General features: G+C 46.8%; 2 protein-coding genes across 2 annotated transcripts; one reads left to right on the top strand and one right to left on the bottom strand.

Moving 5' to 3' along the window:
* Nucleotides 1-25,242: 25,242 nt before the first annotated feature.
* On the top strand, nt 25,243-37,374 carry LOC116942564 (beta-galactoside alpha-2,6-sialyltransferase 2-like). Its single transcript, XM_032954627.2, has 5 exons — nt 25,243-25,822; nt 26,149-26,246; nt 30,396-30,497; nt 30,894-31,089; nt 31,626-37,374. Exons 1-5 carry the CDS (start codon nt 25,333-25,335, stop codon nt 31,883-31,885), a joined length of 1,146 nt encoding a protein of 381 aa, XP_032810518.2. The 5' UTR covers nt 25,243-25,332; the 3' UTR covers nt 31,886-37,374.
* A 2,941-nt stretch (nt 37,375-40,315) lies between these two features.
* LOC116942508 (beta-galactoside alpha-2,6-sialyltransferase 2) lies at nt 40,316-52,988 on the bottom strand. Its single transcript, XM_032954505.2, has 4 exons — nt 52,436-52,988; nt 48,456-48,553; nt 44,354-44,455; nt 40,316-43,957 (listed from the first exon to the last, which is right to left on the bottom strand). Exons 1-4 carry the CDS (start codon nt 52,923-52,925, stop codon nt 43,730-43,732), a joined length of 918 nt encoding a protein of 305 aa, XP_032810396.2. The 5' UTR covers nt 52,926-52,988; the 3' UTR covers nt 40,316-43,729.
* Between the last annotated feature and the right edge of the window lie 19,101 nt (nt 52,989-72,089).

Raw genomic sequence — 72,089 nt, 5'->3', positions numbered from 1 at the left:
CGAGGGGAGGGCGTGAGTCGCAGCGCACAGACTAAGGTCAATCTTAAATTTTGATTTAAAGCTTTCGTGACTGCAGGGATTCATATTCTTGGTTCTTTCGGTAAAGTCACCACGTAGAAGGGAAACAATAGAATAATAGAAATATAAAACAATACAATTCTCACGACGTTTCGACTGCAACACAAGCAATCATCAGGTGTGTTTTGATGATGATTGCCTGTGTTGCAGTCGAAACGTCGTGAGAATTTTATTGTTTTATATTTTTATTATTCTATTGTTTCCCTTCTACGTGACTTTACCGAAAGAACCAAGAATACAAGGTCAATCTTGATTTGAAGCTTGCGTGACTGCAGGAATCCATACTCTTTGGTTCTTTCGGTAAAGTCACGTGGGTAGAAATAAAATGAAATGAAACAAATCATGACGTTTCGATCGCAACACAAGCGGTCGTCATCACTTCAGTTTCATTTATTTGGTATAGCCCTGTGAGCCATGCGGCTCTTGAATCGGGTGCAACCGCAACAAACAAAAACATGAACAAGAAACATCTTCAAGTGACTACGCTCAACACAAAAATCCAGGGGTGAGAGCACAAAGACAAAGATCCCCCGCATAGCCTGTAGCAGACTGTTGGGGGCAAGTGCTGCTAGCCAGTAGCACCTATGAAGGGCCGGAACGGCACGCGAGGGGGTGAGCGGCCAGCACCACGCCGGGCCGCCTTTTGTCTCCCGAAGTGGCGATGTTTACACACCGCACGCCAGGTACTCATTTGAGGCTGAGTCGACCTAGGGGAGGCCCAGGACCGGTTCAGACAACCGTCACCGGTGTGGGTGGGTCCGTGAGCGGGAATCGAACTCGGCTCACCCCACCCGCACGCGTTGCGCCCACCAAGGACACCGCGCGCAACGTTAAGCGACGCGATGTTTTGTTGCACCGGATCCACAAGGTACGAAGGAGACATCACGGGCGGTCGTTGTTATCTGCGCTTGACCGCCTGAATGTGAATGATGAGGCTTGGTGATGGTAATCAGTGGTAAGGCTTGTGCTTAGTTGTGAGGGTCATGAGGGGTGAGGCTGTAGTGGTCAGGGCCGGATAAAGGCATTTGGCATGGGGGGCTTTAGAGGCTGCAGCCTCGGGGCCTTGCCAGCTGGAGGGCCTCCAGAGATAAAGTAAAAAGTGATTTCATTTGTGAATGCTGAATTTTATTCGTTGTTAGCCTTGTAAAAATATTTTTTTACTTTGTTTTCCTTTTGAAAATATTACTGGGAGATTCACAGTACCTGTAGCCCAGGGGCCAAGAAAATCTTAATCCGGCCCTGGTTAGTGGTGAGGCTAGTGAGTGGTGAGGCTAGTGAGTGGTGAGGCTAGTGAGTGGTGAGGCTAGTGATTAGTGGTGAGGCTAGTGAGTGGTGAGGCTAGTGATTAGTGGTGAGGCTAGTGAGTTGTGGTGAGGCTAGTGAGTGGTGAGGCTAGTGAGTGGTGAGGCTAGTGAGTTGTGGTGAGGCTAGTGAGTGGTGAGGCTAGTGAGTGGTGAGGCTAGTGAGTGGTGAGGCTAGTGAGTTGTGGTGAGGCTGATGAGTAGTGAGGCTAGTGATTAGTGGTGAGGCTAGTGAGTGGTGAGGCTAGTGAGTTGTGGTGAGGCTAGTGAGTGGTGAGGCTAGTGAGTGGTGAGGCTAGTGAGTGGTGAGGCTAGTGAGTGGTGAGGCTAGTGAGTAGTGGTGAGGCTAGTGAGTGGTGAGGCTAGTGAGTGGTGAGGCTAGTGAGTTGTGGTGAGGCTAGTGAGTGGTGAGGCTAGTGAGTTGTGGTGAGGCTAGTGATTAGTGGTGAGGCTAGTGAGTTGTGGTGAGGCTGATGAGTTGTGTAGAAGTGAGGTGACAATGTTTCTTCTTGCAATATCCATGTTCATGTTCATGTTCTCCGGAATTATCGTTTTGAAAATCGTTCTTTTTGGATTTTTTACAATTAAAATCCTGTTCATTAAATGTCGTTAAAAAGTATAAAAACAGTTGAGTAAAGTATGTAGTTTGTGAGTGAATATATTGCAGTGATATATAATGCGCCATTTCTCTGCAATGGCACGTTATTCCTGTGTGTGTATTAATATCACTCCAGACTCCTGTTTATTACTTAAGCATGGAGGTTGCATATCATAAGTTTAATGTTGAGCACAAGAGGTAACGAATGTGCATTAGTTCACACTATATAACAAATGCGTGTGTTATTCTCATAAACCGACTATTGGGATTACTTTGTGCCACGTGCCCACAGCGTTCCGATTGGCTGGAGGCAAAGGCATGCTCCGCCCACCGCGCCTTTATAAACGGTGGTGGGGGGGGGTTGAGTGGGGGGCGCTCTGGGAGGGGGGGCGCTTGAGGGTTGGGACCAGGGGGGGGCACGGGGGGGGAGGCGCTCTAGAAGGGGGGGGGCGGTACGGGCGGGCGGCTGGATGGGGGGCCCCGCCCGAGGGTTGTCACGGACAAGGGGAGGGGAGGCGCGGACGTGTTGGTGGGAGCGTCTCTCAGTGACTGGCGCTTCCTCTACTTCTGGACGATGACAGTAATACATTCTATTGGTAATTGTTATTACATCATAGCAACAAAAAAAAACACTCCGTGGCCACGAGTGGGGAGGGCGCGCGCGGATCCATTAGGCGGGACATGAACGTGAAATTGCCTCCACTGGTTACGTCTCCGAGAGAATCCCTTGAGAGAGTTCCCCGCTGGATGCTGATGTTGAAGGCAGTGCATGCCCAGGATGGCATCGACTCTTCTCCACAGCCACGCCTCCACAGACATCTGCAGGCAATCCATGCACTCTCAAGTAAGAAACAAAGGCGCAGCCGCTGCAACTGCTTGTTCACGGCTCTGATGGGGAGCCGCGGTGGCTAGGAGATGTTAACTCCCTCGCCTGGTGTGCAGGAGGTCGCGGGTTCGATCCCGACCCTGGCGCCTGCTCTATATTTGGAGTCTGCGTGTCTCTCTCCCCCCGTGGTCGCGTGGATTTTTCTCCGGGTCCTCCGGTTTTTCCCTCCACATTGAGAATCAACGTGCGTTTAGAGTATTTGGTTGTTGAGCTATTATTTGTGAGAAAGTGTATGTATAGTATATATAGCTCAGTGGGCCGTACCTGGTCAAGTTAAAATAGAAAATTAGAATAGATGGCAACAGAGCCTCCACTAGTGGGAGCTCTTTAGAGCTCCTCCAGAGATAATGTTTTCCCCCACTTTACAACCACTAAAGGCGCAACCTGCCGATCGCCCATGGTGAATGAAAACCACTCTGCTTGAGCGGTGGACACGGGAGGTGGAGATTTAAGAAATTTGCCCCATTGTTTCAACAGCCTTGCTCAGAGATCGAACCGACGACCTGGATCGCAGGGCCAGTGTAGAAACTATTAACACCGTGGTTGTTAATGGTTTCTGAGTTAAATAAGTAAACGATTTACGTTCACTGCTCTAGATATTTACATGTGTGTGAAAAACTGGTGACCATTTTTACTGTTTTTGTTTTCTTTCCAAGTGGTTACCAGTACAATACGCCGATCACTTAGGGAGGGGAATAGAAACTCCGCAAACATCAACTCGAATTCAACGCGGCAGGATCTTACAAATGTAGGGCATTGGACTCTCTGCCCAATCCAAGTGGACACCACCCATAGGGGCATGAGGATTTACAGTGAGGCAAAAAAGTATTTGATTCCCTGCTGATTTTGTACGTTTGCCCACTGACAAAGAAATGATCAGTCTATAATTTTAATGGTATGTTTATTTGAACAGTGAGAGACAGAATAACAACAACAAAATCCAGAAAAACGCATGCCAAAAATGTTATAAATTGATTTGCATTTTAATGAGGGAAATAAGTATTTGACCCCCTCTTAATCAGAAAGATTTCTGGCTCCCAGGTGTCTTTTATACAGGTATCGAGCTGAGATTAGGAGCACACTCTTAAAGGGAGTGCTCCTAATCTCAGCTTGTTACCTGTATAAAAGACACTATCCACAGAAGCAATCAATCAATCAGATTCCAAACTCTCCACCATGGCCAAGACCAAAGAGCTCTCCAAGGTTGTTAGGGACAAGATTGTAAACCTACACAAGGCTGGAATGGACTACAAGACCATTGCCAAGCAGCTTGGTGAGAAGATGACAACAGTTGGTGCGATTATTCGCAAATGGAAGAAACACAAAAGAACTGTCAATCTCCCTCGGCCTTGGGCTCCATGCAAGATCTCACCTCGTGGAGTTGCAATGATCATGAAAACGGTGAGGAATCAGCCCAGAACTACACGGGAGGATCTTGTCAATGATCTCAAGGCAGCTTGGACCATAGTTACCAAGAAATAAATTGGTAACACACTACGTCGTGAAGGACTGAAATCTTGCAGCGCCCGCAAGGTCCCCCTGCTCAAGAAAGCACATATGCATGCCCGTCTGAAGTTTGCCAATGAACATCAACTCAACTCGCCGTGTTTGGAGGAGGAGGAATGCTGCCTATGACCCCAAGAACACCATCCCCACCGTCAAACATGGAGGTCGAAATATTATGCTTTGGGGGTGTTTTCTGCTAAGAGGACAGGACAACTTCACCGCATCAAAGAGACGATGGACGGGGCCATGTACCGTCAAATCTTGGGTGAGAACCTCCTTCCCTCAGCCAGGGCACTGAAAATGGGTCGTGGATGGGTATTCCAGCATGACAATGACCCAAACACACGGCCAAGGCAACAAAGGAGTGGCTCAAGAAGAAGCACATTAAGGTCCTGGAGTGGCCTAGCCAGTTTCCAGACCTTAATCCCATTGAAAATCTGTGGAGGGAGCTGAAGGTTCGAGTTGCAAAACGTCAGCCTCGAAACCTTAATGACTTGGAGAAGATCTGCAAAGAGGAGTGGGACAAAATCCCTCCTGAAATGTGTGCAAACCTGGTGGCCAACTACAAGAAACGTCTGACCTCTGTGATTGCCAACAAGGGTTTTGCCACCAAGTACTAAGTCATGTTTTGCAGAGGGGTCAAATACTTATTTCCCTCATTAAAATGCAAATCAATTTAGAAATTTTTTACATGCGTTTTTCTGGATTTTGTTGTTGTTATTCTGTCTCTCACTGTTCAAATACAGTAAACATACCATTCAATTTTAGACTGATCATTTCTTTGTCAGTGGGCAAACGTACAAAATCAGCAGGGGATCAAATACTTTTTTCCCTCACTGTATATGGGGCGGGAGTAGTAGGAAAGTATAAATATATTTTAACAACCTTCGTAAAAACTTCCAAAAGCTATGCAGACAATGCTGTGCATCGTTGTTTCAAGTTCATTTGTGTGAACAGGTGAAACTCAAGAGACCAGGATGAGACCTGGGTCAGCCAAATTACAAAAAACTAAACCATAAAAACAAGTACAACAACGAAGAAAATAGCAAACAGAGAAAAACGACGCAATCGTAATCAGAGCTAAAATAAATATTGATTAAATACTCTATAGAGACATTTATCAACTTATGAACACCCGCGATTACGACCCCAGCATTCATGAAATATATAATTTTTACATTCACTTAAAATGGGAACTCGCACTTGCAAACTGAACCACAGAGCAATCCTCCGCGAGATGTAATGAGTCAGCCTCACCCTAGGAGTGTGTGTGTGTGTGCACATGTGTGTCTGTGCGTACCCCCTACCTCCTCATGGCGTTTGTAACCACCACAGCGGCCAAATGGGGGCTCTGGACGGGTGCGAGGAGCTGGTAACCCCTCCACCTTCAATTAATTACCACTAAACCACGACGACAAAATTGAATAAATAAGCTTGTGCCAGAGGCCCCCGGAGGGACAGGCGTCTATGACGTCTCCTAGCCAAACCCCATTTGGCGGAGCCAGGAGACTGAATCCTTACCCTCGGGACTCCTCCAGAAACAACAAAAAACCACTACGTGTGGCCACGTGGAATGTTCGAACGCTCACTGCGGAGGAGAGGCTGCCACTCTGTCGGGAGCTGGACCAGTACCGCCTGGATCTCTCTGGTATTCAGGAGGTCTGGGGGACCGGCTCTGGTTCAAGCCACCATGAGGGGTGGACAGTCCTCTACTCGGGGCAGGAGACTACCGAACAATAGGGTGTGAAGGGGGCGTGGGAGCGTGGCGGTGAGGTGTGGGAAGCTGTAAGCCCCAGGCTACTTTGGGCTCGCCTTCCCATCAACCAGAGGCGAGGAGTGGTGGTCATGGTTACTTATGCCCCCACTGAAGACGAACATCCGTGGAGGGATGCAGGCAAAGCTGATGAATCAGATGCCTTCTATGACCTCCTGTCACAGGTGCTAACTAAAGTGGCCCCTCGGGATAGAGTCATCTAATTGGGTGACTTCAATGCTCGAGTTTGTCATGATGCTGGCACCTGGTCTGGAGTAATTGGAAGGCATGGGCCAGAACAGCTCAATAACAACTGCAGGAGGCTGCTAGATTTTTGTGCAGCCCATGGGCTTGAAATTACCAACACGCTGTTCCGGCATCGGCGCATCTACACCACATCATGGATGCATGCCGGGTCCAAGCAAGAACATCTGCTGGACTACATAGTGACGGAACAGCGGATGCGGGCCCATGTCCTTGACACCAGGACCTACCGTGGAGCTGATCTGCTCACTGACCATCGACTTGTCATCTGTAAGATGTGCCTGCCATTCTTCCACTCCGGTGGTGGGTGTACACCCAGGACCCCATTCAAACCCTTAGTGGCATGGTCTCAGCTAACTGATGAAAGTTTCAAACGAGAATTTCATCATCGCATGCGGCTGGGGTTGGCATCGTCCCCCACTCCTCCTGATGTCCTTGACACCAGGACCTACCGTGGAGCTGATCTGCTCACTGCCCATCGACTTGTCATCTGTAAGATGTGCCTGCCATTCTTCCACTCCGGTGGTGGGTGTACACCCAGGACCCCATTCAAACCCTTAGTGGCATGGTCTCAGCTAGCTGATGAAAGTTTCAAACGAGAATTTCATCATCGCATGCGGCTGGGGTTGGCATCGTCCCCCACTCCTGATGTCGAGGGGAAATGGGCGAGGTTTAGGACTATGGCTCATGCAGCTGCAATGGCTGCTTTGGGTACATGGTCCAGACCTCCCCAGGACCCTGGCTGACAGGGCAGGTGTTCAAGCTGGCTGAGAAAAAGCGACAGGCCTACTCTCATCAGCTACAGCATCCCACGTTGGAGAATGAGGAGGCTTACGGCAGCCTTCGCTCGGAGGTTCGGAGAGCCATGAGGCGCTGCAAGGATGGGTGGGGGTCGTGGAGATGGAGTCTGCCTCAATGGTCTGCGATCACAAATTGCTCTTTAATTCCATCAAAAAAGTAACCTGCAGCGCCGCACCTATTACCATGATTAGGAGAAAGGACCAGTGATCCAATCTCCGACCCCCAGGAACAGGTTTGCAGATTTGCTGAGTATTTCTGTGAGGTCCTGGGGGAGGAGAAATCCCTCAGCCAAGAAAACGTGGGACAAAGTGGGGATGACCCTGCCGAGGCTGCAAGTGCCTCAAATATTGGAAGAAGTCACCCCCTGTGAGTGGCTGGCTGAGTTGCCATCTGTTGAGGAAGTACTGAAGGCGATCCAGAGTCTCAGACCAGGAAAGGCTCCGGGCAGAGATGATCTCCCAAGTGAAATGCTGAGGGAGGGTGACGTTTGTGCACAGACTGCCCTACATGACATCATAACAACAGTCTGGACCACTGGACGGGTTCCGCAGGATTGGAAGGATGCCCTGGTGGTCCCCCTCTTTAAGAAGGGGGACTGCACAGACTGTAACAACCACAGGGGCATCTCACTCCTCAGTGTGCCGGGAAAGGTCCTGGCAAGGATTATTCAACATCGCCTTGCTAGGCACGCTAAGGAGAGGCTTGTGGAGCCCCAATGCGGTTTCAGGAAAGGGCGGTCCTGCGCAGATGGCATATTTTCTGTCCGTCTGCTACAGCAGAGGTGTAGGGAATTCCAACAAGACCTACATTTCTGCTTTATTGACCTGGTCAAGGCCTATGATACCATCAGTAGGCCTGGGCTCTGGATTGTTCTTCGTGCTTTCGGAGTCCCTGACCCTCTGCTCATGATCATTAAGGACATTCACGATGGTGAACGGGCCCGGGTAAAACTATGTGGCCGGGAGTCAGAGCCATTCCCTGTACACCTTGGGGTTCGACAGAGATGTCCTCTTGCTCCCACATTATTTAACATCTATTTTGACCACTTAGTTCGTTAAGCCTTCAATAGTTGTACCGCAGGAATTTCCATTTGGTACAGATATAATGGGAGGCTGCTCGATGCCCGGGTGCGGTCAAGGCATGGCTCCCTATTGCTCAACCATGTTATGTATGCCGATGATCTGGTTATTGCTGCTCACTCAGAGGAGTTGGAGGCGCTGCTGCTGAACCTGGAGCTTGCCACTAAGAGGTGGGGCCTTACCATCAGCCCCACCAAAACTAAGCACCTGCCTGGGTATTTTGTACCATCGGACACTCCACCCCCACAACTCCCAATTGGTGATAGGGCAGTTGTGGAGAGAGTGGAAAGTTTCCCATACCTGGTCAGTGTGCCCATGACCAGCTCCAGTTTAACAGCAGAGGTCTCACTCCGAATCAGTCGAGCGTCATTGTCATTTCATCAGTTGCGTAACGCTGTGTGGAAGCTGCCTGGTCGCTCGCTCCGCACGATGCTTCAGGTCTTCTCGGCCACGGTCATTGCGAAACGTGGACCCCCCTAATGGAACATCTTCGCCGGTTAGAAACATTAAGGCTGGCCTGCCTACGATCCATCCTGGGTTTAACCAGGCTGGATTGTGTGAGGAGCTCACAAATCCTTGAAAGGTCTGGACAAAGTCCCATCGGTGAGCTCCTACGGCAGACAACGCTGCGTTGGCTGGGCATGCGGGCAACATGGCCCAGCCACCGCATGCCTAAACAGCTTTTGTTCGGCCGGATCAAAGGAGCTAAACGGGCGCAGCACGGGCTAGAGAAGAGATGGAGTGATGTGGTACAGGAGGACGTGGAGCTGGGTGGACTTGCCGATGACTGGCACCAGCGGTGTCAAGATCGGCCTCTGTGGAGGAGGCTCGTGAAGGACGCTACTGGGCAGTTGGAGGCAGTCGCCCTCCAACAACAACGGAGGGCGGAGGAGCGACGCTCACAACGAGCGGAGCGCCGGGTGGCTAAAGCACAGCAGGTTGGCACAGTAAGGGGCAAAGGTGGTGCATCAGCCAGTCATCTCAGTCGATCTGTGGCATCTGGGTCTGCTCCGTGACCTCCTGCCAGCGGGCGTTCGACACTTCACGTGGCCTCAAGGTGCACATAGCCTGGCACAAGCGTCGTAGTGACTTCACCGCCACTTAGTGGCGAATGGCGGTTGTTGTTGTGTGTGCGTGAAATTGCGTGTGTAGGGACCGGGAGTGCTGCTCTACCAAAGCGGTGTCCCGATTCCCACTCACAGCCAACACCAGTGACGATTATCTGAACCGGTTCTGGGCCTCCCCTAGGTCCACTCAGCTTGAAATGAGTACCTGGTGCGGTGTGTAAACATCGCCACTCGGGAGACAAAGGCGGCCGGGCGTGGTGCTGGCCACCCACCCCCTCGTATGCCGTGCCGGCCTTCATAGGTGCTCGCTTACAGCACTTGCCCCAACAGTCTGTTAAGGCTATATGGGGGATCTTTGTGTGTCTGTGTGCGCGCGCAATTGTGGTGACTCATTGCCCCCTTCCGACAAGCAAGCCAGCATCGGGAATTGAAAATAAAACTGATTTCGTTTCTATTTCTGTTGCTTTATGGTATGTTTTATCTACCATACAGTATCTATTTACAGTGTTACATGCAAATGCAGAATGTTTATTTTTTATTTATGAGTTTAACAATGTCTTGATTTGAAGCTATCGTGACTGTAGGAATCCATACTCTCTGGTTGTTTCGGTGAAGTCACGTAGATCTACGTGACTTTTCCGAAAGAACCCGAGAGTATAGTTTAACAATGCTTTCCTTTTTGTTTAACCGTAACACATTTCATAACAATGACCTGTCGGCATTTAAATACGGGTCTCGTGAACACATTTTGTCCGTAAGTCGATGATTGTCCTAATTGATGGTGCCAATTAGAGTACGGTACTAAATAAGACATTAATAATATAGCACAAGAACTGGAGATGAATCAGATGTGACTGGATGGCAATATATCTCCGAGATTTAAAAAATATATTGTAATGTTTCATCTTGTAGTCTATCCACTGCTTGATGAAGGCCTCATGAGACATTTTCTGTCGCGAGGGTGATGTGGTCAAACCTCACCACGATGCTCAGTGTGCTGGAGGTCCCTCTCTCTGTCAAGCTTTCGGGGATGGTGCAAAAATGCAATGATGCGGTCGGCGTTAGCCGTGGGGTAGGGGGGATCGCAGTGTGTTTGATGTTCTCTGGGGGTAGCAGTGTGTTTGTCGTTCTCTGGGGGTAGCAGTGTGTTTGTCGTTCTCTGGGGGTAGCAGTGTGTTCACGTTCTCTGGGGGTAACAGTGTGTTTGTCGTTCTCTGGGGGTAGCAGTGTGTTTGTCGTTCTCTGGGGGTAGCAGTGTGTTTGTCGTTCTCTGGGGGTAGCAGTGTGTTTGTCGTTCTCTGGGGGTAGCAGTGTGTTTGATGTTCTCTGGGGGTAGCAGTGTGTTTGATGTTCTCTGGGGGTAGCAGTGTGTTTGTCGTTCTCTGGGGGTAGCAGTGTGTTTGTCGTTCTCTGGGGGTAGCAGTGTGTTTGATGGTCTCTGGGGGTAGCAGTGTGTTTCATGTTCTCTGGGGGTAGCAGTGTGTTTGATGTTCTCTGGGGGTAGCAGTGTGTTTCATGTTCTCTGGGGGTAGCAGTGTGTTTGTCGTTCTCTGGGGGTAGCAGTGTGTTTGTCGTTCTCTGGGGGTAGCAGTGTGTTTCATGTTCTCTGGGGGTAGCAGTGTGTTTGATGTTCTCTGGGGGTAGCAGTGTGTGTCACGTCCCCCCTAGGCGATCGGCGTTCGCCCGTGGAGGTGCAGACGATCGATGATGCTTCACCACGTCCAAGGGACTTCGCAGGACAGTACTGTATCAGCTTTTGATGCTGCTGCACGGCGGCGACCCCGGGGAGCAGTACAGCGGCTGCGTTGGCCGTGTCGAGCTCCCCAATGCGCTGTTGAAGACGTCAGCCAAGTCGCACAACTGCCGTTGTGTACCCTGGAATTCTGCTGCGTTGCTTCGTCACCCACGAGCGAATCGTGCGTAAGGGTTTGTACGAAGATCATGCGCAAGCCAACGTGTTCAACTTTGTACGAAGAGACGTCGCGTTTTTCTCTCTCTGTGTTTAAGTCCCCACGGTGTTCTGTGATTGTCAACACGTGGGGTCGCTGTGAATGTGTCTGCTGTTCGAGTTTCCATAATGTTTTGAGAGTTTATTGTATTTGATGTTCTATAATTGTTGACGAGAGGGGCCGCTGCTCTGATGTTGCGCCGTTAATGCTGCCGAAAGTTTCGAGGTTTCATAATCTCGTTTGTTTTTTTTAGGTTAGATCGCGTAAATATCTAAATGTGTCGTTAAACCCGCCACCACCCGACACAGCCAATTAGTAAGGGTTCTCACGTAAACAGAACATATATTTACGCGATGTAACCCAACAAAAAAAATCTGTATCGTGGATTATATTGGTCGTGAAAGTCTGCTAGGTGTTAAAGTGAGTTGTGAGGGTTGTTTGTGTTCGGTGTTGTGTCGTTGTCGAGACGCATCGGCGCTGTGTCGATGTTTAGAATTTTTTGAGGAGTTGTTTGTTGAAAAATGTATCTGCCACAGTTGGATGGTTCATGTCCTTGGACATAGTGCGTAGGCATTGTTAATACATTCCAAATCTTCTTAAGGGTACTCTGTATTCCGGATGGAGTTATTTGTCCATTTTTTTCTGTCGCTGCTGAAGCACATTTAAAAATGCCACATTTGGTGCCCTATAATTTCGAGGGAATTGCATGGGGAGAGAAAATGGAGCCGGATTCCTCTCTCTCTCTCTTATTGGGAAAAAAGCAACCCTCACAAATTCCCACTCCAAGCCAGACAACCAAAAAAACAGCGTTCTGTGTAAATATGGAGTGAAAATTGAAGCGCTTTTGCTGATAACATATCGCATAAATCACACCCAGCTGCAGTTGCATAATCACTAACAATGAAGGAAAACAACGGGCATGAGCAGCAGCAACTGTACAACACGAATCCGCATCAACGGAGCCGATTGGGACGAACGCAGCTGCCAGGGACCCGCAGTCCTTCCACCCTTGCCATTTACAATGGCAAACGCCTCTCAATCACTTTCTTATACGAACAAAAAAGGCTGTAAGTTACAATTGTTTTGCAATTCTAAACTTACTCTTTGGTTTCATCATTAGACCTCCTTTGCCAGTACCAAGATGTAATAATAGGGCTTTTCCCCTTTTTTCTGGCAACAAAACCGAAACCTTTTTTTTACGAGGATTCATGTCTGCATTAACCACAATACCTGCAGTCAAAATGCAAAAAAAAACATACTATGATAATATATGCATTTTCTTTGGTTCTTTCGGTAAAGTCACGTAGAATGAGAATAAAATAATAAATTGATAAAATAAAATAACACAATAATATTCTCACGACGTTTCGGCCACAACACAAGCGGCCGAAACGTCGTGAGAATATTATTGTGTTATTTTATTTTATCAATTTATTATTTTATTCTCATTCTACGTGACTTTACCGAAATAACCAAAGACGATGAATCCTTGCTGTCACGAAAGCTTTAAATCGAAATATATGCATTGTCCTTGAAACTGATTGGTCCACACCAAGGGACGGCTTTCTTTTGAGCCTCGACCCAATTGATGCTCGACCAGATGACATCAAAAGGCGTTCAGAATAGATTTTGGCGTCTCTCGATTTGCGAGTCACAGTGTGCGACCCATTTACTCCACAGAGGCAGCGAGCATAGAATAGCAATGAATGAATAAATAAATACTGATTGGACAGTGATTGGAAATTATAGGCAAGGAAGCTGAGCCGTAAATAGTGTAAGAGGTGTAAAATCACAGTCAAGTGTCACATAGAGACACGGCAATTCTCCAAAAGAAGTAAAAAAAATAAGGCAACCCGTTAATTTAATGATTGCCAACTTGTGTTTGTCCTTTGCAGTATAGATTTAACAAATGCTTACAGTACTACCAGCCGAGACATGGATCAGTAATGTGGACACGAACGAAGACCTTGAAAACGATGAAATTGAAAACTAATTTATTAGGAATTGCTTTTTGTTTTGATTGAAAGCTTTCGTGACTGCAGGGATTCAACACAAGCAATCATCAGGTATGATGATGATTGACGCCCGCACCTCGGATTATACCACAGTTGGCTACGTACGGTGCGAAAGAAGTTCAACACACATGCTCAAATGAACACGGAGAGATTAGGGGCCGTCCATAAATGACGTCACGCACCTGGGGAGGGGGTCAGACGTTTGTGACGATGTGTGACGAGGGGGGGGGGGGGTGGTTGAGAAATGTGACGTCACGTCAAAATGCGCAACTTTAAATAAATATAGACGACACGTTCTACTTAATTAAATAGACTTTTTAATAAATGTTTTCTCCTACAACATCAGAGTGCAGCGCCACATTAAATACGCACTACAATGACAATAGTTTAAAGCGATGTGAAGCATGTTTTATTATTTTTGGGGGGGGGGGGGCGGTGGGCAGAGCTTTGTGACGTCATACTTGAGGGGGGGTCTGACTTTTTGTGACGCCGTGTGACGATGGGGCAGTGGGGGGGGAGGGGCGGAGTCAAAAATCGTCCAAAATCGCGTGACATCATTTATGGACGGCCCCTTATTGGAATAACACCGACAGGTTACAGGAGGAGAATCCGCGTGGCGTGGCTCACCGAGCATACCCAAGACATCACCCAGACTGAGGGAGAGCGAGATACCCAAGACATCACCCAGACTGAGGGAGAGCGAGATACCCAAGACATCACCCAGACTGAGGAAGAGCGAGATACCCAAGACATCACCCAGACTGAGGGAGAGCGAGATACCCAAGACATCACCCAGACTGAGGGAGAGCGAGATACCCAAGACATCACCCAGACTGAGGGAGAGAGCGAGATACCCAAGACATCACCCAGACTGAGGAAGGGCGAGCCAGCTTGGGAAGGACTCGTCAGGGCTGAGAGAACGATGGTCGATTGTCTAGAGCAGGGGTTGCCAACCTGCTGCTCCGCAAACCGCATGCGGTGGCTCTTTGGCTGTCCCCCTGTGGGACAGCCGTTTGGGAAGAAAATAAAAGAACCGTAATCGTTAGACATCATTGAACGCAAGGGTTAATGACCACTTTCTTAAATATGGCAGGGAATGGGTGACTATGGAATGTGTTTGTGACGACGAAATGTGCAACATTCAGACAGCGTTGTTAACGAAGGACTAAGATGGGATATAAACTAAATAGACGTGTAAAATTTTGATTTAAAGCTTTCGCGACTGCAGGGATTCATATTCTTGGTTCTTTCGGTAAAGTCACCACGTAGAAGGGAAACAATAAAATAATAAAAATTTAAAACGATAAAATTCTCACGACGTTTCGACTGCAACACAAGCAATCATCATCAGGTGTGAAAACCACAACAAGAAAATGTATAAATAGACGCAGTTTATTTCCATCAGTTTTGTTTAAGCCAGAATGTGTTGTTGTTGTTGACATCTTCTGTATAGCCGCTGCTGCTGTGTTGTGTACAAGTAGCTGTGATCAAAGACAAGATCAAACAAATGGTCTCTTCTTCTTCTTCTTTGAAAGGTTGCCGCGACCCCTGCTCTAAAATAACAACAGCAGCAACAACAACAGCAGCAGCAACAACAACAGCAACAGCAGCAACAACAACAGCAGCAACAACAACAGCAGCAACAACAGCAGCTACAGCAACAACAACAGCAACAACAACAGCAGCAACAACAACAGCAGCAACAACAGCAGCAACAGCAACAACAACAGCAACAACAACAGCAGCAACAACAACAGCAACAACAACAGCAACAACAACAGCAGCAGCAACAGCAACAACAACAGCACTGAGAGTGGCAGCCAAGCGAGACAAGGCGCCCAAGTGGAGACCCCCCCCCCCCCCACAATGACGGATGAATCAGACCAAGTGGATTGGGAACATCGCGAGATCTTGAGGGATAACGGCTGCTCGCTGATGCCTTTTAATCCACCAATGTGTGTGTGTTGTGTGTGTGTTGTGTGTGTGTTGTTGTGTGTGTGTGTTGTGTGTGTTGTGTGTGTGTTGTGTGTGTTGTGTGTGTGTTGTTGTGTGTGTGTGTGTTGTGTGTGTGTTGTGTGTGTTGTGTGTGTTGTTGTGTGTGTGTGTGTTGTGTGTGTGTTGCTGTGTGTTGTGTTGTTGTGTGTGTGTTGTGTGTGTTGTTGTGTGTGTATGTATTGTGTGTGTGTTGTGTGTGTTGTGTGTGTTGTTGTGTGTGTGTGTGTTGTGTGTGTGTTGCTGTGTGTTGTGTTGTTGTGTGTGTGTTGTGTGTGTTGTTGTGTGTGTATGTTGTGTGTGTGTTGTTGTGTGTGTTGTGTGTGTTGTTGTGTGTGTGTGTTGTGTGTGTGTTGTGTTGTTGTGTGTGTTGTGTGTGTGTTGTTGTGTGTGTGTTGTGTGTGTTGTGTGTGTGTGTTGTGTGTGTGTTGCTGTGTGTGTTGTGTTGTTGTGTGTGTGTTGTGTGTGTTGTGTGTGTGTTGTTGTGTGTGTTGTGTGTGTGGTGTGTGTGTTGTGTGTGTTGTTGTGTGTTTGTTGTGTGTTGTTGTGTGTGTGTTGTTGTGTGTGTGTTGTGTGTTATTGTGTGTGTTGTTGTGTGTGGTGTGTGTGTGTTGTTGCGTGTGTGTTGTTGTGTGTTGTTGCGTGTGTGTGTTGTGTGTGTTGTTGTGTGTTGTTGTGTGTGTGTTGTGTGTGTGTATTTGTTGTGTGTGTATGTGTTGTGTGTGTGTTGTGTGTGTGTGGGGAGCGGTAGTGTAGTGGTTAGCGCGCTGCGCTACAAGTTCATTCCCGCTCACGGCCAACACCGGTGACGATTATCTGAACCCGTCCTGGGCCTGCCCAAGGTCAACTCAGCCTCAAATGAGTGCCTGGTGCGGTGTGTAGTAAACATCGCCACTAGGGAGACAAAGGCGGTCGGAGGTGGTGCTGGCCACCTCGTCTACCATTCTGCTCGCTAACAGCACTTGCCCCAACAGTCTGCTCAGGCTTTACGGGGGACCTTTGTATTTATTGCACTTCTTCGCACAGTACGCAGCCAGCCGTGCTGATCGTTAGTGCGGGGTAAAGGACGAAATGGCAGTGGAGATTGATCACGCCTGATAATAATAATGACGACGACGACGAGAGCATTTCTGGGATGGCCCTCTCGGCCATGGAATCTCCTTCCTCATGGTCGTGCAGTCTCCTCTGAGGATGCGTCGCGAGTTCAGACGAGGGTGAGAACTCACGTTGAAAAACTTGCAAATCTTGATGCAACAACAACACCAACAACCGCCATTCGCCACTAAGTGGCGGTGACGTCACCACGACGCTTGTGCCAGGCTACGTGCACGTTGAGGCCACGTGAAGTGTCGAACGCCCGCTGGCAGGAGGTCACGGGGCAGACCCAGCAGGTGCCACGAGTCGACTGACTGAGACGACTGGCACACACACACGGTGACGTCACCACGACGCATGTGCCAGGCTACGTGCACGTTGAGGCCACGTGAAGTGTCGAACTCCCGCTGGCAGGAGGTCACGGGGCAGACCCAGCAGGTGCCACGGGTCGACTGACTGAGACGACTGGCACACACACACGGTGACGTCACCACGACGCTTGTGCCAGGCCATGTGCACGTTGAGGCCACGTGAAGTGTCGAACGCCCGCTGGCAGGAGGTCACGGGGCAGACCCAGCAGGTGCCACGGGTCGACTGACTGAGACGACTGGTACACACACACGCGCACGGTGACGACGTCGGTACACACGTTCCGTGCTCTTGAGTGCCTCTGTTGGCATACACCCCGGTGCATGCCATGCAATTGGTCGCATCTGAACAATAAGCGCAAACCTCAGTGGGCTCTTCGTGTTTATGATGGGGATGGTTTCGTTTTATTTGAATGTGTGTTGGGTGATTTGCTTGACCTTTCCTGTGCTTTGCACTACTATCGTGTTTTAGTGTGTGTTGTTGTTGTAACGTTCTTACCCGACCCCTACTGGACATCTGTGAAAAAAAATAACCATGAAGCTCATCGGATTGCTTCTGCAGTATTAATCAATTATTCTGATTCTGTTCTAAGAGTCTAAGTTCATATGTGTTGCTCACCGATTTTTGTCGATTTTTGACCCCCCTTCGTTACACGGCGTCACAAAAAGTCAGACCCCCCCTCAAGTATGACGTCACAAAGCTCTGCCCCCCCCCCACCAAAAAAAACATATTTCCATTTTGAAAATAAAACATGCTTCAAATCGCTTGAAACTATTGTCATTGCAGTGCGTATTTAATTAAGTAGAACGTGTTGTCTATATTTATTTAAAGTTGTCCATTTTGATGTGACGTCACATTTCTCAAACCCCACCCCCCTCCCCTCGTCACACATCGTCACAAATGTCTGACCCCCCCCCCCACCACTAGGTGCGTGACGTCATTTATGGACAGGCCACTAACCACGAATAACTCTGCGCCGTTTTCTGCACCAGTGGACATGCCAGGGCCCTCTGACGTCACACAAAGACGAGCAAACAGACAGTTGAGCGCCTCATGCTCCAATATTGAGATATCGCTCGCAAATTCTGTATTAATTGGGAAAGACCCAGCAAAATTGTCGCCTCCTGCTGTAAATACTTCGTCGGATTGTGTGAGGCTCTCCCGCGCAAGCAAGCAAGAATGGTAAATCAAAATGTAATACGATGTAGTCGCGTCTGGGACTTCCTCCTCCATTGCCTCCACCGTTACTACCGTCGCCGTGGTTACCGTCATCATTACTTTTCTTGTAGTTAACTTTGTGTTCATTGGGGGGGGGAGCACAAAATCAATCAAGTTTGTATAGAAAGAAAGAACAAATATTAATTGTCCATTTTGACTTTTTTTAATTAACAACTTTATTTATTTCATATACTGTCAATTTTTAAAATCATTCAGCACCGCAATCAGCAGCAACGTCACTCCCTACAGCTCTTTCTTCCATCACCGGTCTTCTGTTAATAAGTCATATTTTTAAAAAAACTTTTTTTAAAACACACTTTAATGAAATGCACCGTATTAGTAATGGAAAAAAGAATGTTTAAAAATATTTGTTTTTATCTTTAATCATAGAATATAGTATTGTCATCAGTATGACATAAGTCTACCAAGTTTGCAGTCGATGCCACATTGGGAAGCGTGTTAAAATTGAGTTACAAGATTTGAGGACACAACAACAACAGACGGAGTGAGTTAATAAAAAGCGTGTAATAAAAACACAACCAGACACACACAGAGATGCCACCGTTAACATGGAGAGACGAACAGCTCCGTCTAAGCACCGCTGATGTCCCCCACATGGTTCGCAGTGCTCCTGAAACACCGTGACATTAAAACATCACAAGGCGAGGCCCCTCCACTCCCAACAGGACGGCGGTGAGACTGAAAAGTGAAAACCGCGCCATCAGCAGCTCGCTTGCACCCGTGCCCCCAGCATCACCGAATTTCCTGCACAGCACCCCACCACCTCGCCCCCACCCCCCCTTCACGAATGCAGTGAGGAGACATTCCGCCTCGTTCACATATATGCCTCCCCTCATGAAACGCAATCATTTGTTCGCCCTCGGGCTGCATAACCGCAGCGGCATCAGTTCGACAAAAGCCAGGCTCTGGACCGGTTTCGACATTCGCCGACTCATCAACATAGCCGAGGTCTGACCCAGACCCTTATGTGACGGAGATCATATTTTTTGGGCCTTTCGGTAAAGCCACGTGGGTAGAATATATTTTTATAATAAAAAAAACATATTTTATTTTTTTATGAAAGATAGAAAAAATAATAAAAAGAAAAATATATTTTAAAAAATCCTTTTTCGATTTAAAGCTTTCGTGACTGCAGGGATTCATCTTCTTGGTTCTTTTCGGTAAAGTCACGTAGAATGGAAACAAAATAATAAAAATAAAACATATCTACGTGGCTTTACCGAAAGACCCAAAGAATATGAATTCCTGCAGTCACGAAAAACTTTAAGTGAAGATTCGACGGAGATCACTCAATTATGCCATCACTTTGGATTACTCTCGCATGTTTGGCCGCACAGCAGCCCACGCACGCGGCTGATGTTCAATGCTCTGTCAGGCGGTTTGTGTAAAGCACCCACCCACACACACCGCTGATTGTTGATGCTCTCGTCGGTTAGCACGATTCGCCCGCGCTCACCCTTTCCGTGACATTTTCAGTCCATTTAACTTCTGCAACCACAGTAACGAGTCATACCGATGGTCATATAAATCAACAACACGTTCGCTGTTTTCACTGCGTTGTTACATTCGCCCGTGGCAGTGAACCCCACGCGGCTTGCTCCGGGGTTATCTAACTCGTCTCTGCCGAAGCTGTGCTTTGTCCGTGCCATGCAATGATTGCCCTGCACTCTTTAAACACAGATCCTCGCCTGCTTACACACCAGCGCGCTTCAGCATCCTAAATCCATGCATGTTGATGGAACTAAATTGACTATGATTGTGTGTGTGTTTTTTTAAGTATTTTGCCTTCAGACAAATTAGTCAGAGGAATATTATTATGTTTTTTTTTAAATATGTACCGTATTTCTGTCCGTGCACTGTTTTTGACATGTATTCTTATGCTCCAATTCGCCTCCATGTTGCGCTTTGTGTTTATGTTCTTGTATTTATCGCCTTGTTTGCCCCGGGTCATTCTCGCAAATGCGGCTGTCGTGGTCTCCCGAGTCCTTAGCTGAATACACAAAGTACATTTCAACTTCACCAGACTCAGCGCCTCCGATTAGCACGGCGGGTTCGGCAACCAAAATAACAACGGCCAATATTTTTCGCATTCGGTACAACAATAACCTTCAATATTTCAAGAACTGCAATGCATAAATGTATGTGAAATTTACATGCATTTAAACCTTTAAAACAGTCTGCCTCAGCAGCTTTACCCCTCTTTTTTGCCTCCTGATGACGATCGCTTTTGTTGCGATCGAAACGTCCTAGTTTTTTGTTATTTTCTTTGAACCTATCTACGTGACTTTACCGAAATAACCAAATAATATGGACTTCCGTGGTGAACTTGACTTCCGTGGGTCACCAACCTAACAAGAGCCATTTCTTTCGAATTTCAGTATAAAAACCACCCCCTCAATATGTTGAGAGCCCTAATGTAATCCTTAAAGAGACGCACGCGGCTCCAGATCCGCAGGTTGCCAACCTCTGCATGAGCACGGTTGGCTCCGTAAAGAGCGGAAGAAGTTCAACATACATGAGCATACACACAGCAACACTTCATTCTGTAATCCCTCGGTGGATATTCGTTCCTAATGCGACTCACCTGGCAATCATGTTCACAGCCCTACATCCAATACAATGGTATTCCTCTGGTCATGGCGCATGCTTGTTCTTTGTGCATATAAAACAGACGTTTAAAGTTCATTCCAATAATAATTTATGTTGTTCCTAGCATCACTCAAGATAACCAGCGTGCTGTTAACATACTACACTGTTAACATACTACACTGTTAACATACTACACTGTTAACATACTACGCTGTTAACATACTGCACTGCCTCACCGGTTTGAGAACGATAATAGATTGTTTCAAGTGTATGCACCTTCAGGCTCTTGCACTTGCCTAACGTTTGTCTCGAAATTAAATAACTGCCACGATGTGTCGGTAGTTTTTTTGTTTGTCATACGGCTCGACCTGTAACACGTGACACGTACCAATCAGTAATATAACTCTCGCAGGACCCTAAGGAGCAGACAAAATGTCTCTCATGCAGCCGCGAGCTCGCCAGTGATCTGATAAATGCGCACCCTGGGCACGTACGCCCTTCTTTAAATGTGAACCAGCCCCCCCCCCCCCCCCCCGTGCTCCCGATATCGCCTTTCAACTTCTGAGCAACTTCCGATGCGTCTACATTTGAAAAAAAAGCAATTAAGGTAGCAGTCGCTATGCCGAATTCAGTCGCTACGCCGAATTCAGTCGCTACGCCATATTCAGTCGCTACGCCGTATGCAGTCGCGATGCCGTATTTAGTAGCGACACTGTATTCAGTAGCGACGCCGAATTTAGTAGCGACGCTGTATTCAGTAGCGACGCTGTATTCAGTAGCGACGGTTGTTATTCACGTGACAACCCTCACTAATTGTCCGTGTCAGGTGGTGGCAGGTTGAACGACACATTTATATTTACGTGATCTGACCCCCCCCCCCCCCAAAAAAAACCCTGTTATGAATATTGGTCACTAAGGCCTACTAATAGGTGTTAAAATTGTCCAGTTACAGTACTTGTTTTTTTTTATTTGCCTTAATGCTTTTACCCTGCAATTTGGCTATCTTTATAGATGCATGGCTCAAAAGACAAAAAAGCAACTGAGACATTGTATCACTTGTCCCGTGGTTTATTTGACATTCCATCATGACTTATTTTGGAAGTGATATTGAGAATAATTATTGCGAGAAAAAAACCCCCTTAGTTGTGACTGGACTCCCCGTCCCGTGTTCAGGAGTGGCATGGTTCACAGGGCTCTACCTAATAAATTAAACTTGAAACTTGAAGGAGTGGCTTGTTTGGGTCTTCTTGCGCTGATGGGCCTTCTTTGGAGGACTCGGCAATATCTGAGTATCGCCAATTTAGCCTTTTGGCAGGGGATATCAATACCCGCCATTTGCCGCTGAGTGGTGGTGACGTCACCACGGCGCCAGTGCCAGGCTAGGTGCACTTCGAGGCTATGACGCAAAGTGTCGAAGGCTCGCTGATGGCAGGAGGTCACGGGACAGACAGGCCCACGTGGTGCCATGGGTCGACCGACTGAGGCGACTGGCAGATGCACCAGCAGCTGTGCACCCCCTACTCTGCCAATTTTGGAGGGGATAACCCTGAAACCTCACACAGGGCCCTTGAGACTGGGCTGGAACCTCGTCGGTCTGATCTCGGTGGTGGAAAAAGGGAAGGGTCGAGCGTGCCCACGAGTGAGGCCGTCACACACAAAAGAGTCACCGTGTCTAAGAAGCGATCCAAGAATATTGTTAAAAATAAATAGCATAGTCCGCCTCGCTCAACACATACCGCTAATCATCGCCTCCTTTGATATAAACAGATCTTCTTTCGTATGGCATGTCAGCAACATGTACGTCAGCAACATGTGTGGCGTGGATGTTGCACTCGTCGGCGATGCGTTTGATGTTTTGGGCTTTACCAAAGTGGCAGATTGGTGAATCTTTTACTTTCCACATTACGGAACAACGTGGTGCGACGCCACATCTCCCGTGCTGCGTCCGCGTGCGGTGCAGCCGTCACGAGAGGGAGACTCGCGGCACTTACACGGTCGGATCCTCAACGATGGTTTTGTTTGCCGTGTTTGCAGCCGCCCCACCACCCAAGTTGAAAGTTTCATGTATTAGGTGTGTAGCCCTGTGAGCCATGCGGCTCGTGAGTCGGGTGCAACCGCAACAAACAAAATATGAACATCAGACCATCGAGTGGCCCGTGTCTATATTTTCAGCCGCCAGAGCAGTAGAGGCGCGTATCCAGAAATGGCTTCCTGGATTGAAGCCTAGGAAGTGGGGGAGTTCCATCACGTCTTGGGTAGAGCGGCCGGGTGAAGTTTTCCAAGATCTTGTACTCTCGGAACGTCGCGGCATCACGCCGGATGTTGGCTGGAACCGATGTTCGCCAGCACGGGAAGCCATGAGAGTGGAGTGGACTTTAGGCTTCCGCTGATGATACGAAGTGTGGTATTATCAATGCAGTGCAATAAATAGATAAGTAATACAATGCACCTCTTTCACATAGATTATTTTGGGAAGAAGCACAGCAAACACATTTGACCTGTCCTTGTATTCAGAAAGGCCGGGTGGAATTTGACCTTTCCTAAGTGTCATGCCGCAACCTTTTATTGCTTTTTCTTATCTTTAATGCTCGGCCAAGAACGCAGTATGTGCCGTAACATCATGGACTTTGGCACAATATTGAGCAAACACCAAACACATTATCTGATTGTAAATGTTGAAACCGCAGTGATTGTCAAGTCTTTAGCTGTGCGCGAATATCCGTACCCTCCCACAAGTCGTGTGCGGGTGACAACGGCCTCAACTATTATATTATTCTCTATCAAAATGTGAGCATTTCTTTTAAAATTAATTTTCAAAACACCACGTGGCTTGAAACAAATTTACTAGCTGCCATCTTTTCGTCCCCGCATGTACAAAAGCTCAGTTGTGATGGGACTTCTGCTCGCAGATTTTTTAATGACTGGCAAAATGACAGTACACTTTGTTGTGGTACATTTATCGGTTTCAATAAGGGGGGGGAGGTAGCGTGGTGGGGGGGAGGGGGGTCAGATTTAAGCAGTAAAACAAAATTGGGAGAGAGTGATGGTGGTGGTGGCCATGCTATCAAGCGACGGAGCAAGGAGGTGGCTGTTATTGTAATGCAGCGAGGGGGAATGTCTAACCGCCAGGACCGATTTCAATCCGATGGACGGATCAGTGACTCCGATTTTCTGTCGTGGCGGAGAGACGGCCGATTCACAATCCTGGAGGCGTACCCAGTGTGTTAGCAGTGGTCATTCTCAATCTGTTTTGGCTACTGTGTAACTCAATATTGACTTGAAGCTTTCGTGACTGCAGGAATCCATACTCTTTGGTTATATCGGTAAAGTCACGTAGGTATAGAATAAAATAAATAGTGATTTATTTTATATTGTGTAACTCCTGGTTGAATTTAGTTTCAAACGAGTCACCCCTCTTGTCTGACCCAACATGGTTCTGAGAAATACATTTACGAATAATTAAAATTAATACTTAACCCAAATTTCATTTTTGTGAGGTATCCTAACTAGCTTGCTAACTGCATGGAGATAGATTGACGAGGTGAGTTCATGTATGTTGAACTTATTTCGCACCGTACGTAGCGAACCGTGATAATTATAATCGGCGGGTGCAGGTGGGGGAAGGAGGCCTTCATCCAGCAGTGGATAAAAAAGATGACTTAACTCGAAATCAAGATGAAAAAAACCCCCACTCGTTATTTTAACAATGATATTGGAGAACTAAATTATTCAGTTGCGTCCACGTGCAGTGGCGAGTGCTGGGACACCGAGGGAGGAGGAGGAGGAGGCGGCGCGTGGCGCTCACTCATGCGACCAGTGCCTACCCCAGCGCGATGCCAGAGAGACGCAACAATCAATCTCCCTCTTGCCACATACCTGTACCTCCACATGTGAAAATATATATACAAATATTTTTGACACAAACCCATCAGCCGCACGGGTTCGTTGGCGACACGTGCAGAACTGTCTCGTACCTCTGGAGCTCGACTTGGCGTCTTGACGGGGACATCTCATCCCGTCGCCTCGTCGACTCCCCCGCCCGCGTGTTGTGTGGTCGGTCGGCTCAGAGCGCGCCAGAGCGACAGGAGCAGATTCGGAGTTCATCGTCATAAATGCGTTTATTTAAAATACATTAAAAAAGCTACATACAACAGCCGCTGGAACGCAGCACGGAGCCCAGGATGGAGCGGAGCCCAGCCCAGCCCGCAACCGCTTCGACCTCCACAAGCCCCACGGGACCCCCTTTTAAACTCCTAAATCTTTCCTTCGAATTAATTCACCAATATCAGGTGGCCTTACTCCAACGGGAGTGGCACCGGGTCTTCCTCATCACCCGCTGCTCTGTTCTATTGGTATCCGTGTGCGTGATGGTCGAGCAAGGTTTCTCCAAATTACTTATTGACAAACCCCAACCCCCTGAATAAACTACACCCGTGTGTGTGTAACACAGATCGCGACACGTGGAATCGATGGTGGAGAAATAGGCGTGCGCTTTCCACCAAAAAGCAGACGAAGATGAGCGCGCCGCTCTCCCACGGGAGGCGAACGAGTCGCGTGCTGCGAGGGCTGCGCGCGTCTCCTGCCGAGGATTCCAGCGGCTCCTCAAGCCCTCCCCACCCCTACCCCCACCGCTGACCTCACCCCCCTCCCCCTGTCTCGTGCGCGCCCCCTGCGCTGACCCACGGAGTGAGACGCGCGCCTTGCCACGTGGGGAGTCTCTCGCATCGCAGCCGTGGCGCGAGCCCGCGGACATGTGGCTCCGGGTGGGTCCCAAATCACTCCTCGCTCTCACGGTCACCGCCACCTGCCTGCTGATGCTGCTCGCGCTGCTGCTGCTGCTGCCGGCGCCCGGCTCCAGGAGAGCGACGGCGCCCCTGACCCCCCGCGCGCGAGACCCGACCGACGGGAGGACCCAAGCGCCCTCCGAGGGGCCGGGAGGGTCCCGCGGAGCGCCGTCGGGCCCCGTGCACGTGGAGATGACCCGGGCGTGGGAGCGCTGGACCCGTCGGCGCAGCGACGGCGCAGGCACGACGCCCCCCCGGGGGCAGCTGCTGTGCGCGCTGCGGGAGCTGTCTCGGCGCGGCACCGAGGTGCTGCGGTGCCACCGGGCGGCCGGGGCGCCGGGGCGCGACGCGCTGCCCGCGGTGTCCCTCGCCCGGCAGCTGGCGGGGAGGTGGCGGCGATGCGCCGTGGTGATGAACGCGGGCTCCCTGCTGCGCGCTCAGCTGGGAGCGGAGATCGGTGAGGAGACGGCGGGGGGGTGGGGTGGGAGGGCTACTGAGGAGGAGGGATCGGAGCGGGATGAAGGGTGGGTGGGTGGGGGGTGAGGAAGTTCTTCCGCGTGGACAAACGCTGGATGCAGCTGTATAGCCTGGGGCTATACAGCTGCGTCTTGGGGCTCTACAACTGCGTCTTGTTGGCAATTGTTATTTGTACTCGTGCGCCACTGATAATACGTTACTCGATCACCAAAACCAACTGAGTGATACATTTCACCATGAGAGTTACGGACAGGATAACGAATTAAACCTCGAAGCAGGAATGTGTCCACTTGTGCGCTCGTCCAGATGGCCACGACGCGGTCATGCGCTTCAACTCGGCACCCACGGCCGGCTATGAACTTCACGTGGGCACCAAGACCTCCATTCGCCTCATCAACTGGCAGGTAAGGTCGCCACTTTGTTGAGCTGTCACTTGTGGCCGGGGTCGCTTCTGAAATATAAGTTAATCCCTCCCAGTGGGCTTTAACTGGTTAGATCAATATAATTTAGTGGTAATATTTGTAAGATATTTGTTTTTACCTTTCCGACACATGGCACGCCTATCGTGTGTTTGTAATGTTTGTTGTTGTAACGTTCTGACCCCGTGCCCCTACTGGACATCTGTGAGGAACAGCTTCATAGCTCATCGGATTCCTCCAGTATAAATACGTATTCTAATAATATCATTAACATTCCTTAAAAGTATGCAAGCATCCCTTGACTAGACTTATTTCCCGCACCTCCGATTAGCATGGTTGGCTACGTACGGTGTGAAAGAAGTTCAACATGCTTACATAAGTATTTGTTCTACGGGTCGTTCAGCCAACATTGGTGGGGGGGGGCATTCTTCACTGAAAAATCATCATTGGCCATGATCAATCCGCTACTGGATGAAAGCCTCCCCAATCCGCTGCCATCTCACGATGCTGAGGATGTTAACAATCCACCCAGCACCTGCCGATTACATAGCCGTACCTTGACCACCACAACCACCACCACCTCCAGCCGCTGCCCCGGTAGACGTATTTGTCTAAAATGTTGAGCTCCTTGGCCGTCACTTCTTTATGGACCATTGGCCCTTAAAGTGATGTGTCTTGCCCCAAGCGCACATGTGTTGCCAAACAGTATGCAAATATAGCCGAAGTATTTTGACGCCCCGTGCTGAATGTGAATTATTTTCTCCGCACAGCACCGGGGATAGAAAGGGACTGGGGGGGGGGGGGTAAGGAGGATATTGGTGAGCCATTTGTTTTAAAAAAGAGAGAGAATAAGAATATTTATTTCCACTGGAGGAATCCTATGAGCTATAAAGCTCTTTTTTCACAGACGTCCATAGACAATTACAGGCATAGAAAATGCACAGAAACAAAAGCATGGCCCAGTTTGTATTGCCATTGTCTGACACTTTACCACAAAATGAACTTTAAAAAATTACGTTTTAATGACGGCATAATTACTCGTAAAAAAATGGAAATGGGGGGTGAGAGGAGGGGACGGGTGACACTTACCATTGTGGTGAAGTATGGTCAAACAACCCTCACGATTAACTCAGAATGCAGAGGCCTACATACAACAGTGGATTGACGAAGGGCTATACGTCGTTATTATTATTCTTTACGTACAGAGGACCGTGGTATAAACTTTCTGTGGTGTAAAAGTTAGCACAGCTGTACTTGCAATCCAGAGGTCGCCTGTTTGATATCCCAGCGCGTAAGTTGAAACGGTCGACAAGTTTAAACTTGATTTGAAGCTTTCGTGACTGCAGGAATTACTCTTTGGTTCCTTCGGTAAAGTCACGTAGAAAATAAATTAAATAATAAAATACGACGCTTCGATTGCAACACAAGCAACCGTCATTAGGTAGAACTAAATTTGAGAGACAAAACACAGACACGGAGACACACAGACAGACACACAAGCAGAGAGAGACAACACAGACACACACAGAGAGACACAACATAGACACACAGAGAGACAACACAGACACACAGAGAGACAACACAGACACACAGAGAGAGACACACAACATAGACACACAGAGACCCAACGCCTCTGTGCCGAGGCCTTAAATAGAGAGAAGGGGGGGACAGAGAGATAAGTGGTGGGTCTGCTGGTGGCTGCTGCTGGAGCAGATAAATTAGCATGTCAATGACTCCACCCCGAAGCGACCGAGGGAAAGACAAATCGACAAGTGTCTTGAATCTCCGCACCCATGTACACCCAACAGGCTAAATGAGACACTACATGACAGTTGATTGCCAGGTCGTATGTGGTGGGGTTCAGCATTTGTACCCACACCTCTTCCAAGGTAGAGTCTGGCGAGTGTGTACGTCGTGCGACCCCTGTATATGAAACGTATTGTGAGCGGCTGCGGGGCTGCTATTCACGTGACCTGATTCCGGGAATTGTGGGTAAATCCAGATTTGGATAGCCACTGCCATTGTCCACCCTGGAAGATGCAATATCATTGATGTGAGTCGGAGTGGCTGGGTATTGCAACGCAAATGAGCTGTTGTATTGGAACTAGCCAAGGACGGGGGTATTGCAGTAAATCTGAAACTTGCAAGGGAAAAGCAGACCGCGACGTGATACATTCATTGCATCAATTCGTGTGCAATTTGTAAGGAAGCGGTGACACAGACTTATTTAATTTCAAGGTTATACTCCCTTGTTCATCACGTCCTTTTTACTTTAATGTCTCAATAATAGCGTTACGGAGATCACGTGACGTGAGGGTTCTGCCTTTTGTAGTGAGGGTTGTCAGTTGACGTCGAGGAGGGGGGCGGAGGCGCCTCGCCCCCCCCTCCCCCCATGTGGAGTGACGTCAGCCGCTTATTATTAATGGCGGGGGTGTCCAATTGGAGGACGTCACCTGTTCATGATTATTAATGAGGGGGGGGGGGGGTCCATGTGAAGGACGCCACCTGCTCATGATTATTAATGAGGGGGGGGGGGGGGTCCATGTGAAGGACGTCACCTGCTCATGATTATTAATGAGGAGGGCTGGTCGACGTATTGTGACGTCACGCGCGGGACATGATTATTAATGAGGAGGGCTGGTCGACGTATTGTGACGTCACGCGCGAGACACACAGACATTATTGGCTCATCATAATCGTAAATAAGGAATTCGCTCGGAGCCTGAACCTGATATGCAGTCCCCGACTTACGAACACACGACTTGCGAACCTGAACTTGCGAACCGAACCACGGAACCAGATCCAGTTTGACATGCAAATTTACGATATTTCTTATTCGTGAGTTGAACAATGCTTCCCTTTGTTGAACCGTAACAAATTTAAGTAACACTGGCCCGATGTGAATTTTAAAAACGGTACATTAGTGTGTTCCGACTTACGAGCTGGGGCCCCATGGGACGGAATGCGTTCGTACATCGGGGACTGTTCGACTTTTGTTTTGTGACGCTTTCTCCCAGCGTGTGAATAAAAAGTGCAGCTTTTTAATTGCTTCCTCACACCACCTCCGGCAGAAGGAGGTAGCTCGAGAATCGTGGTTCTCATCCGGTTTGACGTAGTCCCCTGGGGGTACGTGAGGTGATTTGTATTAATACGAGAATTTATATCATACGTGAGAGTAATTGGTGAATAATGGCGTATGAATCTGCCAACATTAAATATCTCCGATAAACTTTAAATCCACATGGTAACCTAGAACGATATGAAAGGTATTTTCCAAACTCATTGATCGTAAGCAATGTGGTTAACAAGAGTAACCGGCGAGCGTCCGTTGATTTATTTTATTCGCTTGCAGTTAAGGCGCTAGTTAGGATACCCCACACAATGGACAATTGGATAAACTACTCATGTTCATTATTCGTACATTTATTTCTGAGAACCATGTTGGGGGCAGGCAAAGGGGGTACTCGGTTGAACAAGGGGTACAGTAGCCGCAAAAGGCTGGGAACCACGTTGACGTAGACGGCATTTAATCTCCGCTTCCACGTTGACGAGGTGTGTTGTAAGAGGTGGGGATAATCACGCTTGACCACCACCACGTACGACTCATTGATCTACGAACTGTGGTGAACCCATTTATACTCACGTATGGAGAGAGGTATTATTAAACGTTCTACCACGCTGGAATATGGAAGATGCAAACGTACCAGCGGCCTCTGGATTGCAAGTCCAGTCGGTTAACCATTCAACCACGGCAGCTCCGTGGTTAAACACACTCAGAGTTGCTTAATTATTTTGGGGATGACTTATGATTTCAACACAGGGGCGCCACGGTGTTGAGATGCTAATTGCCTCGCCTGATGTGCTACTTTGTTGAGCTATCAATGTGTGGCCTGGTCACTTCTTAAAAAGAGCTATAGAGTTCAGTGGGCCTACCTGGAAAAACAAAAAAACAGGATAGTTTGGTAGTTTTCTGATTATAGTCCAGTAGCTTGGAATACATATCAGGGATAGTCCAAGCGGTGGACAGTTCAAGTGGGGATTTGCAGCACCGCAGGCAGTGACACCACAGAATAACACATCTCAATGTCTCACCACTGACCCTGCCACATTCCTTCCACTTATCTCACTTTCCAGATCGTAAATCAGGAGGAGTTCGACTTTGAGACGAGCGAGCTGTACAGAGACATCATTCTGGTCTTGTGGGGCCCCCCTCCATATACCTGCACTGAGAAAAACGTGAGCGTTCACAAAACACAAGACTCCTTCACACCTATTACGCAACTCGACGTGAAGGTTCGGGAAAGGGGGCTTGGGTTCCCGCGGCTTACTGTGGGGGTCAGGTTTTGGGATCACCGGCGGTCCCTGGTTTGTGACGGTCCGATTTTTACAACGATCCACATTCGGGACGTTTACATAACGCCACCAAGGGACCGATTTACAATGCATCTTCCGACTCGACTCCTGAAGTATGGAGAGCCCTTGGGTCTGCATGCCACGGCATTCAATCCACAAGTCACATCCACACACTCTCCGCCTTCTCCTCCGCCACTGCCTCGTATTGCCCTCCTCTAACCAAGCGTTGCCCTCTTCCACTCCAAACGCTCTCTCCCCGCTCCCCTCTCATCCGAGCAGCAGCGGCAGTGGAAGGGCCATGTGAATATCACGTTCCCAGCGCTCGACGCGTACATGAAGCGCAGACGCGAGCGGCCTCGACAGCCATTCTACCTTCTGCACCCGTGCTTCCGCCGGGGTTTGTGGGATCTGGTGCAGAGCAACGTGGGGCACGGGGAGCACATCTTGGCAAACCCCATCTCGTCGGGGCTTCTGGGCAAGTTTTACGAGAAACACGTGACGTGCTGACGGGCTGACGTGCCGATAGGGCTCGCAACGATGTCGCCTTTACTCCTGTTTAGGAGTCAGAAACGGGAAGGGTTTTTCTGCACATTTCCAGAAAATCACCTGATGAAGCTGGTTGTTCACATCACCAGCAAAACATCACACAGTACTCAAATTGTAAATGTCGTGGGTATAGTCTCCAACACACCGGTGTGCTGATCTAGTAACTAATTGGCACGTTATTTTCAGGTGACAAACCTGACTAATTAATTGTGTCGGGTGGTGGCGGGTTTAACGACACATTTATTTTCACGTGATCTAACCCCCCCAAAAAACCTTTTTTATAAACAACGTGGTACCACTTTGATCTCGGAACAAATCAATTCCTGGCACCGGAACACAGGTGCCAATTCCCCGGCCCGTCTGGGGGTCAAACGAAGGTCAAAGGGGTGGCAGCACTTGGTGTGACTCGCGTGTGCGGTGGTGGTTTTCTCAAGCGCCGCCACCCTCTGCCTCGTGGTGCTGCAGGAGTGGCGCTGATGATGAGCCTGTGCCAGGAGGTGACCGTCTACGACTTCATCCCCCCGCGGGGCCGTGCCTCGCAGCAGTGCCACTACTTCGAGCCCGCAAGGAACCCGCAGTGCACCCTGGGCGCCTGGCACCCCCTCATGCAGGAGAAGCTGCTGGCGATGCACCTCTCAAACCAGCCGGCCCAGCACGCCTTCCAAAGCGGGCGTCTCGCCATGCCCGGTCTGGCCAACCTCACGTGTTCCCCTCGGCATGAATAGATACGCGCGATCCTAGGGCTCCTTTGTCCGTCTTACCCGATGTAGGGAACCTCTGATTGAATGTATCCACGTTGCAAGTTCAATCGACCGATGGTGATGACAACTGGCAGGTTTGGGAAATCTTACCTGCCCGGTCTGGGTGAACTCACATTCTCTGCGGTGAGCATTGTGGGCCACAGGGTGCACCGTGGTAACAAGTGCCTCGTTTATAGAAGTACAGTACAGTAATACCTCGATATGCGAAGTGGTTGCATTCCTGGAGCTGCTTTTGTATTATTGAAACTTCATACATTGAATAATTTATAACATTAGTACTATGCGAATGCGTTCCCAGCCTTTCAATTTTACAATTTCATACTATAAACACTTAATAAATTATCATTCACGTTTTGAACGAAGTACATTTATATTGAAAATTATATATTGTATATTGAACAGGATTAACATTAAAAACTGATGAAAGTAAAATAAATATAGCGTGCTGTAAAATATATTCCCACTTGCCAGTGTAGTCTTGGGTGCGGTCATAATGTTGTCTTGCCCACCAAACACCGTAGCTCCATAGATGGCTTCATTTCGGTATGTTCAATTTGACTTAATATTTAGCTTTCTGCGTACAATAATGGTAACGAATACAAAGTTCATCATACCATTTCATGCTATAAACACTTCGTTACTTAGCAATCACGTTATAAACGGAGAACATTTCTATTGAAAATAATGTTTTATACTGCACAGGATTAACATTAACAATTGACATAAGTAAGAGAAATATAGTGTGCTGTAAAATATATTCACACTTGACATTGTAGTCTTGGGTGCAGTCATAATGTTGTAGTCTCCACCAAACACCATAGCTCCGTCGATGGCTTCATATCGGTATATTTATTGAAATTGACTTAACATCTAGCTATCTGTGTAAAATAATGGTAACGAATACAAAGTTCATCATACCGAACTTCGTTCGTCGAGTATATGCACATCGAGGTATTAACTGAACGTGGGTTTGATTCGTGACTCGGGAACCTTTTTCCGTGTGGACTTTCCTTGTTCTCGTCGTGCTCTGTATGGGTCTCCTCCTGGGTTCTCCGGTTACCTCCCACAGTTCTAAACACATTCAGTGTCTTTGGGGTTGGCCAAAGAGCTAAATGCAGGACCCTCTTGAAAACGTCAGCGAAATGCTACAGAGGTAAATGTAATCATGCACTTGGTGGGGGAGGGGTGTAAAGTTTATAACACCAGACTTGCTGTGCAGAGGTCAATTCAAATCGCACCTCCGATTAGCACGGTTGGCTACGTATGGTGCAAAAGCAGTTCTGCATGCATACACAAACAAGAAATACATTTGGCGATATGCATTTCTATACGTGTACAACACCGACAACCCATACCTGTCAACCCCTCATCAGTGCCTACCTTATTGCAGACCAATTTAGATCTTATTGGTCACCTCTTGCACTTGTACATATCAATGTGCATCCTGTAAGGTCTCATCACAAGCGAGAAACACAAACAGACAGACACATTTTTTTTGCCCGTATTCAAGCGGCTGTAAGCCGTATGGACTTGAGAACTCCATTTCCCTGGACAACAATACGGGTAAATCGTATGGGTGGAAAGGTGTGGATAACCTATTGCTCCACCGTTTTGTCCATGTGTTCACCGGTAATGTTATCTCATGTAGGATTTATTTATAGGGCTTTTATCAAAGCGCTTGACAAGAATGAAAAATTGTTTTGGCTGATAAGGAAATGGGGTGGGATAGAAGTGAATATAATATATAGAAGTGAACCAAGTCACACTTCTAAATCACTAATATCCTTACACGTAAAAATGACTAACAGCGTCTCTACAGATCACTGGAATATAATCGACACAATTACACAGCAATCCGCTGATAATGTATTGAAGAAAACTAACACTACCCAAATGAACAAATTTGCGAGACTGACTAACAAACAACTCTCAACTAAAAATGAACATTTTATAAACAAAACGGTTATCAACATGACGAACGTTGAATTATCCAGCGATATGATTTCAGTCCTGTCTCAAGGTATTAACTTTGCTGTTGCCCCACGTACAATCCCTGTCGATGAGATCATTGCTGAAGTGGAATCAGCAGTTATACATCTCCCTCATAATCAAGCTGAGATGACTAGGTACGAGGTTGCCAAAATAATTGAGAACAGCAAATTGCCAAAAACAAATATTAACTTCAGTGAAGCAAAAGCCTTCAGAGAACTGAGAGCAAATAAAGATATCCAAATTCTTGCTGCTGATATAGGCCGATCAACTGTTGTGCTACTCCGTGAGGACGATGATAATAAAATAAAAGAGTTACTCGATGAAGGTACTTGCCTTAAAATTAAACGAGATCCAACCGGCACCTTGGAAGATGAAACAACGGCAATCATTTCCAAGTCATCAATTCCCAAGGAAGAGCAATACCTGATCAAACCAAGGGCCTCAAAACCACCAAGACTTTATGGGCTACCAAAATCTCACAAACCTGATGTTCCATTAAGACCCATACAGTAGTTAGTACAATAGGCTCTGCCACGTACAAATCAGCACAATACGTAACGAAACAAATATAGCCCCACATCGTTAGGAACGCTTCGTTCATCAAAAACTATGAACATCTCGTAAATATAATAAAAGATATTAAGCTTAACCCTAATGATGTTCTCGTAAGTTTTGATGTTACTTCTCTGTTCACGAGGGTTCCGGTCAACGAGTCAATTCAATTACTCGACACTGGTAATAAACAAAGGTTTAGCCAAAGATATCCCAAGACTAGCTGAACAACGTCTAAATAACACCTACTTCTTGTGGCAAGGTGACTTCTATGAAAAAAGGAAGGAGCAGCAATGGGCTCTCCTTTGTCTCTCGTGATAGCGACTTTGTACATGAAAGATTTTGAAACAAAAGCAATAGCTTCAAGCACACTAAAAACATCTGCTTGGTTTAGATAATTGGATGACACATTGGTGGTCTGGCCACAAGGCAAAGATACACTAAACGCATTTATAAATCATCTCAACTCGCACAACCGATCCATCCACATTGGAAGTGGAAGCTGACAGAATTCTACCATTTCTGGATATTCTTCTCGGACGGGGTCGAAATGGTAAAATAATACACAGTTTTACCGAAAGAAAACGTATACTGACGCCTATCTGAATGCAGAGTCATACCATCACCCCGCACAGAAATCTGCTCTTATCAAGACGCTCATTAATCGAAAAGAAAGTGTCAGATGGTGACAGTCTGAGAATTGAAATTCAACATGTTAAAGAAGCGCTGCAAATGAATGATTACAACGATGCACAAATCAACAGGACACTGAATGCCAAAACCAAATCAAATAACACGAGAATTGAAACTGCCCAAGTAATTCAAACGATCAAAATACCGTACATTGCGGGAGTAACTGATAAACTAGCCAGACGTTTGGAAAAACAAAACATCCGAGTCAGATTTGGCACGGTACATAAAATACAGAAATTTATATCTGGTACAAAAGATGTACTACCGAAGCTATAACTGCACGCGTGGGAAATGTTATGTTGGGTAAACAGGACGAATTATCAGCACGAGACTAAAAGAACATCAGAGAAAAATGTGATTATCCCAAATACAATTGTAAGCAGTAGCAGAACACGCGTGCCAACAAGCACACTCAATTGATTTTGAAAATGTTGAAGTTCTGTGCAAAACTAGCTACTACTAGCCAAGATTAATTAGATAATCTATCGAAATTGAAAGAAAAACATTTAACCATTCGGACAGCTACCGCCTTAGTGCTGCGTGGAAGCGAATAATCAAATAATACATTATTTAAATGCATGCCTATAAAGTGTGGCATACTTCAATAGGGATTACCGTTGATGCGGCTATTTTAATACACAGTAGGCAGGAAGGACAAGATCAAAGGGCTCGCATAATGCACATGCATAATGTACGTTGACTCATTAATCACCGCCACCCCCCACTTTGTGCAAGAGCGCAGAAGCGTGGTCACCACATCTACACCTCTAAGGAATCAAACAGTTAGACTTCTCCACAAATCTGGATGTCGCCTGATGAAACTAGTTGTAATTACTGGCGAAACGTCGGACTCAGATTGTAAATGTTGTCGCTTGGCTCTCCAACACACCGGTGTGCTGTACTAGTGACGAATTGGTCACGTTCTGTTTACGTGACAAACCCTTACTAGCTGGCTGTGTCGGGTGGTGGCGGGTTTTAACGACACATTTATATATTTATGCGATGTAACCCAAAAACACCTCGATTATGGATGATATTGGTCGCGAAGGCCTACGTGTTAAACCAAAAATAATCCAGGCAGAAGCGTTTTGAATTTATTGGAGGGGAGCGAAGGCAGGGAAGACCACGAAGGGAGGAATTGCAGTAATCGAGACAAGAAGAGCGGATGGATGAGCATGTTAGCAGCGGAAATTGAGATGAGATGGGAAATTTTCCAGATGTTGAAATGAAAACGCCGTGCATGGGCTACGGTGGCGATGTGTTTGGCGAAGGAGAGGGAAGGATCAAAGGTGACCCCAAGGTTTCCAGCAAAGGGGGACAGGAGTGCAACAACATCGGTGCAAGACTCGTCGCGAGACAGGATACGTTACGGTACAGTATCACATGTTATGTCATGTGTAAGTCTCCACATATGAAATGTAAGTTAATTAATTTAAAATAATAATATGACAGCAATCCTGTACAGTGATAAGGCACCATACGGCTCACAATAAGCGAGAGTGCAATACCCAACCCTTGCCACAAGGCGGCTGCAGTCGAGAAGGCCGCGGGCTCAAACGCAAACTCCCTTGGTCCATTCTAGATTTAAAGCTTTCGTGACTGCTAGGATCCATACTCTTTGGTTCTATTGGGTAAAGTCACGTAGGTGAAAATAATGTTAAGTCACGTAGGTGAAAATAATGTTATTTTATTTTCACCTACGTGACTTTACCCAATAGAACCAAAGAGTAAGGATCCCCGGGTCCATTCACGCGACTTTTCATTTCAATCCTGGCCTCGAGTCTCATTCACATTCAGTATCGACACAGACTCGCACATTCGCATTAGGTTTGTTTTATTTGCCATTGCAACAAAATGCCACATTATATAAGAAACACAACTCTTGTCAGTGCCCCTTATAGCTTTAGGATCCAATAACGGCAGAATAACTATTTAACAATTGTTATTTAAATGGTAAAATGTCGCTGTAATTGAGTTGCTCGACAGCGCATTCTGACGGTGGCAGGTCGCATCGCCATCTGTTTATCATTGCAAGAGGCGTGGCTGTAACGTTACTTGTGTTGGTACCATCACGATTACGTGCGTATTGATATTCGTGCGTATTGATATCGTGGTCATCATTATCGTCCATGCTCACTTCCACTGCTGAATAAAAGCCTCTTTAAGTCATCCGTCTCTCACGGTCCCTCGATGTTGCAATCTACCCTAGCAAGTGCACGCGAGCTGATTTCATTGCTCCATCTCCACAGTGGACGTCTGCGGGGCCCTGCATCTCCCTTGGCAGCAACTCCCTTCGCTAGTCTCGACCACGGGTCACTATCCCGTCCTACCCAAGCAGGTTTAATTTTAACAACAGAATCAGAATATCTTCTTGGTTCTTGCGGTAAAGTCACGTAGAAGGGAAATAATAAAATTCTAAAAATAAAATTCTAAAAATAAAACATAATAAAATAAAAATAGAATCAGAATATTTATTTATCCTGGAGGAATCCGATGAGCTATGAAGCTGTTCCTGTAGGGCCACATGTTAGGAACGTTACAATAACAAACAATACCAAAACACCATAGGAGTCCAAAGGAGAAGAAAGGTGAACACATCACTTGAAAAATATTCATATACAAATAACACTAAACTATTTTTTTCAGGTGAAACCCATTGAGATATTAGCTTATTTTCACAACCAACCTGGCTACATATGGTAGCTCAAAAAAGCGGGTCATCATGTGCAAATTTAAAGCAGCAAACTAATCTGAATCATCAATATATAATCTAAATGAATGTTTCTTAATGTGGAGGGAAAACCCGGAGGACCCGGAGAGAAAAAATCCACGCAACCACGCGGAGAGAGAAATGCAAACTCCCAACTATACAGGCGTTAGGGTCGGGATCAAACCCCTGACCTCCTGCATACCAGGCGAGGAAGATAACATAACAGAAAAAATTAATATGTGAAGTACTTAAGTTCAAATTGCATGAGTACATCAATCAGTAAGCCTGGGAAAGGCATTAGCACAACAGCAAAAGCCGTTCCAGTCCACGCAGCAGTACACCGCTTAACGTCGGGGATGCGTTCCTGAAAGGTGCCGACACGAACATGGAAGCTACGTCCATCGAAGCGACTCACAGAGTCGGTGGACGCGGCGGGCGAGAGGCGACGGAGACGTGGTAAAGGGCGGACGACGCCGTCAGCGACATGAAAGTGTGGGTGGAGGCGACGCAAATCAGGCGGCGGTATTAATAAAGTGACGACGTATTTGCGAAACGTCGTAAAAAGGGGGAGACGTAAATCGGGGTATGACTATTTCTTGTTTCCATTATTAACTCGGAAACCGATCGGTGAGCGCACCGCGCTTGAGCGACGATCACGCGGTGGGGAGTCGAACCAGGACGCGCCGCGCTTTCCAGCCCCGTGCCATCCCGCACCCAACACCGTCCAGCAGTGGATAGAGCCACGGCGTGCGCCTCGAATCCCGCTGCTTGGAGGAGGCGCGGGTTGCGGGATCGCTTGAGGACGGGAGAGTCCTGCGCTGTGAGGATCTATGCGAGCGTGCGCGTCTGTGTCAATACGAATGTGAATGAAACTCGAGGCCAGGAATGAAATAAAAAGTCGCGTGAATGGACAGAAGGATTTGGGTCTCGCTGTGTCGGGCGGGTGCCCTGGGAGGTCTCGACACAGGCGCCGTCCCACCGCTGATCGGCTCGGGGTCTTTGGCTTGCTCCGTCTACGGCCTGGGCCGGTTCGTCCCTCCTTAGCACAACAACAACAACCTGGTGAGCGGGGGCTCCCCATCGCTCACCATATTGATACCGAACTTGGTGCGGACGCCCGGTCGGCATAGAGAGCCTCACAGCGCAGGACTCTCCCGTCCTCAAGAGATCCCGTAACCCACGGCTCCTCCAAGCAGCTGGGTTAGAGGCGCACGCCACGGCTCTATCCACTGCTGGACGGTGTTGGGTTTGGGGATGGTGCATTGTACATTCGAATCCACAGAGATGCCCCCACTCGCATTACGTTACGTTTATTGGCCTTCACCTCCCTTGGCAGCGACTCCCTCGCTAGTCTCGACAACGGGTCACCATCCTGTCTAGCGACGAGTCCTGCACCGATGTTGCTGTTGTTGCACTCCTGTCCCTTTTGCTCGAAACCTTGGGGTCACCTTTGGTCCCTCTCTCTCCTTCACCAAACATATCGCCACCGTAGCCCATGCACGTCGTTTTCATATCAACATCTTGAAAATTCGCCCCCTCAACTCAATTACCGCTGCTAAAATGCTCATCAATTCCTTTATTCGTGATCTTCCTGTCCTCGCTCCCCTCCAGCAAATTCAAAACGCTTCGGCCCGGATTATTTTTGATCTCCCATATCACACCCCATTCCCCAACTCCACTGGCTCCCTGTCTACTTACCACTCTTTATTCAAATTCCTCACCCTCATTTCCCAATCGCCCCGTGGTTCTGCCCCACCCTATCTCACGTCTCTTATTTCTTATTACGTCCAAACTCTGTTATCCATCACTACGCCTCCCCCTACCTATGCTCAGTCACGTCTCTGCTCCTTCTACCTCCTCGCTCCCCTCCATTTGAATAAACTCCCACTCAACAGCGGATCCCTTTACTACTTCATGCCCTCGTCCTTAAAACCTTCACCATTCTCCCCCTTTCTAACCTCGCCAGCCCTCCCTTTCCCTATCACACCCTTCCTTGGCATCCCTCCTTTTCCCCAACACTCAAATTACACCCCTTTTCCCCATCAGCCAATAACTAATGCACCATTTTCATTCTTGTAGAGCGCTTTGATAACAGAGCTATTAAAAAAATTCTACATAAGATAAGATTACCGGTGAACGCATGAACAAGGCGGTCAACTGATACGGTTAACCCATATTCCGGTACTGGGAAATGTAGTTTTGAGGTCCACACGGTGTACAGCCGTTTGAATAAGAGCAAAAAAAAAATGTTTGTCTATTTGTTTGTGTTTCTCTCTTGTGATGGAACCTTGTAGGATCAACCAAGGCCGTAGCCATGGAGTGAACATTGGGGGGGACCAAATCTTCCAGGGAGTCTGGGGGTCCCCCCCCCAGAATAAAATCTAAATTTTAAAACTAATTTCCTGCCATGTACTGCCTAAAATATAAAAAAAAACTTCACGAACACATGGGATGGACTTTTTATTTTTTACAATAATGTCTAATAGTGTATTGTATTACATTGCTGCTTTTTTATTTTTTTACCTTGTTTCATTGATTAGGGATTCATAAAGTATAACCATAACCACAACCATATAAACAGAAATCTATGCATTGTTATATGAAGACAAGTCCAGATATTGTGGCCTAAGCTTTAGCAAAGTTTTTATTTACATAGCATCGCAATTATTTTTAATTTTTATAGCAATATATTGGGGGAGACATTTTGAGCATATTTGAATAGTGGGGGGGATGAGTCCCCCCCCCAATATATATTATAATTACGTCCTTGGGATGAACATTGATATGTATAAGAGCACGGGGTGACCAATAATGTCTAAACTGGTCTGTAATAAGGTAGACACTAATAAGGGGTTAATTGCTATGGGTACGGAGCCAACCGTGCTAATCGGAGGTGCGATTTGAATTGACCTCTGCACAGCAAGTCTGGTGTTATAAACTTTACACCCCTCCCCCACCAAGTACGTGATTATATTTAACTCAGCGGAAGTTCGCTTACTTTTTCAAGAGGGTCCTGCATTTAGCTCTTTGGCCAAGCCCAAAGACACTGAATGTGTTTAGAACTGTGGGAGGTAACCGGAGAACCCAGGAGGAGACCCATACAGAGCACGACGAGAACAAGGAAAGTCCACACGGAAAAAGGTTCTCGAGTCACAAATCAAACCCACGCTCAGTTAATACCTCGATGTGCATATACTCGACGAACGAAGTTCGGTATGATGAACTTTGTATTCGTTACCATTATTTTACACAGATAGCTAAATGTTAAGTCAATTTCAATAAATATACCGATATGAAGCCATCGACGGAGCTATGGTGTTTGGTGGAGACTACAACATTATGACTGCACCCAAGACTACAATGTCAAGTGTGAATATATTTTACAGCACACTATATTTCTCTTACTTATGTCAATTGTTAATGTTAATCCTGTGCAGTATAAAACATTATTTTCAATAGAAATGTTCTCCGTTTACAACGTGATTGATAAGTTACGAAGTGTTTATAGCATGAAATGGTAATGCTCTAAACACTCATAGTATAATGTATGAATACTCATACTCTTTGGTTCTTTCGGTAAAGTCACGTAGGTCGAAATAAAATAAAAATTAGTTTTATTTGATTTTATTTCTAACTACGTGACTTTACCGAAAGAACCAAAGTTTGGATTCCTGCAGTCACGAAAGCTTCAAATCAATAATGTACTGTATGAAGTTTCAATATTACGAAGCTCCAGGAACACAACCACTCGCATATCGAGGTATTACTGTACTGTACTTCTATAGACGAGGCACTTGTTACCACGGTGCACCCTGTGGCCCACAATGCTCACCGCAGAGAACGTGAGTTCACCCAGACCGGGCAGGTAAAATTTCCCAAACCTGCCAGTTGTCATCACCATCGGTCGATTGAACTTGCAACGTGGATACATTCAATCAGAGGGTCCCTACATCGGGTAAGACGGACAAAGGAGCCCTAGGGTCGCGCGTATCTATCCGTGCCGAGGGGAACACGTGAGGTTGGCCAGACCGGGCATGGCGAGACGCCCGCTTTGGAAGGCGTGCTGGGCCGGCTGGTTTGAGAGGTGCATCGCCAGCAGCTTCTCCTGCATGAGGGGGTGCCAGGCGCCCAGGGTGCACTGTGGGTTCCTTGCGGGCTCGAAGTAGTGGCACTGCTGCGAGGCACGGCCCCGCGGGGGGATGAAGTCGTAGACGGTCACCTCCTGGCACAGGCTCATCATCAGCGCCACTCCTGCAGCACCACGAGGCAGAGGGTGGCGGCGCTTGAGAAAACCACCACCGCACACGCGAGTCGCACCAAGTGCTGCCACCCCTTTGACCTTCGTTTGACCCCCAGACGGGCGGGGATTGGCACCTGTGTTCCGGTGGCAGGAATTGATTTGTACCGAGATCAAGCAGTATTACGTTTAACACGTAGGCTTTTGCGACCAATATTATCCATGATAGAGGTTTTTGGGTTAGATCGCGTATAAATATATAAATGTGTCGTTAAAACCCACCACTACCCGACATAGCCAACTAGTAAGGGTTGTCACCTAAACAGAACATGCCAATTCGTCACTAGTACAGCACACTGGTGTGTTGAAGAGCCAAGCCACAACATTTACAAAGCGCGGAAGCGTGGTCAACATCTACGCCTCTATATATTTGTTGCGTCGTAGAACGACGCTTACAAGAGGGAACTTCTTGTAAGGGCTTTCGCATTAGCACTGTTTAAACACTCAGGCTGACACCAGAGGTAGGTGTTCTCGATACTCGGTCCTTCCCATGGACCCCCGAGCTCTACTCGTCCTAACCGCGGCTATCTCTTCGGCTCTAGCACCGTCCCGTCACGAGCGGGAGAGACCTCCTGCAGCCGATCCACGCTGCGGGCTCCCACAACGACCACGCCTTCGTCATGGGGTCCCCCTTAAGTATCCCTTGGGCGGCTCCTCCCCCTTCACTCGGACCCGCCCCTGTTCCCGAAGGTATCCCCTGACAACACCCATGACATGACGTCATCACACTACTCCTCTACATAAGGAACGAAACAGTAAGACTTCTCCACAAATCTGGCTGTCGCCTGATGAAGCTAGTTGTAATTACTGGCGAAACGTCATACTCAGATTGTAAATGTTGTGGCTTGGCTCTCCAACACACCGGTGTGCTGTACTAGTGACGAATTGGCCACGTTCTGTTTACGTGACAACCCTTACTAGTTGGCTGTGTCGGGTGGTGGCGGGTTTTAACAACACATTTATATATTTACGTGATCTAACCCAAAAACCTCTATTATGGACAGTATTACGTTGTTTATAATAAAAGGGGTTTTTTTCGGGTTAGATCACGTAAATATAAATGTCGTGAAACCCGCCACCACCCGACACAATCAATTAGTATGGTTTGTCACGTGAACAAAACGTGCCAAATTAGTTACTACTTCAGCACATTGGTGTGTTGGAGACTAAACCCAGAAGTCGTCCTGTTTCTGTCAATTCTGGCTAATTGCCTGATGAAGTTGGTTGTAATCACCGACCAATATTATTCATAATAAATGTTATTATGGGCTAGATCATATCAAAATAAATGTGTCGTTAACTCACCATCAGGTGACAGCCAATTAGTAAGGCTTGTCACGTTAACAAAACGTGCCAATTAGTTACTACTTCAGCACACTGGTGTGTTGGAGACTAAACCCACGACATTTAAACTTTGAGTACTGTGTGATGTTTTGCTGGTGATGTGAACAACCAGCTTCATCAGGCGCTTTGCTGCAATTGTAAAGAAAAACCCTTCCCGTTTCTGACTCCTAAACAGGAGTAAAGGCGACATCGTTGCGAGCCCTATCAGCACGTCAGCCCGTCAGCACGTCACGCGTTTCTCGTAAAACTTGCCCAGAAGCCCCGACGAGATGGGGTTTGCCAAGATGTGCTCCCCGTGCCCCACGTTGCTCTGCATCAGATCCCACAAACCCCGGCGGAAGCACGGGTGCAGAAGGTAGAATGGCTGTCGAGGCCGCTCGCGTCTGCGCTTCATGTACGCGTCGAACGCTGGGAACGTGATATTCACATGGCCCTTCCACTGCCGCTGCTGCTCGGATGAGAGGGGAGCGGGGAGAGAGCATTTGCAGTGGAAGAGGGCAACGCTTGGTTAGAGGAGGGCAATACGAGGCAGTGGCGGAGGAGAAGGCGGAGAGTGTGTGGATGTGACTTGTGGATTGAATTCCGTGGCATGCAGACCCAAGGGCTCCCCATACTTCAGGAGTCGAGTCGGAAGATGCATTGTAAATCGGTCCCTTGGTGGCGTTATGTAAACGTCCCGAATGTGGATCGTTGTAAAAATCGGACCGTCACAAACCAGGGACCGCCGGTGATCCCAAAACCTGACCTCCACAGTAAGCCGCGGGAACCCAAGCCCCCTTTCCCGAACCTTCACGTCGAGTTGCGTAATAGGTGTGAAGGAGTCTTGTGTTTTGTGAACGCTCACGTTTTTCTCAGTGCAGGTATATGGAGGGGGGCCCCACAAGACCAGAATGATGTCTCTGTACAGCTCGCTCGTCTCAAAGTCGAACTCCTCCTGATTTACGATCTGGAAAGTGAGATAAGTGGAAGGAATGTGGCAGGGTCAGTGGTGAGACATTGAGATGTGTTATTCTGTGGTGTCACTGCCTGCGGTGCTGCAAATCCCCACTTGAACTGTCCACCGCTTGGACTATCCCTGATATGTATTCCAGGCTACTGGACTATAATCAGAAAACTACAAAACTATCCTGTTTTTTTTATTTTTCCAGGTAGACCCACTGAACTCTATAGCTCTTTTTCAGAAGTAACAGGGCCACATATTGATAGCTCAACAAAGTAGCACATCAGGCGAGGCAGTTAGCATTTCAGCACCATGGGGCCCCTGTGTTGAAATTATAAGTCATTCCCAAAATAATTAAGCAACTCTGAGTGTGTTTAACCACGGAGCTGCCGTGGTTGAATGGTTAACCCACTGGACTTGCAATCCAGAGGCCGCTGGTACGTTTGCATCTTCCATATTCCAGCGTGGTAGAACGTTTAATAATACCTCTCCATACGTGAGTATAAATGGGTTCACCACAGTTCGTAGATCAATGAGTCGTACGTGGTGGTGGTAAAGCGTGATTATCCCCACCTCTTACAACACACCTCGTCAACGTGGAAGCGGAGATCAAATGCCGTCTATGTCAACGTGGTTCGCAGCCTTTTGCGGCTACTGTACCCCTTGTTCAACCGAGTACCCCCTTTGCCTGCCCCCAACATGGTTCTCAGAAATAAATGTACGAATAATGAACATGAGTAGTTTATCCAATTGTCCATTTTGTGGGACATCCTAACTAGCGCCTTAACTGCAAGTGAATAAAAATAAATCAACGGACGCTCGCCGGTTACTCTTGTTAACCACATTGCTTACGATCAATGAGTTTGGAAAATACCTTTCATATCGTTCCAGGTTACCATGTGGATTTAAATTTTATCGGAGATATTTAATGTTGGCAGATTCATACGTCATTATTCACCAATTACTCTCACGTATGATATCAATTCTCGTATTAATACAAATCACCTCACGTACCCCCAGGGGTCTGCGTCAAACCGGATGAGAACCACGATTCTAGAGCTACCTCCTTCTGCCGGAGGTGGTGTGAGGAAGCAATTAAAAAGCTGCACTTTTTATTCACACACTGGGAGAAAGCGTCACAAAACAAAAGTCGAACAGTCCCCGATGTATGAACGCATTCCGTCCCATGGGGCCCCAGTTCGTAAGTCGGAACACACTAACGTACCGTTTTTAAAATCCACATCGGGCCAGTATTATTTAAGTGTGTTACGGTTCAACAAAGGGAAGCATTGTTCAACTCATAAATAAGAAATATTGGAAATTTGCATGTAATACTGGAACTCGTTCCATGATTCGGTTCGCAAGTGCAAGTTCAGATTCGCAGGTCGGATGGTTAATCACGAATATCCTTATGGAAGCTCGTTCACAAGTCAGGCAGTCGATAGTCAACAGCTCATTTGCGTTGCAATACCCAACCACTCCGACTCACATCAATGATATTACATCTTCCAGGGTGGACAATGGCATTGGCTATCCAAATCTGGATTTACCCACAATTCCCGGAATCAGGTCACATGAATAGCAGCCCCGCAGCCGCTCACAATACGTTTCATATACAGGGGTCGCACGACGTACACACTCGCCAGACTCTACCTTGGAAGAGGTGTGGGTACAAATGCTGAACCCCACCACACGCGACCTGGTAATCAACTGTCATGTAGTGTCTCATTTAGCCTGTTGGGTGTACATGGGTGCGGAGATTCAAGACACTTGTCGACTTGTCTTTCCCTCGGTCGCTTCAGGGTGGAGTCATTGACATGCTAATTTATCTGCTCCAGCAGCAGCAGCCACCAGCAGACCCACCACTTATCTCTCTGTCCCCCCCTTCTCTCTATTTAAGGCCTCGGCACAGAGGCGTTGGGTCTGTGTGTATGTTGTGTCTCTCTCTCTTTCTGTGTGTCTGTGTTTTCTCTCTCTGCTTGTGTGTCTGTCTGTGTCTCCGTGTCTGTGTTTTGTCTCTCTCTCAAATTTAGCAATCTTTGGAAGAACGTAATCAACCAGATGAGGTGCTAACTGTTGTGTTGGCCGACTCTCTTTGTTGTGATGCATTGTATTTCTAAGTTCACTAGGTTTGTTTTCTACCTGATGGCGGTTGCTTGTGTTGCGATAGAAACATCGTATTATATTATTTAATTTATTTTCTTTCTACGTGACTTTACCGAAAGAACCAAAGAGTAATTCCTGCAGTCACGAAAGGTTCAAATCAAGTTTAAACTTGTCGACTGTTTCAACTAACGCTCTGGGATATCAAACAGGCGACCTCTGGATTGCAAGTACAGCTGTGCTAACTTTTACACCACAGAAAGTTTCTGCCAGTGTAGTGACTAACTCGGACACAGTAAGACTTGGAGGCACTTCTTCATTTAGCAAGCACCGTCGGGATAACACGCTATTATTATTAAGACCGTCTATTGTAGGCTGTCTGACTAGCGGCGCCCCGGGATGGTGACGGCGAGGAGGTGGTGACGACGACGAGATGGTGACGATGGACTTGACGGGGATCCCACTACCAGCAACAGCCACGAGGTCCCCCACAGGGGCCCCTCTTATACTCTCAGCGTGGCCTCGCTCCACCCCCGCCACACCTCCTTTCTGGAACCTACGAGCGGGATCCAGAGGCTTCGCGATGGGCCCCTTCTGTGGCCTTTCCCCCCCTAGATGTCCGCTTCTCGTGAATATCACGGCCTGCTGACGTCAGCACTGCCGTAAACCGCAAATCCCATTTTTCGCCAGCAGCCCCGCACTATGCCACTACATCAGGGTACTCTGTACTTAAAGAATAATAATAATAACGACATATAGCCCTTCGTCAATCCACTATTGGATGTAGGCCTCCGCATTCTGAGTTAATCGTGAGGGTTGTTTGATCATACTTTACCACTATGGTAAGTGTCACCCGTCCCCTCCTCTCACCCCCCCGTTACCATATTTTTACAAGTAATTATACTGTCATTAAAACGTAATTTTTTAAAGTTACTTTTGTGGTAAAGTGTCAGACAATGGCAATACAAACTGGGCCATGCTTTTGTTTCTGTGCATTTTCTATGCCTGTATTTGTTTATGGACGTCTGTGAAAAAAGAGCTTTATAGCTCATAGGATTCCTCCAGTGGAAATAAATATTCTTATTCTCTCTTTTTTAAAACAAATGGCTCACAAATATCCTCCTTATCGCCCCCCCCCTTCCCTTACTATCCCTGGTGCTGTGCAGAGAAAATAATTCACATTCAGAACGAGGCGGCTAACTTCTTCGGCTATATTTGCATACTGTTTGGCAACACAAGTGCGCTTGGGGCAAGACACATCACTTTACGGGCCAGTGGTCCATAAAGAAGTGACGGCCAAGGAGCTCAACATTTTAGACAAATACGTCTACCGGGGCGGCGGCTGGAGGTGGTGGTGGTTGTGGTGGTCAAGGTACGGCTATGTAATCGGCAGGTGCTGGGTGGATTGTTAACATCCTCAGCATCGTGAGATGATCATGGCCAATGATGATTTTTCAGTGAAGAATGCCCCCCCCCCAATGTTGGCTGAACGACCCGTAGAACAAATACTTATGTAAGCATGTTGAACTTCTTTCACACCGTACGTAGCCAACCATGCTAATCGGAGGTGCGGGAAATAAGTCTAGTCAAGAGATGATTGCATACTTTTAAGGAATGTTAATAATATTATTAGAATACGTATTTATACTGGAGGAATCCGATGAGCTATGAAGCTGTTCCTCACAGATGTCCAGTAGGGGCATGGGGTCAGAACGTTACAACAACAAACATTACAAACACACGATAGGCGTGCCATGTGTCGGAAAGGTAAAAACAAATATCTTACAAATATTACCACTAAATTATATTGATCTAACCAATTAAAGCCCACTGGGAGGGATTAACTTATATTTCAGAAGCGACCCCGGCCACAAGTGACAGCTCAACAAAGTGGCGACCTTACCTGCCAGTTGATGAGGCGAATGGAGGTCTTGGTGCCCACGTGAAGTTCATAGCCGGCCGTGGGTGCCGAGTTGAAGCGCATAACCGCGTCGTGGCCATCTGGACGAGCGCACAAGTGGACACATTCCTGCTTTGAGGTTTAATTCGTTATCCTATCCGTAACTCTCATGGTGAAATGTATCACTCAGGTGGCTTTGTTGATCGAGTAACGTATTGTCAGTGGTGCACGAGTCCAAATAACAATTGCCAACAAGACTTTCCTTAATATGGAAAAAAAAGATAGCGTCATAAGCAATGATTTTGGCAATGGACCTTCTTCATAACACATAAATAGAGACAAGAGAGATCGAGTGAATCATAGTTGGGGACTGCACCACATGGCTTCATAACGATATATATTCTAGATTTGAAGCTTTCGTGACTGCAAGGATCCATACTCTTTGGTTCTATTCGGTAAAGTCACGTAGGTAAAAAATAAAACGACAAAAATCACGACATTTCGGCCACAACACAAGTGGCATTCGTCAGGTGAAGGGACCGTGCTGTCACGAGGACAGCGTTGGAGTGAACACAGCAAGCCCAGGTCGCGTCCTTTAAGCTGTGTGGGAGGAAACAAAAACAACGCCTTGACAAAGGAATTAGCATAAAATGATGTACTGGACCGGCACGGTGGGGGGGGGGAGGAGTTTACATAATGTTGGTGTGAAGGGAAATAAGCTGCTGTGAAAGTTTGGGATACCACTACTTGAATGAATATACTGTACCATTGAAAATTTGTTTAATGTTTGGTTTGATTTAGAACATCTTTCCAATTTGAAACCGTCCTCTCGGTTGAAATTGTGTCTGTTTGTAAATCTGAATTGCCTCGTGGACTAATCTCTGATAAAAACCCGTGGGTTTGCAGAAAACCTTGGTATTGGAGAAAACTATATCATGATCACCCACAGCAGAAGAATTCGTTCTGTTGTGTTTCAAATCTGATTTGTGCTCGCGAATTCGGTCAGAGACATGTCGTTTCGTCTCCCTGATATAGCAGTCACCACAGGTGCAGATCAATTTGTAAACTCCGGGGTACTGTAAGTCAGGAATGACATCCTTCACGGATGGGATCAGATCACGAATTTTGTGTACTGTATTGAACCGGACCAAGATCTTGTGTTTGTTTAGAATTTTGGAGATATTTTTAGTAACGCCTGCTATATATGGTAGTGTGATGGTTTTGATCGGAGTATCAAGTGGTGGTTTCTGTATGGAGGGAGAAACAGCTTGGCGGATGGTACGGTCAGAGTATCCGTTCCTCTTGAGGGCCAGATGTGCATGTTTTAATTCACTGGTCAGGTGGTGTTGGTCCGAAATGCAATGAGCCCTGTGGTATAACGTTTTGATGAGATCATTCTTTTGAGTCGGGTGGTGGTGGGAATCAGGTTTCAAGTAGGAATCTGTGTGGGTGGGTTTCCTCTAAACAGAATGCCCCCATGAGCCATCAGGTCTCCTCTCAAACAGAACATCCAAGAATGGTAGCTTGCCATCCTTCTCCACTTCCATGGTGAATTTGATGGCGGGGTGTCTGGAATTGATGTGGTCTAGGAAAAGGTTCAGAGCTGGGAGGGCATGTGGCCAAATGACGAAAGTGTCGTCCACATATCTCTTCCACAGGGAAGGTCTGAGCGTGGAAGTCTGGATGGCGTTGTTGGTGGGAACACGATATTGGTGGGAACATATTGGCGGGAACACGTTATTGGCGGGAACACGATATTGGCGGTAACATGTTACTTGCGGGAACATATTGGTGGTAACATGTTATTAGCGGGAACACGATATTGGCGGGAACACGTTATTGCCGGGAACATGTTACTTGCGGGAACATGATATTGGTGGTAACATGTTATTAGCGGGAACACGATATTGGCGGGAACTCCGCCCTGCCTGGCCGTGAACGGCGGTCACTCGCGCAGCGTTTCTTGGGTTTCCCGCGAGCACGGGAACAGCGGCAACGGAGCCGTCTCCCCGCGGGTCCGGCACCCCGACTCGTTCAACCGGCTCCTCCAGCTCGGAGCTCGGTGAGCAGTACCGCTGCCCCGAGCAAAATTAATAAAAGAAAAATAATCGGCGGGGCGGCGTTGTGCTGCGCGGCGCTCTTACCCCGGTGGCGACGGCGGCGTGGAGACGCAGCCCCCCAGCCGCTGTACGCCACCATGCAGTGGGGTAACCGGGCCGCAAACCCCCGGGGTCATGTGGGGAACCTTCCCTCGCCGTCCTCCTCCATCAAAGACGTCTTGGTAAATCGTTGTCTTCTTAACAGGTTTTACTTCTGACGCCAGTTGTTGAGGCGTAAATGTAGCGGCTTGCGCCAGTTGTTTTATTAAAGACCTCTCTTCGCACACGACTCCGTGTACTGCACGCTCACTGCCTACACTCCACACCCCGGGGGAAGGGTACTGGGGAGGCCCCTAGCACACCCACAGGCTACCCGAGCCTGGTGCCAATTCCCCCCTACCCTGGGTCCCATCGCTCCGCCGGGGGAAAGGTACTGGGGAGGTCCCTAGCACACCCACAGGCTACCCTAGCCTGGTGCCAATTCCCCCCTACCCTGGGTCCCATCGCTCCCCCAGGGTAAGGGTACTGGGGAGGTCCCTAGCACACCCACAGGCTACCCTAAGCCTGGTGCCAATTCCCCCCTACCCTGGGTCCCGACTCTCAACTTCACCCGTTCCTGGCTCCCCGCAACGGCCTCGAACACGTCCCGGGTCCCAACCTAAATATCCCAGTGGGGACATGATGTCACCGTCCCGCGCCCTTGTGCATGACGTCACCATACGTGACGTCATCGTACCGGAGGGCGAGCGTGACATGACGTCACTGACTACTATAACATCTATATTAAAAATAAAAGTTATAGATTATTGCAAGTACATTGCATAATGGTAACAATATATTCTTGGTTCTCTCGGTAAAGGCACGTAGAAGGGAAACAATAAAATAATAAAAATATAAAACAATAAAATTATCACGACGTTTCGACTGCAACACAAGCAATCATATTATTGGTTCTTTCGGTAAAGTCACGTAGAAGGGAAACAATCAAATAATACAATTATATTTTTATTTGTTTCCCTTCTACGTGACTTTACCGAAAGAACCAATAATATGAATCCCTGCAGTCACGAAAGCTTTCAATCAAAACAAGCAATCATCATTAGGTGTGAAAACCACAGCAAGAATATTTGAAAAAAGTGGCGTTTTTTTTTCAAATTTTCTTGCTGTGGTTTTCACACCTGATTTTGATTGCTTGTGTTGCAGTCGAAACGTCGTGAGAATTTTGTTTTATATTTTTATTATTTTATTGTTTCCCTTCTACGTGACTTTACCGAAAGATAAAATAACACAATAATATTCTCACGACGTTTCGGCCACAACACAAGCGGCCTTCATCAGCTGATGAAGGCCGCTTGTGTTGTGAATGAAGGCCGCTTGTGTTGTGGCCGAAACGTCGTGAGAATATTATTGTGTTATTTTATTTTATCAATTTATTATTTTATTCTCATTCTACGGGACTTTACCGAAAGAACCAAAGAAGATGAATCCTTGCAGTCACGAAAGCTTTAAATCGAAATTTACCGAAAGAACCAAGAATATGAATCCCTGCAGTCACGAAAGCTTTAAAACAAATTGGTAACAATGTTAGTGTGTTGCTTAACACTAAATAACCCTTCCTGGGCCTAATTAATAATTTCCATTGGATCAAAGGGCTTTCAATAAACATTAGGCTCGACGGGGACTTCAAATGTGTTTAAATACCCCGAACCTTGCAAGCAACCTCGGACTGTCTCAGCCCATTCCGAGCCCCATGCCTCTACAGCTGCCTCCAGCGTTTGTCCACGTGGAAGAACTTCCTCACCCCCCACCCACCCACCCTTCATCCCGCTCCGATCCCTCCTCCTCCTCCTCAGTAGCCCTCCCACCCCCTCGCCGTCTCCTCACCGATCTCCGCTCCCAGCTGAGCGCGCAGCAGGGAGCCCGCGTTCATCACCACGGCGCATCGCCGCCACCTCCCCGCCAGCTGCCGGGCGAGGGACACCGCGGGCAGCGCGTCGCGCCCCGGCGCCCCGGCCGCCCGGTGGCACCGCAGCACCTCGGTGCCGCGCCGAGACAGCTCCCGCAGCGCGCACAGCAGCTGCCCCCGGGGGGGCGTCGTGCCTGCGCCGTCGCTGCGCCGACGGGTCCAGCGCTCCCACGCCCGGGTCATCTCCACGTGCACGGGGCCCGACGGCGCTCCGCGGGACCCTCCCGGCCCCTCGGAGGGCGCTTGGGTCCTCCCGTCGGTCGGGTCTCGCGCGCGGGGGGTCAGGGGCGCCGTCGCTCTCCTGGAGCCGGGCGCCGGCAGCAGCAGCAGCAGCGCGAGCAGCATCAGCAGGCAGGTGGCGGTGACCGTGAGAGCGAGGAGTGATTTGGGACCCACCCGGAGCCACATCTCCGCGGGCTCGCGCCACGGCTGCGATGCGAGAGACTCCCCACGTGGCAAGGCGCGCGTCTCACTCCGTGGGTCAGCGCAGTGGGCGCGCACGAGACAGGGGGGGTGAGGTCAGCGGTGGGGGTGGGGTGGGGGAGGTTTCGAGGAAACCCTGGACATCGATTCCACGTGTTACGATCTGCGCTGCACACACGGCTATCGTTTGATTCAGGAGGTTGGTGGTTGGAGACACATGCAGTACCGATATAACATCGCAGCCGGGAATGAGGACGTCGTTCGCCACTGATGTAAGCCGTGGGTGCTGGGAATCGAATTCGGGTGGTCCAGTTCACACGGCCACTACTGCATGATACCCGGTACATATAAATACATGGTCGTGAAGCCTCAATATCATCTAGTGGCAGGTGGGCTTAGGGGCCGTCCATAAATGACGACACGCACCTAGGAGGGGGGGGGGGATCAGACATTTGTGTGGGGGGGGGGGGGGGGGTGAGAAATGTGACGTCACATCAAAATGCGCAAACTTTAAATAAATATAGACAACACGTTCTACTTATCTTCTTTGGTTCTTTCGGTAAAGTCACGTAGAATGAGAATAAAATAATAAAATAAAACAATACAATTCTCACGACGTTTCGGCCACAACACAAGTGGCCTTCTTCAGGTGAAAGGAACAAACCTGTCGGGACGACAGAGCGCCGTGAGAATTTTATTGTTTTATTTTATCATTTTATTCTAATTCTACGCGACTTTACCGAAAGAACCAAAGAAGATGAATCCTTGCAGTCACGAAAGCTTTAAAACGTGCTACTTATATAAATATACTTTTTTATAAATGTTTTCTCCTACAACATCAGAGTGCAGCGCCACATTAAATACGCACTACAGTGACAATAGTTTAAAGCGATTTGAAGCATGTTTTATATTTTTTTGGGAGGGGGGGGGGTCATAAATCGTCCAAAATCGCGTGGCGTCATTTATGGACGGCCCCTTAGAAATGGGGCATTTTTTTTCTTGTGAGAATGGTGAAATTTCGTTTCTACTCAGCAGTACAGCCATGGCAACAATCCTACAAGCGTGAAACTACGAAGTGCAGTCTTCATACTCTGCAGTTGGTACAAACGCAGTGCAAGGGCAGCGGAGAATCACTATAAAAAATAACCGTATCCAGCAAGGGCTTTGGATGATGTTACTTTTATAGCGATCCTTACACCCTCCTCCATTTACACCTTTTTTACACGCTTTATTTAACTCACTCTGTTGTTTCTACGTGACTTTACCGAAAGAACCAAAGAAGATCACTCTGTCGTTGTATCCTCAAATCTTGTAACTCAATTTTAACACACTTCCCAATGTGGTATCGACTGCAAACTTGGTTATACGTATGTCATACTGATCGCAATACTATATTCTATCGTTACAAAATCAGTGTTTCGGCTTGGAGTCTAATTGTCCACGCTCAACTGACGTTGGCTGTAAATCACCACGGGTCACCTTACGTTGTGGGCAAGCCTCGGGGCCACTTCCTGGAGTCGTGGAGTTTTGCCATTACTCGTACGGTACATTTCATTAAAGCGTGTTTTTTTTAAAAACGTTTTTTTAAATATTACTTATTCACAAGAAGCATCACACATCGGCTGCGAAGATCTGTAATGACAACAACAACAAGCGAGCCTACGCACGTGGCCGTGGTCACGGTTGCTTCAGTGATACTACGACGACTTTGTGAAGTTTCAACGTTCTCGGCGAGAACCGTATCGGACACACACACACACAATGCGTTGCTACTAATAATATGGTTTTCCCCTATTTTTCTGGCAACAAAACTGATTTTTTTACAAGGATTAATAATATATGCATTGTCCTTGAAACTGATTGGTGTGGACCAATCAGTTTCAAGGACAATGCATATTTTATCATAGTATGTTTTTTATATTCTTAGTTTTTTCGGTAAAGTCACGTTGAAGAGAAACAACAAAATAATAAAATATATTTTATTTATTATTGTTTTATATATATTTTATTATTTTGTTGTTTCTCTTCAACGTGACTTTACCGAAAAAACTAAGAATATGAATTACTGCAGTCACGAAAGCTTTAAATCAAAAGTATGTTTTTTGTTTGCATTTTGACTGCAGGTATTGTGGTTAATGCAGACGTTAATCCTCGTAAAAATGTTGAAGTTTTGTTGCCAGAAAAAAGGGGAAAAACCCTATTATTACATTTTGCTACTGGCAAAGGTCTAATGATGCGTTGCTACTATTCAAGGGTTATTTGCATCATGCACGGTACATCAATGGAATGCTGTGCGTTGCCACTAGAATAATTGTGAAAATCATGGGCTTATGGTCGGGGTGTAATCCGACCTGGTAGTTGTTGTTGAAGTGGCTACTGTGCCCAAATGGCAGTCACTCGTCGCCCTTGAGGGCAGACCCCAGTAATTTGGCGTGTCGACTGTTTTGCTCCACTCCACGTTTCGGTAAGTCTGTCTCCTATGGCACTTTCTTCACAACATTTAGCGACATGCAACTATACCTACGCGTGTTTATACATCACGAGAACAATCCATTGGTTTTACTTTTCATTATTACACGTTTTTTTATTATTACACGCTTTTTTATTAACTCTGTCTGTTGGTGTTGGTGTCGTTGTATCCTGAAATCTTGTAAGTCAATTTTTTACCCACTTCCCAATGTGGTATCGACTGCAAACTTGGTATACTTATGTCATACTGATGACAATACTATATTATATCATTAAAAAAACATATATTTTAAAACATTATTTTTATATGTTATGTTTCGGCTTGTGTCTAATTGTCCACGCTCAACTCACGTTGGCTGTAAATCACCACGGCCCCCTTACGTTGTGGCAAGCTTCGTGGCCACTTCCTGGAGTCGTGGAGTTCTTCCATTACTAGTACGGTACATTTCATTAAAGCGTGTTTTTTTTTAAAGTTTTTTAATATATATTACTTATTTTATTTCCTATACATCTCGCCACGGTGGCGAGATGTTAACTACCTCGCCTGGTGTGCAGGCGGTCGTCGGTTCAATCCCGACCGTGACGCCTGCTGTATATTTGGAGTTTGCGTGTCTCTCTCTCCTCGTAGTCGCGTGGATTTTTCTCCTTGTCCTCCAGTTTTTCCTTCCACATTTATAATTATGAACGTCACCACGCGTTTAGAGTATTTGTCTGCGATAAACGTCCACGTGATAAGCCACTTTGTTGGGCTATCATTTATGACCAGGTCGCTTCTGAAAAAATAAGCTATATAGCTCAGTGAGCCTTACCTAGTAAAATAAAAAAAATGTTATTTATAGTTAATCATATAGATTTTATGTTCAGCAGGTGACATAGCATTGTGTTTACAAAGACTAAAATGCGAAATTTAATAATTACTCTGCAAAAAAAATACCTTCAGGAGTATTATGTACGGCGTGTATGTGTGGGGAGCGGTAGTGTAGCGGTTAGCGCTACGCTGCGCTACGAACCCGGCGACCCGAGTTCAATTCCCACTCACGGCTAACACCCAGTGACGATTATCTGAACCGGTCCTGGGCCTCCCTTAGGTCGACTCAGCCTTAAATGAGTACCTGGTGCGGTGTGTAACCATCGCCACGGGGGAGACAAAGGCGGCCGGGCGTGGTGCTGGCCACCCACCCCCTCGTGTGCTGTGCCGGTCTTTATAGGTGCTCGCTAATAGCACTTTCCCCGACAGTCTGTTATATGGGGGATCTGTTGTGTATTACATAGTGTACCTTTAAGTGGTGTATAGGTAGTTCAGAGTGTCCACTTTGGCAGCTTCAGAACCCAAACCGGGTAACTCGCATGCATGGGATCGTGCAAGTTTACAATTACGAGCCGAGCCGATGGTTAACACCCCCAGGAGAATACCACGCCACGTTCCAGCACTTTTCTAAACACGAGCCATTGAAGCCCAGGGGTAGGAAAACTAAACAGGGTAACCACATTCTTTATTAATTCGAAGAGCGAGTAATAGGATAGTGGCGCATAACATTAAATTAGTTGAGCTGTGAACACCGAAAATATGTTCTTATTCTGCATCATATTTGATACTGGAAAAAAGTTCCCATACATAAACTGCTCAACCCGAGCTATAAGTGTCCTGATACTTCCATTGCCTTGGTCCTGTTCATCCTTTGGCGTTCTCTGGTCTCACACTGGTGGCGAGACAATGCCCTAAAGAAGGCTGTCTCTGGTGTAGGCCAATTAGTTTTAAGGACAATGCAATTATTATCAGAGATTATTATTAATTTTCTATCCACGTGACTTTACCGAAAGAACCAAAGAGTATGTATCTGTTTTGGTGTTTGAACATCTTAACACCTATATTCTTGGTTCTTTCGGTTAAAGTCACGTATAAGGGAAACAATACAATTATAAAAATATGTTTTATAAAAAATATGTTTTATATATTTGTTTTTATTATTTTATTGTTTCCCCTTCTACGTGACTTTACCGAAACAACCAAGAATATGAATCCCTGCAGTCACGAAAGCTTTAAATCAAAATCTTGTTTTATTGCCAGGAAAGATCAAAGCTATTCTTATTTTCAATCGTTTTGATACGGGCAAAAAAGGTCCCATATATACAGAGCCAGTCTCACTGATCCCCCCACGTTCGCGATGCGTGAGGTCATCGCCGTCCTTGTACCAACGCGATGTCTACGGTGCCTCCCACTTAAGAGCTCGAAGTCACCTGCTGAAGAATGCGAAGCTAAATCATTCCCACCGCTCTGCCCACACCGCGTGCTTCAAAATGAGCGTACATAAATCTTGACTTAAAGCTTTCGTGACTGCAGGAATTCATATTCTTAGTGTCTTTCGGTAAAGTCACGTAGATAGGGTTCAAAGAAAATAACAAACAAAAAACTACGTTTCGAACGCTTGTGTTGCAATCGAAACGTCGTAGGTTTTTTTTGGTCATTTTTCTTTGAACATATCTACGGGACTTTACCGAAAGACCCTAAGAATATGAGCGTACATCCCGAGTCATCCTCATGGTGGTGATAATTCCTTTGATATCCTCCTTTTGTGTTGCAATTACTCACCGTATCGCAGACACCTCTAGTCAAATACTAGCAACTTACTATTGAGCGGCTAAGTTAGCATCTGACTCCTTAATAAAGAGTTTTCGGGTCTGATTGTGTAAACAAAAGTGCGTCGTTAAACCCGCCACAGCCAATTAGTAAGGTGTGTCCTTGATTCGCATGTTAATATAGATAGTACTCATGCATAAAATACAATTTTCTTTACACTCAATAATTATTTATCTTCTTCTTTGGTTCTTTCGGTAAAGTCACGTAGAATGAGAATAAAATAATAATTGATAAAGTAAAATAACACAATAATATTCTCACGACCTTTATCAAGGGGTGCCTCTGCGGATGTGTATGCTTTAACTTTTAACATAGTTATTTCTGTGACCAGTCACAAGCTAATCACTCAGCCATTTCAATGCTAAATTATATGCTAATTCCTTTGTCAAGGCGCTTTGTTTCCTCTCACACAGCTTAAAGGTCGTGATCTGAACGTGGCTCTTTCACTCCAGCGCTGTCCTACCAGACAGTCTCGTCCCTTCACCTGATGAAGGCCGCCTGTGTTGTGGCCGAAACGTCGTGTTATTTTATTTTATCAATTTATTATTATTATTTTATTCTCATTCTACGTGACTTTACCGAAAGAACCAAAGAAGATGAATTATTGCAGTCACGAAAGCTTTAAATCGAAATTATTTATCTTATCTTCCAAAGTTCTTTATCTGTATGAGTGTGCTTGGTTGCCCAGGAAAGCCTCCCCCATCTCATGATGACTCTTTGCAGGAGGCTCCTGCCAGGTTTTCTTAGTCGGGGGCGATACTCGTTGTGATAAATACCAATTGAGTAATTTGCGGATATGTTTTTTATTTGGCAAAATTTCGATGGTGACGCTGGCACACGCAACGAACCATTATTGCAAATGACGTCACGGGAACTTTAACGTCCACTGTGAAGACAGAATGGCGATTCAGTAGTAACCGGGGCAGCCGCTGGAGCCGAACCGTGAAGCTCTGAAACAAGCCCCAAATCAAAATCTTGGCCTGCTAAAAATCAATGTGTCTCTTGAACCCCATCTCATAGCCCCCCCCCCCCACCTCCATTATGGAAATTTCAGCCTGAAAGATAGATGAGGACGGCTGAATATTGGGGGGGGGGGGGGGGCATAGGTTAAGAAGCCGTTCATTGACAGTGTCTCTCGTGTTGTTCTTGTCAGTGAACGTGAGTTCATTGATAGCGTCTCCTGCATTGTTCTCTTAATCCACGGGTGTCTCCCGCATTTTCGTTAGCAGTTCGTGCGTCTTGCGAGAGGGCCGCTCCTTGAGTTTGGCCTCGAGCGTTTGTAAGGCCACTCTCCGACTGGCAGTAGTCGAGGATGGCGGTGCAGGCACAGCAGTGGGCCATCTTTAGCCACGGGGGTGGACGAATGGACCAAGGAACATGTGGGCAGACAGGCAGATGTTTTGGTATCAAACGGGTGAGAACCCCGGTACAACTAAATGAACTTAAACAAGGAAATATATGTTATTTCTTACAGCTCTTTGTTAATCCACTTATGGATGAAATAAATAGGCAGACAATATGCCTCCTTGACATATCGCTCCCTCCACATGAAAATACATTTTTTAACATCTCATTATCTACACGGCATTCTGTGAGTGTGTAATTCAATCAGCATTGATAGAACACAAGCAGATTCTGGACCAGTATCAACATACAGTGTATCACCACAAGTCACGCTGGCTTAAACCAATGCTGGTGATCTACCAGATATTTATCGGGTAAGGATTTTTTTAATTATGGGTCCTAATTCTATGAAAAATCATATAATACATACATCTATATCATAAGTATTGTTGTGGAGAGACCATAGCAAATCCGGTTTGGGGAGGCCTTTATTCATCACCCCAACGCAGCGTTGGTGCCTCCCTCCCTCACTCACTCTACACATTCCCTCCAGCCAAGCCTCACCATGCAGCACAACTCCAGTTCGTCCCGGGGCTCCGCGTGGCGGAACCTCGCGTGGCAGAAGCGCCCGTATCCGGAGGAGAGCTTCTTGGCGACCTCCGCCTGCTTGCACCGCAGCATCGAGAGGACGGACACGGGGCCTGCGCTCTCGCGCTGCGCCACGGCCACATTCAGCAGCAGCAGCGGTGGCAGCAGCAGCAGCGGTGGCAGCAGCAGCGGTGGCAGCAGCAGCAGCGGTGGCAGCAGCAGCGGTGGCAGCAGCAGCGGTGGCAGCAGCGGCAGCAGTGGTGGCAGCTTCTCGGAAAAGGCGGCGCTATAGCCGGAGGTCGCCTTGCCTCGGCTACAACTTGAGCGTGAGGACGCTTCCATCTGGAAAGTGAGAGAGGTGGTCACAGAATGGATAGGTCCAAGTCATCGGTGTAGCTTTATGTTATTCCCAATTATATCCCAGTTGGCTCAAACGACACCCGCACACCGTGGTACGCGCAATAATTTTTTTTATGGAAGTTGTTGCCGCACCATTTCCGATTTTACAAGAAACGTTGCTGCTCTATTCAACACACGTCCGATAGTTGATCGTCGCAAATGGGATAGAAATTTCCAAAAAGAGGTCATGTGACCACCCAACACTGTGTACTCTTTAGACCAATCCCAGTTAGCCAAACACCTTTTTGCCAATCTCCATTTGCCTCGGCTACACAGAACCCTGCTGCTTTATGCTATTGCATAGAGTTACCATAGTTGCTCATGTTTAATGCGTTGCTGGCAACCGTTGCCCTTATATTGCTCGAAAGTTACGTGACCATTAGCGCCCATCTCTCTGGAAAGGTCGCTGAAAGGTGGCCACGTGCACAGGGGCTCACATTGTTTGTATCTAAAGTTTATAGCAGAATGACAGGAAAATTAACGCATCTTTCATTATACAAACAACAGTATGATGATGACAAGAATGAAAGCGTTTACATAGTACCATTATGATAAATATATGTCATCCTTGTACAGTATGTACAGGCTGCCTCTTATAACAGCGTTTCCTTATGAGGCGCTCTGGCCTGGAGGAAGTTCATGCACGGTTCAAAATTCCTGCGTGAAAATGTCAACTACTTTGCCTGGTAGGCAGGTCGTGGGTTCGTTAACCACCCTGATTGATGCTTGCATGTCTCTCTCCCAGTGATGGGGTGGATTTATCTCCGGGTCCTCCGACTTTTCCCTCACTAAAAATGAGCACACATTTGTAGTATTTGGCTGCTATAAATGTTCGTGTGATAAACAATTACGTTGGGCTATTATTTGTGATAACCAGGTCGCTTCTGAAAAAGAGCTATACAGTATATAGCTCAGTGAGCCTTACCTGGAAAATAAAAAAAGTTCAGTTTAAGTTGTCTCCCCAGTAATGATGTATTTCAAACTGCACCAGGTTATTCAATCATTAACGTCGAGTCGACAACTCTCAACTGGTTTTGCCCTTCTGGGTCTCATCAGCAGTCACACTGCTACTGTGTGACAAGATGTTATTGGCAAGTGCCCTCTCTGAACGCCAGGTGTACTTGAATTATATTTTCAAAAAATATGTAAAATAATGTACGTTCTCTTACTGGTAGGAACGAAGTTGTAAACTGAGTGTACCAGCCTGCAATAGATGAATGTGTCCGTCCGTCCGTCCCCTTTCAATACTTTAACGAAGTGAAATCTCGTGCTGTTGGGTGTAAAATCAGCAATAGACAGCGCAGATACTTGTCCTACCAGCCCACCCTGCAGGGACCTGTTAACGTTAAGCCGGATAGAATATAAGCCGAATCCCGAAAGGGCTCTTGGCTGTCCATCCCGGGGAAGCAACCCTTCGTCTACGTTCTACGTTTCGCACGTATTCAAGCACGTGCTCCGGGCAGTATGCTGTTAGCCCCGGCCCACGTTAGCAGTTGTTACGTAGTTGGCCAGGGTGGTCACCAACCTAGGTGTGTTCAAGAATAACATACGCTGCCTCCGAGTTGAAGAGTACGTCTCAGTTGAACCTAGGCCTCTGCAAGGTAAGGTAATTTACCCTTTTTACCGGGTAAAAGGGTCAAGGTAAAGGTGTCGACATGCCAAGGGGTAAGGTAAAGGGTAGGGTAAAGGTAGCTCGGAAGAATTACCCGGTAGGGTAAATGTAGCGCGAAGTATTACCCGGTAAATACGGTGCCTTGTTTAACGCTAAAAGCTCCGTGGCGCAGTCCGGGGCCTCCATTTAATAAGAAATATATTTTTTTAACTATTTTAAAAACACGCTTTAATGAAATGTACCATACGAGTAATGGAAGAACTCCACAACTCCAGGAAGTGGCCACGAAGCTTGCCACAACGTAAGGAGACCGTGGCCAATTACAGCCAACGTCAGTTGACAGTAGACAATTAGACCCAAGCCGAAACATAACATAAAAAAGAATGTTTAAAAATATTTATTTTTTATGATAGAATATAGTATTGTCATCAGTATGACATAATTATACCAAGTTTGCAGTCGATACCACATTGGGAAGTGGGTTACAATTGAGTTACAAGATTTGAGGATACAACGACAACAAGCATGTAAAATGGGAATAATCGAGAGTATTCTATATTAATTAAGCGCTCTACCGAGCATTTACCTGTTATAAACCTTTTTCATGTGTAGTAGTACCCCAGTAATTACCCTGTAATCGGGTAATTTGTATGGGGTAAGGGTAAATGGTAGGGTAAAGGTAGGCTCGTTGCTTTTTAACCTTACCTGCTAAAGGGTAAGAGGTAGGGTGGAGTGATTGTATTGTGGTAAGGTAAAAGGAAGGGTAAAGGTAGGCTCGTTGCTTTTACCTTTTACCTTACCTTGCCGAGGCCTAGTTGAACCCACTACGACTGCAAGAGGCGCAGTTCTCACGGGACTTGTTCTGCCGCAATGTTCTGTACAATCACGATTACTCCTTACGTTAATTACCGCGTGGTAATGTTTCCAATAACAACTATAGTCGTGCGTATTGATATCGTGATCATCGTTATCGGCCTTGATTGCGCCACTGCTGAATAAAGGGCTCTTGAAGTCGTTTGTCTCTCACGGTCCTGTGATGTTGCAATCTACCTAACAAGGTGCGTGCGAGCTGATTTCATTGCTCCATCTCCTCCGTGGATCGATCAGAGGCACTGCACCTCCCTTGGCTGCGACTCCGTCGCCCGTATGGACCACTGCTCACCATCTGTCTCGCGAGAAGTCCTGACCAAGCCCGTTAACTTTGAATTACAAACACCACGGGTTGTTCGACACCGATGTTGTTGCATTACCGGTAAAACAACGCTGTCAAGTCCAGAGTGTGAACCAATTACAACGGCAGAATTTCTGAGATTCTCATTAAAAAAATATAAAAAGAACTAAATTTCTCTAAGTGTGTAAAACCAGGAACCTTTTATTCACGCATTTACCGGTACTGCTTGCAACAAAAACGACTTTCGCGACGAGGTACAGTATCACATGTTATGTATACGTCTCCACGTATGAAATATAAGTTGATTATTTAAAATAAAATATTGCAGTAATCCTGTACTGTGATGAGCCATCAAAGGTGTCGCCATAGGCCCGGAGTGCAATACTCCACCGTAGCCACACGGCGGCGGCGTAGGTCGATAGGTCGCGAGTTCAAATTCAACCCGAGTAATACTTTTTTTTTATGACTTTTAAACAATCATATTTACTTAGTCATTTGTTGCGGTGATTATCGGGAGGATGACATTAAACAAAATATTATGAAAGTATGTACACCGGATTTGTTAATGTTTAAAATGCGATTAATATATCCAAGATGTACGGCCGGGGGACAGGTAGCAGTTATATGGCCAGGATGTGCCGTTGGTTATCAACTGGCGCAGTGGCGCACTGGGCTAAGCCCCTTGACTTTTTATTAAGGGGGTCTAACGCAGGTTCCGGGAACCACCAAATTCGTAGGAGGGGCTTCCATTCAAAATCAATCCACTAGCATTAGGTGAGAAGGTGTCGCGCCCGCCTGTAGATTCATTCAGTACCGTGATGCCTTAGACCCCCTTTTTAATTCTATTATTATTGTGTTTTATATACTTACAAACCTCGCCGCCGGGCGTCAGGAGTTCAAAGGTCACAGGTTCAAATCCAACCGCCGGTAAAATATTTTTTTAAAAAACATTCACTTCATAAACTATTATTTTCTTTACTTCGCCATTTGTAGCAGTATTTATCGGCACGGTTATGTACCATACTTAAATTCCAGAACTATTTATACAAGATCTGTTGTTGTATTTTTAAAATATGCATTTTAATACTTCAACGGATCTATGATTACTGGGAGCAACGTTAGTTTTAGCGTCACTCACGCAGCCAAGACTTTAATATGCAGCAGACACACAAATTTGTTACAGTACAGTATCACATGTTATGTCATGTATGTCTCCACAAAGGAAATGTAAGTTAATTAATTTAAAATGAAATATTCCAGTAATCCTGTCCTGTGATAAGCCACCAAAGGGCTCTGTGTATTTCTCTCACCCCATCGTGTGCCGTGCCGGCCTTCATAGGTGTTTACTCACAGCACTTGCCCCTACAGTCTGTTAAGGCTATACGGGGGATCTTTGTCTTTGTTTCTCTCTCTGTGTGTGTCCCTCTAGGTGTGTCTCTCTCTCTGTCTGTGTGTGTCTCTCTCTGTGTGTCTTTCTCTATGTGTCTCTCTCTGTATTTGTGTGTCTCTTTGTGTCTCTCTCTCTGTGTGTCTCTCTCTGTGTCTCTCTCTTTCTGTGTGTGTCTCTCTGTCTCTGTGTGTCTCTCTCTCTCTGTGTCTCTCTGTCTGTGTGTGTCTCTGTGTGTGTCTCTCTCTATGTGTCTCTCTGTCTGTGTGTCTCTCTCTGTCTGTGTGTGTCTCTCTCTCTGTGTCTCTCTGTCTGTGTGTGTCTCTGTGTGTGTCTCTATGTGTCTCTCTGTCTGTGTGTGTCTCTCTCTGTCTGTGTGTGTCTCTCTCTCTGTGTCTCTCTGTCTGTGTGTGTCTCTGTGTGTGTCTCTCTCTATGTGTCTCTCTGTCTGTGTGTGTCTCTCTCTCTGTGTGTCTCTCTTTGTGTGTCTCTCTCTGTGTGTGTCTCTCTGTCTGTGTGTTTGTCTCTGTGTCTGTCCATTCGCTCGGAAGTTCGGAGAGCCGTGAGGCGCTGCAAGGATGGGTGGTGGTCGCGGGTTGCTGAGGAGATGGAGTCCGCCTCAGTGGCCCGTGATCACAAGTCTCTATTTAACTCCATCAAAAAAGTAACCTGCAGCGCCACACCTATTACCATCATTAGGGGAAAAAAACGGTGATCCAATCTCCGACCCCCAGGAACAGGTTTGCAGATTTGCTGAGCATTTCTGTGAGGTCCTGGGGGAGGGGAAATCCCTCAGCCAGGAATAAATCGTGGCACAAAGTGAGGATGACCCTGCTGAGGCTGCGGTGCCTCAAATATTGGAAGAAGTCACCCTCTGTGAGTGGCTGGCTGAGGTTCCATCTGTTGAGGAAGTACTGAAGGCGATCCGGAGTCTGAGACCAGGAAAGGCAGCGGGCAGAGATGATCTCCCAAGCGAAATGCTGAGGGAGGGTGGCGTTTGTGCACAGACTGCCCTATATGACATCATAACAACAGTCTGGACCACTGGACGGGTTCCGCAGGATTGGAAGGATGCCCTGGTGGTCCCCCTTTTTAAGAAGGGGGACCGCACAGACTGTAACAACTACAGGGGCATTTCACTCCTCAGTGTGCCGGGGAGGGTCCTGGCAAGGATTATTCAGCATCGCCTTGCCAGGCACGCTGAGGAGAGGCTTGCGGAGCCCCAATGCGGTTTCAGGAAAGGGCGGTCCTGCACAGATGCCATATTTTCCGTCCGTCTGCTACAGCAGAGGTGTAGGGAATTCCAACAAGACCTACATCTCTGCTTTATTGACCTGGCCAAGGCCTATGCTACCATCAGTAGGCCTGGGCTCTGGGTTGTTCTTCGTGCTTTTGGAGAACCTGACCCTCTGCTCACGATCATTAAGGACCTTCATGATGGTGAGCGGGCCGGGGTAAAACTACGTGGTCGGGAGTCAGAGCCATTCCCTGTACACCTTGGGGTGCGACAGGGATGTCCTCTGGCTCCCACATTATTTAACATCTATTTTGACCACGTTGTTCGTGAAGCCTTCAATAGCTGTACCGGGGGAATCTCCATATGGTACAGATATAATGGGAGGCTGATTGATGCCCAGGTGCGGTCAAGGGATGGCTCCCTATTGCTCAACCACGTTATGTATGCTGATGATTGGTAATAGCTGCTCATTCAGGGGAGGAGTTGGAGACGCTGCTGCTGAGACTGGAGCGTGCCACTAAGAGGTGGGGCCTTACCATCAGCCCCACCAAAACTAAGCACCTGCCTGGGTATTTTGTACCATCGAACACTACACCCCCACAACTCCCAATCGGTGATGGGGCAGTTGTGGAGCGAGTGGAGAGTTTCCCATACCTGGGCAGTGTGTTTATGACCAGCTCCAGTTTAACAGCAGAGGTCTCACTCCGAATGAGTCGAGCGGCAATATCTTTTCATCGGTTGCCTAACGCTGTGTGGAAGCTACCTGGTCTGTGGCTCTGCACTAAGCTTCAGGTCTTCTCGGCCACAGTCATTCCCTCCCTTCTCTACGCTTGCGAAACGTGGACCCCCCTAATGGAACATCTTCGCCAGTTAGAAACATTTAGGCTGGCCTGCCTACGATCCATCCTGGGTTTAACCAGACTGGATTGTGTGAGGAGCTCACAAATCCTTGAAAGATCTGGGCAAGGTCCCATCGGTGAGCTCCTCCGGTGGGCAAAACTGCGATGGCTGGGTCATGTAGCCCGCATGCCCAGCCACCACATGCCGAAACAGCTTTTGTTCGGCCGGATTGAGGGGGCTTAACGGGCGCGGCACGGGCTAGAGAAGACATGGAGTGATATGGTACAGGAGGACGTGCAGTTGAGTGGACTTGCAGATGACTGGTACCAGCGGTGTCAAGATCGGCCTCTGTGGAGGAGGCGCGTGAAGGACACTACTGGGCAGTCGGAGGCAGTCGCCCTCCAACAATAACGGAGGGCGTAGGAGCGACGCTCACAACAACGAGCCGAGTGCCGGTTGGCTTAAGCACAGCAGGTTGGCACAGTAGGGGGCACAGGTGGTGCATCAGCCAGTCATCTCAGTCAGTCGACCCGTGGCACCTGGGTCTGCCCCGTGACCTCCTGCCAGCGGGCGTTCGACACTTCACGTGGCCTCAGGGTGCACATAGCCTGGCACAAGCGTCGTGGTGACGTCACCGCCACTTCTCGGTGAATGGCGGTTGTTGTTGTGTTGTGTGTGTCTCTCTCTGTCTGTGTGTGTCTCTCTCTGTCTGTGTGTGTGTCTCTCTCTGTCTGTGTGTGTCTCTCTCTGTCTTTGTGTCTCTCTCTGTCTGTGTGTGTCTCTCTCTGTGTGTCTCTCTCTGTCTGTTTGTGTCTCCTGCTGTGCGCTCTATCCTCCTAGTGGCGGATATACCGTCAACTACACATTGACATGTTAATATCTCACAATACAATGGCCACATCCTCAGCACAAGCTCCAGCCCCCACCCTCTTGCCCGATGTGGCAACCCCCCCTCCCCCCTCCCCCCTCTCGGCTCTCTATATAAGGACTTGTTGCACCAGCCTGTTTCTCATTCCCACCTGAAGACGGTTGCTTGTGTGGCAATCGAAACGTCGTGATCTATTATTATTATTTTTCTTCTTCTACCTAAGGGACCTTACGGAAAGAACCAAAGAGTATGGATTCCTGCAGTCAGGAAGGCTTCAAATCAAGATTTATTATTATTATGTTTTATATACTTACAAACCTCGCCGCGAGGTGTCAGGAGTCAAGAGGTCACGGGTTCAAATCCAACCGCCGTTACAATATATTTAAAAAAAAATATCTTCATAAAATATTTTCTTTACTTCATCATTTGTAGCAGTATTTATCGGCATGGTTATGTACAATACAAGAATTATAGAATTATTTATACAAGATGTGTTATTGTATTTTTTTAAAATGCATTATAATACTGCAACGGATCAATGATTACTGGGAGCAACGTTAGTTTTAGCGTCACTCACGCTGCCGATACGTTAATATGCAGTAGACACACAAATACCTTACAGTACAGTATCACATGTTATGTCATGTATGTCTCCACATGTGAAATGTAAGTTGATTAATGTAAAATAAAATATTGTAGTAATCCTGTACTGTGATGAGTCATCAAAGGTGTCGCCATAGGCCCGGAGTGCAATACTCTACCGTAGCCACACGGCGGCGGCGGTCGAAAGGTCGCGAGTTCAAATCCAACCCGAGTAATACTTTTTTTAATGACTTTTAAACAATCATATTTACTTAGTCATTTGTTGCGGTGTTTGTCGGGAGGATGACATTAAACAAAATATTATGAAAGTATGTACACCGGATTTGTTAATGTTTAAAAAGCGATTAATATATCCAAGATGTACGGCCGGGGGACAGGTAGCAGTTATATGGCCAGGATGTGCCGTTGGTTATCAACTGGCGCAGTGGCGCACTGGGCTAAGCCCCTCGACTTTTTATTAAGGGGGTCTAACGCAGGTTCCGGGAATCCACCAAATTCGTAGGAGGGGCTTCCATTCAAAATCAATCCACTAGCATTAGGTGAGAAGGTGTCGCGCCTGCCTGTAGCTTCATTCAGTACCGTGATGCCTTAGGCCCCCTTTTTAATTTAATTATTATTGTATTCTTAGTTTTTTCGGTAAAGTCACGTTGAAGAGAAACAACAAAATAACAAAATATATATAAAACAATAAAAAATTCTCACGACGTTTCGACCATAACTCAAACGGTCATCATCAGGTGTGTTGGTTTGCATAAATTTATTTTTAAACGGCACATTTATTTATTTATAATAACGTTGGCGTCACGCGCAGCGATTGGCAGTTTGCCCAGGACTAGTCCATCTATTTTTTTGAAAAGAGGAGGGGGGAGACGAAATTTTTTATAATGTATGCTGTCTGAAAGCCACTGTAAGCGTGAACAATCAATCAAGAACTGAAATGATTTATCAAATCTTTCCAATGATTGCTAAGATAGAATCCATCTTCTCGGTTTAAATTGTCTCTGTGCTTGTATATGTGGATAGCCTCATGAACGAATCTCTCATGGAAGCCAGATGGCTTACAAAGAACCTCCGTCTTGGAAAAGTCAATGGCATGTGAGCCTACTGAATTAGAACAATGATCTGCTACGGCCGAGGTGTTGGTCCTACCATGTTTAAGGTCTGCTTTATGTTCACGAATGCGGTCCGAGACATGGCGTTTGGTTTCTCCAATGTAACTACTACCACAGAGGCAACTTAGTTTGTAGACACCAGGGTATTGTATGTCCGGAATCACATCTTTTACAGACGGAACCAGATCACGGATTTTATGTAATGTGTTGAAACGGACCTGGATCTTGTGTTTATTCAAGATTTTGGAGATCTTTTTTGTGATCCCAGCAATGTAGGGTAAAGTGATGGTTTTGAAAGGCTCCTCAAGAGGGTTCTTCTTCATGGTTTGAGTGATAGCTTTGCGGATTGTATAGTCGGAGTAACCATTAGCCCTAAGAGCTTGGTGTACGTGCTTGAGTTCACTGCTTATGTGTTCCTGGTCGGATATGCATTGGGCTCTATGATACAGAGTCTTGATGAGAGAATTCTTCTGTGATGGATGGTGGTGGGAATCCGGTTTCAGATAAGCATCCGTATGGGTAGCTTTCCTGTAGACAGAGTGGCTCATTGAACCATCAGGTCTCTTTTTAATTAGGACATCCAAAAAAGGTATCTTGCCATCTATTTCGACTTCCATGGTAAATCTGATGGCTGGGTGTATGGAATTGATGTGGTCGAAGAATTGGTCTAGAGCAGGCCGGCCATGTGGCCAGATGACAAAAGTGTCATCCACGTACCTCTTCCATAAGGTTGGGTGCAGAGTGGCAGTCTGGATGGCGTCAGTCTCAAATTTCTCCATGAAAATGTTAGCTATAACTGGAGAAAGGGGGGAGCCCATTGGGGTGCCCTCAGTTTGTTTGTAGAAAGTTCCATTCCAAGTTAAGTATGTATTGGTTAAACAGTGTCTCACCAGGGGGGGTACCTCAGTGTTTAGTCCTTGATGAACCAAGTCTTCAATGATTGCAATGGTGTCAGGTACAGGAACCTTGGTGAATAAGGAAACTACATCAAAACTGACAAGCAGGTCATCTGGGGACAGGGAAATACCCTTGATTGTTGATTCCAGGTGAGTAGAATTTTGTACCGCAGAGGTGGTCTTTCCAGTGAAAGGACGCAGGATTTCAGACAAAAAACGAGCTAGTTTGTAGGTGGGGGAGCTGATAGTAGAGACTATGGGACGAAGAGGTGTATCAACTTTATGTATTTTTGGTAAGCCGTATAATCTTGGTGGCCTGGCAGCAGAAGGTTTCAACGAAAACTGTTTAGATTGATCAATTAATGCGGTTGAATCAGAAATTATTTTGTTGGTTTGTGTGACGAGGCTGTTGGTGGGATCTCTTTTTATTTTTGTATAACTACCATCGTCGAGTAATTCTTTAATTTTGTTGTTGTATTCTATTTTATCCATGATGACAGTAGCATTGCCTTTGTCAGCTGAGAGAACTACAATATCATTCCTCTTTTTTAATTTATATAATTCAAAACGCTCATCTTTGCTGAGGTTGCTAGCTGGCATCTTAGCGTTTTTGAGGGTTGCAGCGATTTCAGATCTTGCTACGTCTGCAGCGATGTGACCCAGGCCCCTGAGAGCAACGTCTACTTGGGCAATTATATCATTAACTGGTATGTGTTTAGGTGTGACTGCAAAGTTTAGACCTTTAGCTAAAACGGATTTCAGACCATCGGAAATAGAACTGTTACTGCGATTAATTACGACTTTATTAACGTCTAACTTTTTGGTGTGTGGGTCCGGTCTTTTGTTGAAGAGGAGGTTAAATTTGGAAATCAGGTTTTCCTTACATTTGGTCGACAGTAGCAGCTGAAGAGGCAGTCATATTGTCTACATGTTCCCAATCCGATGTGGACATTATTGCCGTCAATGATAAGTGTGATTTGTAGAGTGTCTTGTCTAACTGATCTAGTTCTGTGCGCATAAGTCTGATTTTTTCTGAGATAAGAGCTAAGCTAGTTTTGAAAAGAATTCGTTTCGCATTAGAAGAAGTTACAGCAGCAGAGGTCAGTGTAAATGCGATTGGTATTACCCCAGAGTCGCGGCATCTCTTCAGGAAGGTGAGAGACTCGATCAGCTGAGCTTTCTTATCCCGGAGTTTGTTGAAGGATCTTAAAGTTATGTGAAAACCCTCCCCGTAGAGGCGATTAAATTTTGATTTAAAGCTTTCGTGACTGATGATGACCGTTTGAGTTATGGTCGAAACGTCGTGAGAATTTTTTATTGTTTTATATATATATTTTGTTATTTTGTTGTTTCTCTTCAACGTGACTTTACCGAAAAAACTAAGAATATGAATTACTGCAGTCACGAAAGCTTTAAATCAAAATTTATTATTATTGTGTTTTATATACTTACAAACCTCGCCGCCGGGCGTCGGGAGTCAAAAGGTCACAGGTTCAAATCCAACCGCCGGTAAAATATTAAAAAAAAAACGTTCACTTCATAAACTATTATTTTCTTTACTTCGCCATTTGTAGCAGTATTTATCGGCACGGTTATGTACCATACTTAAATTCCAGAACTATTTATACAAGATGTGTTGTATTTTTAAAAAATGCATTTTAATACTTCAACTGATCTATGATTACTGGGAGCAACGTTAGTTTTAGCGTCACTCACGCTGCCAAAACTTTATTATGCAGTAGACACACAAATTTGTTACAGTACAGCATCACATGTTATGTCATGTATATCTCCACAAAGGAAATGTAAGTTAATGAATATAAAATAAAATATTCCAGTAATCCTGTCCTGTGATAAGCCACCAAAGGGCTCTGTGTGTTTCTCTCACCCCCTCGTGTGCGGTGCCGGCCTTTATAGGTGCTTGCTTACAGCACTTGCCCCTACAGTCTGTTAAGGCTATACGGGGGATCTTTGTCTTTGTTTCT

Source organism: Petromyzon marinus, chromosome 15, assembly GCF_048934315.1.
Source record: "Petromyzon marinus isolate PM22_M1 ecotype Great Lakes invasive population chromosome 15, UKy_Petmar_22M1.pri1.0, whole genome shotgun sequence".
Classification (NCBI taxonomy): Eukaryota; Metazoa; Chordata; class Hyperoartia; order Petromyzontiformes; family Petromyzontidae; genus Petromyzon; species Petromyzon marinus.
Note: the sequence above shows the minus strand (reverse complement) of the source record. Positions and strands in the feature narration are given on the sequence as shown.

What these genes read in the sequence shown, in the direction of transcription:
- LOC116942564 (XM_032954627.2), top strand. Translation starts at nt 25,333, where the DNA reads ATGTGGCTCCGGGTGGGTCCCAAATCACTCCTCGCTCTCACGGTCACC. An exon ending in TCAGCTGGGAGCGGAGATCG is followed by an intron (nt 25,823 to 26,148) that starts GTGAGGAGACGG and finishes GCGCTCGTCCAG; the next exon opens with ATGGCCACGACGCGGTCATG. An exon ending in TTCGCCTCATCAACTGGCAG is followed by an intron (nt 26,247 to 30,395) that starts GTAAGGTCGCCA and finishes CTCACTTTCCAG; the next exon opens with ATCGTAAATCAGGAGGAGTT.
- LOC116942508 (XM_032954505.2), bottom strand. Translation starts at nt 52,925, where the DNA reads ATGTGGCTCCGGGTGGGTCCCAAATCACTCCTCGCTCTCACGGTCACC. An exon ending in TCAGCTGGGAGCGGAGATCG is followed by an intron (nt 48,554 to 52,435) that starts GTGAGGAGACGG and finishes GCGCTCGTCCAG; the next exon opens with ATGGCCACGACGCGGTTATG. An exon ending in ATACCTGCACTGAGAAAAAC is followed by an intron (nt 43,958 to 44,353) that starts GTGAGCGTTCAC and finishes TCATCCGAGCAG; the next exon opens with CAGCGGCAGTGGAAGGGCCA.